Source organism: Alligator mississippiensis, chromosome 14 (assembly GCF_030867095.1).
Source record: "Alligator mississippiensis isolate rAllMis1 chromosome 14, rAllMis1, whole genome shotgun sequence".
In the NCBI taxonomy this organism is placed as follows: Eukaryota; Metazoa; Chordata; order Crocodylia; family Alligatoridae; genus Alligator; species Alligator mississippiensis.
The window spans coordinates 23,435,607-23,507,695 of record NC_081837.1 but is presented as its reverse complement, the minus strand read 5'-3'; the positions used below and the strand labels follow the sequence as shown (position 1 = coordinate 23,507,695).

Sequence of the window (72,089 nt, the reverse complement as noted above, 5' to 3'; positions counted from 1 at the left end):
TAAAAGGCCTCTTACCTTTATTGGTGGCGCCGGGGTTCAGTGGGGAATGGCTCGCGGTCCTCCAAACACGTTGTTGGCTGTGGATCCAAGTCACAGCACCATTTAATTGTCGTGGAAAAAACATGCTGTAGAATTTGGAATCAGGTCAGGTAGAAACTTTATTTCAATAGCTATTGGAGAGAGACCGTTAAAGGGAAAATTACCTTGGCTCTCTGCCTTACGGCAAGGGCAATTAACCTTTTATAGATTTAAGACAAAGGGTTTCCTAAGCTAGCTTTTCCCACCTTGGGGCTATCTGTTTTGTGTCCTTCAAGACAGTTTTAAAGGTCATCTTCCTTTTATCTAAGGAATCTCTCTCTCTCCGCCCCCGCCCCCCCCCCCCAAGGCCTCAGCCATTCTTTGCTTCCACACATTAATTTAACAAAAGCTTATATTGTATCAAAGTGCCGCAAACTAGAATGCGGTTCCCAGTCTGTGGCATGCCAGTGGTATGTAGACAACCTGTCAGTGGTATGTATTAACAGACTTATTATAATTATATGACAAAAATATGCTGGTGGTACTTAAGGATGAACTGAGAAATTTTCTGGTTGTATTTAAGGTCATATCATTTTAAATTGGTGGTGCACAATCTGTCAGAGTTTGGAAACCGCTGGACTAAAGGATGTAGTCCTGGAGTTGGGACTTTGGAGACTTGCACTTCTATTCCAGGCTGTGCCACCAATTGAGTGGCCTTAGTTGTGTTGCCTCCCTTCTCTGTGCCTCAGTTAAGAATGCAAGAGCTGCCATTTACTGGGTCATGGGTCCATCTTACCCAGTATACTCTCCCAGACAATGGCAGAGTGCATGCTGAAAGGGAGAGTGAACAGGGTATGACCCAGTTTTTCCCATTGTTCATCTCTCACCTGCAGCCTCCAGCATTTAAGGTCTAGCAAGTTCTGATTAGGAGGCTGTACCCCGAACTCCTGTGCTCAATAGCTATGGATGCACCTCCAAGAATTTGTCTCATCCCTGTTTAAATGTGGCCAAACTGCCACAAGATGCTACGCAAGCTGACAGTGAGTTCCACACGTGAATTACACACTGTGTTAAAAAGAACTTCCTTTGTCAGCTTCCCCTCCTCACAGTTGGATCTCAGTACTCTCTTCCTTTCTGCTTCAATGTCTACTACTAAGGAAAAGCTCAGCAACTTGATTATCTATATACTGTTAATACAACAAAGAGAGAGAGAGAGGGAGAACAGGCCTTACTAGGAGCTGTATTCTGGCATTGTTTGCTCTCTCCCCTGAACAGCCCCACCTTCCAAAATAGAGGGTAACATGATGGACATGGTATACAGCTGTTAATAGTAAATGAAACAGAAGTATTATGTGGTATAGCATATGCTTTAACCTTATTTCACATAATACAAGTAGAGTGTTCTGTCTTCCTAAGCAAATAGAATATTTTGGTTAACATTTCCTGTTTGAGTCTCCCTTTGTTGAAATGATTTTAGTAAGTACTTGACTTTTGGTTATGATTTTCTTTTCTTTTTTGGATTTGAGGTTATAGTTCTATAATTTTAAAATCGACTGTCTGTGAAAGTCTCTATATTTTGGAAGACTTTATAATATTAACTGTATACAAGCTAATATTCTGGTTTGCTTTGGTGACAATATGTAACCTGGCATTCTAATGTACCTTGTCTAGCTCAGAGCTAACTTAGGATGTGTTCAAACTGATCCTTTAATTCAAGTACTGTATTAGTTCTTTTACTGAAAAATTAGCTGAGTCATTACTTTGTCTTAAATGCCTCCTTTTAACCTACATTTTAAGATAGCAGCTTGCAAATCACTACCACCTGGTGTTCATCAGGGCCAAGAACTTGCAATGTCTAATATCTGAGTAGGGGTGTAGGTTGTATCTGTGTTATTTTATTTATATATATTATAATCAGCCTGGTAGCTGACTCCCCAGCCCAGCCTCTGGCTTCTTTACTTTTCATTTCTTCCAGGAAGAGCACACATCAACTGCTGAAACTTCCTTAGCCTGACGAAGGGTTTTTGAACGTGCAAGGTTGCTTAATAACTATTCTCCAACTATTTGGGTTGGTCTAATAAAAGATATCAAATTCACCCAAGGAACCTTGTCTGCCAATATCTGAGTACTAATTTATCCTACTGCTTACTGAGTACTAATTTATCTGACTGCTTATCCCTCTTCTCCCTTTCCTCTCCATCTAGGTTTCACTTCTATGGTTTATCCACCTGTTAGATATTGAATGAAGTCTATATTGTGATATCTATGGGGCATGGGCCGTTTGCACAATGTCTGGTATGATAGTGTCCTGATTGGGCCCTATGGTTGCTATCACAATAGTAGTAATAAATTACTTATGAGCTGTATGCTTTTCTGCAAAGACATTGTCATCATTACAAATTAGCGACCACTGCCCGGTGTATTTACTATCTACAGCCAAAAATTAGGAGGGATCCCCCAAGACAGGGGTTCAGGTCAAGGCAAAGAAACTTATGGAAAGACACAATGGCAGGAAGCATGACCCTTATCCTCAAGGATGGATAGTTAATACATCATGAAACAAAACAGATCAATACAAGTCAATGGAAAGACTCTTCAGCTTGAGGTGCAACCCACAGCAGTCTTCCAACATGGTAGGAACCTTGCGCAGGTCCCCAGACAATTCTTCCCCAAGCAATTTTGCAAAGGAAAAGGACAGCTTACCTGGATTAATCCCTTGTTCAACTGGACATGGTGGGCTTCATATCTTCTCACACATGGCTCACATGACCATTTATCAACTTTTGTTACTTGCATTCTGGAAAGACCTAGAGACTCAAGCCCTTTTGTGCTAGGCACAAATGCCAAACAAAACAAAGACAGATTTTTCAGTGGAGAGCTTTAAAGGTAACAGGTAACTGATTTGTTTGGATCAGAAATGAACTCAAACTTATCTCTACTAATAAACAGAGCACACAGGCCTCAAGCTGGAACTAGATCCATCTCTAGTGAAATCAATGGCAATCTTCAGAGGCACAAGGACCCACATTTATGGATCTATAATTGCAGGATTGAGACCTATTTAGGCTTTATGGGACCCAAAGCATGGTAACAAAGCAGATGGATCTGTATCTTAACTATCCCCTTACAGAATCCACGTGACTTGAAATGCTACTGCTAATTATTCTTATCACAGAATAGTGGGCACCTTGGGAAGATCTGAAGGAAGAGAGAGCTCTTGTATTATTGAAGTGTGAATTATGAGTTGGGAAAAAGCCACTAAAGGAATAAGAGGTTGTAAGACCAATAAACTATGGGTAAACAGTTAGTGGAGTTTTCACTCCAGGCCATGAGACAAAGAGAAAGTCCAAGATGAAGTAAGTGCTAAGAAATGGAATGCAGGAAAAACATTCATGGGGGGTTTTTTTTGTTTGTTTTATTTTTCCCCTTTATGAAGATGAAACTTTTAATTAAAACAAAACAAAACAAAACAAAACAAAACAGAACAGAATTGAAGAAGCCTATGCCAGTTAGAAATGTGTGGTTGTTCTGAAATATTTAATACCCAGTGTTGAGTATTTTATGCAAGAAATATTTGTGCTTGTACTGGCACTTCATTTTAATGTACAGAAACATATTGGACCAGATTTGTCTACTGCCAGTAGAGGCCTCTTAAATGAGGCCTTGATGATTACGCTCCATAGAAGTTAGTGGGATTTTTCACTACCTTTATGGGTAAGTGCAGATGTCACACTTAAATCAACCTAGCCCTCGTTAGGTCAATCTAACTGTGGATCTTTACAGACATTTAGGGAGGTTAGTTCTGGCAAAAAATGGCCAGACAGATCTTAATTAGTTCACCCAAGGCAGCAAATTATGTCAGATCAGGAATGGTTTAAACCCAATCTGCTGAACATCTGCACAAGTTCAGAGCACAGTACTGAGGCTGGGAAAGCCCAGCCACTAGCCCCAGCTCTGGGGCCACATTCCTTTGACACTCATAACCCTGACGGCTATTTTCAGCCCCCAGAATCCCCCACTCCTGGATGGGCAACAGCAAACCCACCAAGCCCTACTCCGTACAGATCCACCAGCACCTCCAATGATCCCACCAACCCCAAATTACTTAGATTGGGGTTCCCAACATATCTCCCAGCACTGGTGAACATGTGCACAAGCTACACCTGAACTACAATCACGCAGCTTCAATTAAGTCACATTATCATGGATCAGGTATGGCTAATATCTGCATGTACTATATGTGACTAGCTTTTTAGAAGAGATTCAATCACTACCAAATCTGTCTATCATTGTCACAATGAGAGTGGTTGGGTGCTGAGTGCTTGGGAAAGCAGATTCCCAAATGTGGGCTCTGGGAAACTGAGAAGATGACTGTAGGATCCCTTAAAAGTCTGGGCCACAAAAGACAAGAGGTAACAGGTAAGGAATGACATCTGGAGCTAGTTCCAAAGTCCCTTAAACCTTTAGGAAGCTTGGATAAAAGGCATGGTTCAAGATGCACTTGGAATAATGGCTGAAACACAGTGTTACGTTTCCTGTCCTATCTTTTGTTAAAGAAGGAAACAAGTTACAGAAATGGGACTGAAGCAATCAACAAGCTCTGCTTTAGCATATTTTTACAGCAAGTTGTAGCTTATAATGGTCTATCAACATTAAGAAAGACTTGCATCATTTCTGGATTGGGGCTCCCATGCTCAGACCAGGCATTTACTCTGCCACAGGGTCATTGCATGCCCTTGCACATTCTACACCTCACATTTCCAATCCCACCTAGCCCCAGTCCAGCTCCTACTGGAGTAAATGGGAAATAACCAAAATTCTCAGTGCAGGCCATACCCGGTCCTAATGCCTGACTTAGAATAGGACTAATAGGCTTCATTACCAAAAGTAATGATGAGTGTGGAAGAGGGGCACACTGAAGAAACCTCTGGAGGCCTCTTCCAGTGACACTTTCCCATGATCCTATTTGAAATTCTCAAGCAAATCCTGCCTATAAATACAGAAACATTCTTCATCAACAGTAGAGCCTTCGGATGGATAAACAGGGATGGCCTTGTACCAGATAACTCGAATGGCAAGACAGATGTGTTATTTTGCCTGGTAGTGCTGGGAGTGATTCTTCAGTGACCTGATGAAAAATGTTTTGCATTGAAAAACGTGTCTAACTTTACTGGACCAACTGCATGGCTGGGATAAAGATCACTCATAAAAATTCTTGCCTCTTGCATTCTTTTGCCTTCTAATTTGTACGCCGAATATTTTTGCTATACTTGCTGTCCAGGCAGGTAATAGGGCTTTATCCAACCTCAAAATCACTATACAACCAAACTGTCTAAGAACCAAGATGCAAATCACAAACTGAAATCTCTAATTGTTCATATTCAAGCAGTACAAAGCCCAGCTGGCTTCCATGCCACAGTTAGCTTGTATTTGTAGCTAATATTGAAGTACTCTTCTTCAACTTCTTCTTTTCCAGTATATATAAAAAAAATCCTTACACCACTGTTCTCTCCTTTTTAAGGCACTTGTGCAAATGCTTCCTAAGTTCCTCTAGCTTAATTTTAATTTCCATTTCAAGAATTACCTTTTAGGGCAAGTACTTTGCACATCCTCCAAGTCCAAAGTTTTCCCTCCTCTTAAAATTTTACCATGCATAAAATGTGCAGCAGCACAGCACACAGAAACACCTGCTTTTCTGTTCTGCTTATCAAGTTGCATTGCTTTTGCTAGTTTGTTGGCACAAGGGACCTAGCACAGTCAGCTGACTGAAATTAGGGTAAGCACCATATCACCTCAAGTTTAGTCACAATTTGTAGTCCAAGATGACAAAATAAATCTTTGTTACAGTGAAACAAGAGGACAAAGCAGTAAAAGGTAGCAGTGAAAGTGTGCTGTTCTTATCAACACTAACTATAAAGGTGGAAGGCCAATTCCTTCTTACATCTGTGTAAATCCACAATAATTCCAGGGTACTGGTCTCAAGTTGGAGTTACACCTAATTCAACAGGAGGACAGATGTGGCCCAGCAGACAGCATTCAGAACAGGAGATCTTTTCAGAAGCAGTGTTGCATTAACATGCAGGATTACCATGCATACACATAAACAACATATTCACAAAACCCAACACCTTAATTCTATACAAAACATAAAGAGCTTTGGTTGTCAGACCCAAACATTTGTCTTTTGTGTTGCAAAGCACATTTCTTTTACATTAGAAATTTCATTCAGCTCTAACTATTTCACTTTGGGGAGGTGTGCAATGGGATATCTATCCCAGAAAATAACCATGTGGTTTCTGCTTACCTGATATTGGAGCACCATTTCCACTCCCTCTCTGGATCACAAGTTCTGTCCTACTCTGGCTTACAACACCGAGCTAAATATCCAAGTTCAAAGTCAGTTTGGCATTTACAGCCTTTGTGGTCGCAGTTGCAGCAAGTCTGGAAACACACAAACCACAACTTCCCTATTAATTTGCATTAAGATATCCAGTACTCAGGATCTCTCTGTTCTGTGGAAATGCTTTTCCTTCTCTCACCCAGTCACCTGATTTTTCCTTCACCTAGGATTAGTTACTAGATTTTTCCTTTTTCCAGACATTTCCTCAAGCATGAATCAGGGGATCGAATGGGATTGCAAACATGCATTACATCACCATTCTAATAGTGGAGTAGGAGTTTGCTATTAAAATTGGGAATTATTTTCTTGAAATGGTTTGTGCTAAGAGTGTCTCATGATTTTCTCCAGCATTGGGCCTGACCCTGAACTGACTTCCATATATAGAGATGTTTGCAGCATTGCCAACATGGATGGTTCAAACTCATAAGATTTACAAATTATTTCTTTGCTTTTTTTTTCATTGGCCTCCGGTTTTTTTTCAGTTGATAGGGTACATGTGGGTCATACTGTCAGCTTTTCTTAACAACAACCAGGAAGGGTGTTCTCCCATTTTCATAGATGTTAGGGTCGGAATGGACCTCAATAGATCATCGAGTCCGACCCCCTGCATAGGCAGGAAAGAGTGCCCGATAGAGGGGAAGTATCACCTCTTTGGATCTATTCGTCATGCATCTGCTGATGCACGATAAAGTGCCATTGGCTTTTCTGATGGCTTCATCACACTGCTGACTCATGTTCGTCCACTAGGACTCCAAGATCCCTTTCCACTTCCGTACCACCCAGCAGGTCATTTCCTAAGCAGTAGGTGTGCTGGACATTTTTTCCTCCCTAGGTGCAGCACTCTGCATTTCTCCTTGTTGAACTGCATTCTGTTGTTTTCTGCCCACTTGTCCAACCTGTCCAGGTCTGCTTGCAGCTGTTCCCTGCCCATAGCTTTGTGTCATCCTCAAACTTGGACAGAGTACACTTCACTCCCTCTTCCAAGTCACTTATGAAGACATTAAAGAGTATCGGTCCAATGACCGAGCCCTGCGGAACCCCACTGCCCACACTCTTCCAGGTCAAAACCGACCCAACCACCATGACTCTCTGGGTGCGACCCTCTAGCCAATTTGCCAACCACCAGACTGTGTAGTCATCCAAGTCACAGCCTCTTAACTTGTTCACCATCATGGGGTGGGATACCGTATTGAAGGCCTTCCTGAAGTCTACAAACATGATTCCAGGCATCCTGGCTTTAAAGGAACATGCCAGTTCAGCAGCGATCCTAGTTTTCTGTTTAGTGCAGAAAAAAAAAAAAACCCACAGATTTTCTCATTTTAAGGGCAGGACCTGGCAGAGCAGGGTGAGGAAGGCCAGTGAGCCCCATGCCACCATGGTGAGGCAGCCACTACCTGCCTGGCAGCAGCAGGGGTGGCACCACGGAGTTGTGTCCCCCACTGCTGCCAGGTGGGCAGGAAGCACATTGCCATGATGGTGTGGGGCTCATGGCAGTGGTACCAAGCCTTCTAGCCCACCCTGCCAGATCCCGCCCACAGGACCAAGGAGGCCTCCAGGGGGAGGTCAGCAGAGCAGGAAGCCCTGAGCCTACAGCTGCCAGCCTGCATCTGCATGCCCGCATGGGCTCTGCTCCATCCGTGCCACCCATGGGGAGGGGGAGCTGGGCTTCGCTCTCTGTTCAGGCCGCAGCAGCCCGTGCCTCCCATGGTTGGCAGCCAGTGCTCAGGCACTGTTGGTGGGGGGCAGAGGGCCTCAGACCTGGGTTCCCAGCCCCGTAGGTCTGGTAGCTTGCCCCCCCCCCACCTCGCAGGGCTGGGAGGTGCAGGGGATGTGGGTGGGGAGTGAGGGGTACCAGCAGGGCCAGGGGCTGTGGCTTGGGAGTAAGGGTTAATGGCATGAGCTGGGTACTGGCCTATCAAGGCTGCTCACTGCCACAAAGCAGCTGGGGAGGACAGCTGCAGCTGGACCTGCATCCTGGTGAACGAAGGGGGCAGGGGAAGCTCTGATTTTCCATGATACAAAACCCAAAATCAAATACTAAAATTTATAGGCATTTAGAATTTAGTTTGTTATAGTGATTGACACACTGGTAGGCTTCCAAATTGCTTTAAAATTGTAAATATAGCAATAAAACATTGTCTTCAAGTGACACACACACACACACACACACACAGCTAAACATATGCATATACAAATGTAGTGGTGGTCATTTAAATCATGGGGAAACTGAAATTTTAGGTTTTTAAATAGATACTTTTCTATTTTTATCAGAGAGTTTGCAACTTTTAAACAGAGAAAAGCAGAATCCCTGGAGATTATGACACTTGCATTAAAATCAAGAATTAGTGGCACTGCCTTTGTGTCTGCAGGAACTCATTTCAGGATCTTCATGGATTTTGCTGATTGCTGTAGTATCTAGAAGAGAGAGATCACATAACAATTTCTAGATAATCAGGAGATCCCAGTTGGGCTAATGGCCTTTCTTAAATTATTTATATGCTATTCAGGTCTTGGTGGTTGGAAATCATTATTCTGATGTATTTCACTATGTCAATCTCCACCAACGTTTCACAAAGATTATGCCATTCCCACTTGCAGGCTTCAAATGCAGAAAAGGGCAGAATCCTGAATGAATGTAATCTTGTACACTAGTCATTTTTGGCAGTTAAGTTTGTCATGACTTGTGGCCAGTGACAGCTAATATAAATTAGAGCAGCCTGCTGGAGACTAGGCTTGGTACCTAGCCAGCTGAGGAAATAAAAGTGTGAAACTGAACTTTCTGCTGGTTTTGCATTCTCCTCCTCAATTATGTTAGATCCAGGCAAGACTGAGGGCTTTTGCCCCAACAGTCTTATCAGGCACTATTGTTTCAATTTTATTCTAAATAGAAGAGACTGAATATTACTTGAATGCAAATTTATCCCACAAGCTACATATAAGATGCTGGCAATCACTGTGCACCATCATACATAACCAGGGACCTACCTAAATCACAGTTTCACAGATTTTGCAGAAACCACAAAAAAAAAAAAAAAAAAAAAAGTCCACGATTGCCAGGAAATCTGGTATTGGTTGTGATTTCCTGCAAATTAGTCCCCTCCATCTGCAGCCCCCCCGCCCCCCCCCCAAAAAAAAATACCAGTAGATCATTGATGTAACCAACCAGATTGGTTACATCTCCTTGACAAGGAGATGTAACCAAGAAGAAGAGCTGACCAGATGACATTTTCATCTGAAGATACCCCAACAAGTTGCAAGTAATGTTCACCCTGAACTAAGATGGTCACATCAAGGAGATGCAACCAAGCAACCACCACCAATTAGTCATGAGGGGTGGGGTCACCAAGGCCCCTCTGCCAATCAGCAGTGAGGGGCAGGGCTGTCACAAAATGCCCACAAAGTCAGCTCTGTGTGCTGCAAGCTGCGAGAAACCCTTTGTCTCACTGCTATTTATGCAGGTCCCTAGAAATAACACAGCTCAAAATACTTGCTATTCAATTCTGATTTAGCAGGTTTAGATCTATACAGTTCTCCTGCACCAACTGTTAAGGGAAATGACTTATTAGTAGGAAGCACTGGAGCACTTGAGATGCTCTGGGTGACACTTGCTGTCATTAGCATGATTACAACCATTATACAGAAAAAACGAACTACTCATAACTACAAGGCATAAGTGTAACAGCAGTATTTCCATTAATTTACTCAGTTAGAAGCTGGAAAATCTCTTTTATTTGTAAATAGTCACCCCAAAGGAATGCATTTGTCCATATTTCAATAATATGATTAGGCAAGTGCACTTCTCTATTCCCAGATGCTAAAATATTCTGGATGTCATTCCACATTGGGTGTATTTGGAAGAGTGAAACACAAGGTGAATGCTCTAGATGAGGAATAAGCTTCTTTTTATGGAGAGCTATATGTCATGTCATATAGGATTGATGGCATTTAGAAATGGAGCTATATCTCATCATGAGAGCAAACATGTTATAATGCGGTTTGGTAGCACAATCAACAATTTTAAACACTGACAGAAGAACAGCAAGACAGTTTGTTTTCCAGTGTTGCCTCCAATTCTTGTTCTGACCTTTACCAAACCCCTTGGCCAACCTGGGCCTTAATAAGTGAGGGAAATTATGTTTCTCACAAGCATGCTGTGTTTTCAGGTCTCATCGATGAGTCCAATTCACCAATGAATTTAAACATTTCTCTGACATAAAATGCATGGATAGTCCTATTAATTTCAGTGGGATTGATAAAAATAGGTGGAAGCCTACCTATCTTGCTGAATTGGACTTAAAAGCAACATCTAAACCAATGTTTTGCAACTGGTGTGCTGCAGCACACCGGTATACCATCTGCGAGGCATGTCCAAGTGTGCCGCACCATTTTGGGGTGGAGCCAAGCCCCCCGCCATGCCCCAGCCAGCCAGATGTGGAGCATGGCTCCAGCCAGTGATTCAAGAGCTGCACCACCTGCTCCACACCCTCAGGAGAGGGGCCATATAAGTGTGCCATGTGGTGAAAAATGTTGGGAAACATTGGTCTAAACCTCAGTTATAATGAAAGTGATGCTGTTAGCCTATTCCAAAGCAAAGAATAGCTGTCACCATGACAAGTATGAACTTCAGTAGGAAGAGCAAATTTTATAGGCAATGAAAGAGGATTGCTTTGTCTTGTGCAGATCGCAGATAAAATGTTATCAAATTATTGAAAAGAAAGCACCATCCTGAGATGTAAATAACAGCAGTTCTGCATCCCATCTGAATAGTATGTTAACTTTAGCAGAACTTTTAACTACCAATATTGTTTCATAACATTTACTTTTATTATTATTCAGTTAAGCCGAGTTTTTTTTTCCAACTCTGTTTACACATTTTAATGAGGTTTTAATCTTTCTTGACATATTTATTTTGATTATTTGTTTTACAAAAGTAAAGTGCCTTAAAGGGTAATTGAGGAAAGCAATGCCTCTTTCAACCTGGGTCTGCATCTCTAATTCCCCTTTCTTAATATTTCCCAACCCTTAAAAAAAATAAATAAAAAAATCCTACACATGGGATCTTGTGAGAATGTGTATGTTGGTGGTATTACTTTTTAAAATTAATTCGGATAGAATTCACATCCTTATGACAGTACTGTGAATGCTACAGTTCTCCTACAGAACAACTGTTTGCCAACTTAATTTTGGCCTTTTGAGGTTTGTTCATAAATTTTAAAAAACATTTTTAAATAAAGGAGTAATGTAGGAACCATCATGGCAAACCTAGAGCTGACATCAACCGTGGCAAATTAATAAGAAATCCCCTAACAGCAAGCAGCCTGCTTTCTATTTTGTACAGTCCCTAGCGTGCTTGCTTGCACAACTGTTTACACTGCAGGTTGAAACAGCTCTGCATGTTGGGTACGTGTTGAACTCTTTTGAGTACTGAACTTGTCTGGAAAATTTGGCCATAAATATAACAATGGGACTTGATGGGTGCTGCAAGCTTTTATAACTCTGGCTTTCATTTGCCGGTGTAAGTAGGAGCAAGAGCTGGATGACATGCCCTTTGAACATTCTTACTCGTAGAGACTTGTCTCAAGCTAATTTTAATTGGGATTTCACAGCAGAATACTTTTCCAAGAAGCAACATTACTGTAGTTTCTGACGAGGATGATAGGTTATGAAGAATGAAAAAAAAAAAAAGTGTGTTTTTAGAGTTCACCTGGTCAATAGATTGGTTATAACCATCTATATAGCACAGCTTGAGTGGTATATTTTTAGGAATCCAGAATACCTACCACTAGTGTCTGCACCAAGATTATAACCTCTATTTTTGAGCCTCCCCACCACACAGACCTCCTCCCAGTTTACTGGCTCATGTCTCAGGGGGAGTGGGGAGGAAGGTGAGGGGGGGCTCTGGGTGCTTAAAGTGTGAAATGTGACCACTTCTGCCTCTGGCTTTTTGAACATCCATACCTAGCTAAAGAGTGCTTAACAAATCAGGTTAGAAATGAGCTTGTTCACTGAGTCCAGTACCCTGTAGTTGCACTTCACTTAAATGGTATTTAAATTTAGACACATGTTTAAGATCTTAACACCATAGTGGCCCCTGAAGATTTTCTGGCCCACAACTGCTTGCTATGCACAATACATACATGATTACTTTATATGTAAGAGACTTAGCAGGATATTTCCCGTTTCATTTTCTGAGCAGTAGAAGTATTTAAAGAGCATTAATATAGTCAAACTTAATTTACCTGATTTCTTTTTACCCATGGCTTGCAATCATTTTTCACCATCCCCATGCTAGCTGGCTATTGTTTTGTAAACAAATGGCTTCATTCAATTTGGTTTCAGATTTAAGTGTTCCTTATTGGAAATGTCAGGTTTCACAGTTGGTTAATAAGGATGGTAGTGGTGAGAGAGAGGGGCAGTGGCCAAGGGTAAGCACACTTTATTAGGGAACTTTTGTGGGGACCACCCAGCTGTAGATCAAGTCAGATCCATGGGTCTGTGACCAGACTCTGTAAAATGTGGTGTCTTGACTATAATCACTGAGGTGATGTCCTAGAGGGAAAATCTTTGCACATGTTTAAACTGGCTAAGTTCCTAGCTCCATTACCGGTAAATCATCTGGCTTCTCCTCCACACTAATCACACCCTGCCCCCATTATGCTGGAAGAGAATAGGTTAAAGAAAAAAGCAACAGAGAAAAGGTTTTTCTTCCACTCTGTGGTTTAATAATCAATGCTGTCCCACAGCCTTTCCTCCTTTGTTGGTGCACCTAAAGACCCCCTGGCTATTTCAGTTTCCTCAACTATTGGAAGGCAGCAGAATGAAAGTACCTGACACTCAGGTGTTGCCCAGTAGCTTTCCCTGCACCAGAGCTACGGGGATGCTATGGACTCCTGCTTCTTGCACACACATGAAACTGTTCTGTGCACGGGGAAATCGCTCGAACATTTTTCAGGAACTTTATGCAATCAAGTAGCTGAAAGGTGGAGGGGGAGGGTAAATGAAGGAGACAAAGACCCTTGAATAAACTACTACTTGGCTTATTTCTAATACACTGATGCCATTAGGCAGCAGAAGGTCAGATATGTATGAAGTGCTTCTGTTGATTCCTTCAAAGTGAACCCTTTCTATCAAGATAACAGTAGCCTCCATAGATCAAGTTGACATAACCATGGATTCTCAAGATTGGCAGCATTAGACAACCCTGTTTCCCCACAGCGAGGGTATGTTTTGCAGTGAAATTTTTCAATGTGCTTTCCTCTGCCTCCAAGATTTTCTTCCCACTGACAGAAGATTGGCATTTGGGTGGCAAAGGGATGACTCAGGTCGGTCCTCTGATTAACTTGCCATATAGGGTGCTTATAGATATGCTTGTTGGTGTTCCAATTAGAACATGGAGCAGACTTGATTAACGGAGCCTACTCCAACACATTCCAATTAGAACACTCCAGCATTGCCTTGGTGTCATGTGTATTAAGCCCCCCTGCATTTCAGAATGGCCACAGGGGCACTTCATGTAATCTCAATGAAAAACCTCTAGGTAAAGCATCCCACAGACATTTTGAAATATGCGAGGGCTTAATACACATGATGGTGTACCATTTTAATTAAAGCAGCTGTCCAGAAACTGCTTTAATGAAAACACCTCCCACCCCACACCAAGCATTTATATAGGCAGCCATAGATTCTGGAGACCTAAATTTGAGTCTCAACTATGCCAAGAATCCCAGCAAGTGATTTAAACCAGATTTTCCAATATTTAGTGCTCACAACTGGGCCCAGGTTTTTAAAACAACTCAGATGCTGTTTGAGTATCTGTCCGCAAGTATCACAATGGGCTTTGCCCAAAGCTTATCATTTTAGGAAAATTGATATTATTTTGCAAGGCAGCATCTCTGAGGAGCACCAATCCCAGACCAGGACCGCACTGTGTTAAACACAATATAAGTCCATACCAGAAAGATGGCTTGACCTTTTCATCTCCCTTATCCCTTAAAACTGTAAGTTAGGGATAAACACTACTCTCTACCTTGTAAGAGTGTTTCAGAACAAATGCATTAACATAGGATATACATTAATACACCAAGGTGCTGAGAGCCATATAAGAACCCTCACAGGTATCCCAGAAAGCAATCTCTGCCGGTATGATTATGCATCTTTTTATTGTGTATAGGAAATAATAATAAATATTTTAAATATTTTGCAAAACATGAAGGAAAGTTAAATGTAACTGAAATAATTAATCCTCCTTATAGTTCCATCTTTAATGAAAGCTTTAGAGTGTTCTCTAATCTCTGCAGAGCCAAACTGTTTTTTTAAAGCAATGAAACACTTGGGAGAGTGATCGACTTTGACAAATATTGATCAAACTTCTAATGTATTCCAATTAGTGGATGGCTGTGGTATTATTATGTCTCTCTCAACCACTAGTTAACATTAATAAAGTATATTACTGTCAGAACAAAAAAAAAGCATAGCTGAAATTGTTATGACAATCAAGACTGATCTATAAATCCAACACCAGAATGGTGCAGTCATATATCATTAAGAGAATGTATCTATCTTGCTACCCACCCTGCATTTGGGATACTTTCTCCTTAAAAAGTACAGTAGTCTAAGCCCATTTAGCAGTTACGAAACACTTTCTATGAAATGGCTTTGACTTGGGGTTATCAGTCTGTCTTATGCTACTTACACATGTTTGAACGAAAGGTTCCCTACAGCTTTCCAAAAACAGGGAAAAAATCCACTTTCAGTTCTTAAACAAGTAAATAGTACATAGAGAATTGTTTAAGGGGAAAAAAAAAAAGAAAGAAAGAGAGAATTAGAAAGAGGCTTTTATATATTCATGCAAAGCCTTCATCAAGACAATAGCTGCCAAAGAACTGAACTGCTGTGTGGGGCATTTATTACATAACAAAAATGGCAAAATCAGCTTTATTTGCCAGGTATGGAAAATGGTAAAAGTTATGCAGTGTTGCCTACAGACTGAAATCCTATTAAAGTCAGTGGAGAAGTTCCCACAGAGTTCAAGGACATTTGGAATGAGAACCCAAGCTTTCCATCCCCACAAAACTCAGGCACCACTTAATATCAGTGCTGGCGTTAAAGCCATCTCTCAACAAACAACTACAGCATATGGCTCTTTTTAGGCACAGGAGAAGTCCCAAGCAAGAGACTGGACTTCAGCTTTGGTGCTGAATTGGACTCAAGTAACATGATTTTGGCTCATTTACATAAGAGCTGCTTTTTAGAAACACTGAGCACTTTCAGCTCCCATGCACTTCAAACAGGATTATGAGCATGCAGCATTTCTGAAAAACTGCCTTTCATTGCCTCAGTTTACCCATATACAAAATGATAGGCTAATGCTATTTCATGGAAATATTCTGAGGCTTAAACTAATGGTTCTAAAGCTCACTCACATCCTCAGAAGAAAAATGCTACATAAATGCAAAATATTGCTATAATAAACATTCAACGTTACAAACCATAATGATCATTCTCTTCCCTTCTCCAGCAGCAAAGGAGAAAATATAATACTTACCATGGTGGAATTACCATGTCTTGGAGAGAACATAAATGGAAAATTCTCACACGATACTTCCTTGGATGAAAGCTCCTATGCAAGTGTAAATTATTATCATTAAAATAATGATTTTGTATCCTGCTTAAGTTTTGCAGCTTGCACCAAGATTGAAAACAAAGCTCAAGGATGTAATGTAAATTTTCCAAAGCATTTGGTCTCCATCTGAATTGTGTAGCCCTCACAATCAGCACAAAGAGAACGCATTAAGAAAGAAGGCCCTATGGTACAGGATCCAAATTTGTTGCCTTATTTTTCTTGGATAATTTTAAAGCCAGGAATGACTACAGAGATTGTAAACAGTACCTCACCAATTCAAATCCAGTTCAGGTAGGAAACTGAACAGAAGAGATCATCAAGTGATGGCTCTGAGGTGTCACATATAAAATGTGTTCTTTAGTCTCAGGGCAGCTATCCTGGATAAAAACACCACTCCATTCGGCCATTCCAGACAACCCTTGCAGTCACTCTCAGAAGACAAGCAAATCATTAAAATGACCACAGAGGCTGATTTAACCCCTCAAATCCTCAAAATATTCTTCCCCCATGGCAAGATGAAGACACACCAGCTGGGGAAGCATGCAGAAGCTTGCCTGGCATTTGACTGGGTAATAGGTCCTTGAGAAGCAAGCCAGAAAACAATGCAGATGCCTTCTAAAAATGTTGGTTTGAGTTAGAATTGGTATAAAATTTTTCAAGCAACCTTTTTCAATGAAAAAGATGTTTTGAACAAGATCTAAAAAGATGTGTCGGGAATGTATTGATTTTGTCAAAAAAAGCCCCAAAAAAACAAAACAAGACAACCCAACATTCAGTTCTGAGCAAGTCAAATTATTTTATTTCAATCTCAATTTCTATGAAGTCAGAGTGCATGGTGAAAATTCCTGAGGTTCCTATTTTCCACCCTGATTTGGGATTAAGTGAAATTTCAGAAACTCAGCATATTTGTTTTCTAATAATATCCACCCCTTATTTTTGAGAGTCTCTGTCACCAGCTGCTAGACATCCTTGACAGAAGTACATCAACTGAGTTCAGTCAGTGTTTTAGGTTCCCCATTCCTCTGTAAAAAAGGACTAAAACACCTCAAACTTTTATACAGAAAAATGGAGAGTCCCAAATTAGAGAAAAGGATGGAAGTAGGTGAGAATAGGCTGTGATCAAAAATCCATTTGAGTCAATGTATTCAGTGTCCAAGGTTTAAAATTACTTTATAAATTGCCACTTTTCAAATTCAAGTTCAATCCAAACATGATTTATACATGATCAATAAATATTACAAGTACATTGCAGATATGAATAGACGGTGTGAAGTATGTGCTAGGCCCTATCAATCTAAGCTGTTAGAGACCTGGGGTTATATAAGTAATCTTTTGACACAGGAAACTTTATAATCATCCACAAACATTGCTTGGGATCAACGTGGAAGTACACAGATAAGATTCTTGTGTTCTACAACAAGAAGTCAGACTACATATGACCACATCATCCTTTCTGGCTCAGATAACAATTCCTTAACATGTCCATCAGTCACATATTAACTACAGCTGGTTAAGACTTGCCTGATGAAGTGGACTGAGGAGGATTGGGGGTGGGGACAATAACCATCTTTGCCTCCAATTCCCAAGTCGGTGCTATTTGGTGGGCAGGAGGAGGGGGAGGGGGGTCGCTTAATTATTCTAGTTACTCTTTTGGTCTCTCCAACTCTTCTTGTCCCTGCATCCCCAAAACAGTAGAGCGAGGTTTGTTTCTTTTTAAACATTTTTTTCAATTCTATTTTTTTTTTTCCTTTGAAGGAAGGGAAAACAAAAACTTGCCCAGTTCGGTCATTAGCCTTCCACAAACTATTTATAAATAGAACTTCAATATTCAAGTGTGACCATAAGAGACTGGAAACATATTTATGATTCTTGAAACAAATCCTTTCTATTTCATGCACAGCTGATTTACACTACACTGTTTAATGACTCTTCTATTTTTCTTCTTGCCATTTGCTGATCTTTTTTGGTGTCTTATTTGCCATCAATCACACCCTAAGTACAGTAATGCTCCCTAGGGCTGTGCGAAACAGCACCATTTCATTTTGACTTTTTTTTTTTGCCATTTTGATGGGACAGTGTTTCATTTTGAGTTTCAGTTTGTTTTGAAAGCACTGTTCGTTTCTGTTTCATTACAACTGTTTCGACGTTTCGCCCTTAGGCTACAATGGGGAAGCACAGAACTGCCTATAACTTTGTCATATTTTGGCTGATTTGAATGCAAATAGCAGGGGTGGTAGCCTCTTCTGAGGGCATGAAGCCCACCAAGTTTCCAGGAGATAGGTGAAGGGGTTTCTGGGAAGCTGCACCTCAAGCTGCTGACAAGAAAATCTCATGTCACTTGTAAATGTGAAGGCACAGGGGGGAGAAAATAGCAGGCATGGTAGCCACTGATGAAGCTGGGAAGATACTTGGTATTTAACTAAAAGCTTTTTGAGGATACTACACATGCCTGTTGATTACCCCCAGAAGGTTTAAGATATTCAGCATTCCAATACCCAAATGATTTAAGAACACCTAAGTGGTGTAGGAGCTTAAAACAAATCAACTCTCAATAAGTCACTTTTAAAAGATATTTAATGCAAATAAATGCAAAGGGGGATTCTTAAAAGTACATAAGTGCTTATTTGCAACTGATTTAACTGAGAATGAAACAAACAGGTATGACAGGATTTGCTTTTAAAAATCCTGTTTTCATATTTTGGTTTCTAAGTAAATTTAAAAAAATTGGGCCAGCACAGATAATCCTCCCACAGGATCTGGCACAGATGAACATTGCCTTAGCCCTCTGAGGTATGGAAGGGGTATCTGTATTTCCTGCAGAGATGTAAGGGCACTGAAGGAGGGAAAGGACTTCTTAGAGGTCAGACAGGATGCTGGCGATACAGCTGGAAATCTAAGTTAGTTCCCTCTTTGTGCTTAAATGTTCACTCCAAACCTTATAGCACTTCATAGAAGTACACATTGTGTCCAACTGATTGATAAGGAAGCAGAGTCACAAGGAAAATTGGGTCATTTCACCACATTAATGAAAGACCCAAGGCCTAAGTGAAAAACCTGCCAACCTGACAGAGCCCAATGTCTTAGAAAGGGTTGAACACTGACCCACATGTAGCACTTCTGAATAGAGAAATCAAGTGGTCCGAACAATCGAAGTTGCCCATGCACTATGGAAAAGCAGCATCATTGTGTAAGAGAAAAAAATATATCATAATACTGACAAGCTTCCCTCATGCCCCTTACCTTTAGATGCATCATACTCCTTTACACATAGTATACAGATTTTCCTTGGCCTTCAGAAGCAAGAACCTATGAAAAGTTTTGGACATTAGCGCTAGAGGCAGACATTCAAAAAGCTGGAGCTGGAATGATTCAACCTTTGCAGGTTAGTCTAACTTGGCGAGGCTGAACTGGTTTGTGACAGGACAAACGTTATCTCTTGACTGAGGCAATGCAGGAGAGTTAGTCTTCCCTCTATCCGCACCGGTAGCTGGGTTTACCTGCCCTCGCCACCGTGCTCCCTGCCTGGGAATAGGCCCCCTGCTGTCCCTTCCACTGGCAGACAAGGGAGAAGGAGTAACTGCTGTCCCTGCCCCTCCCACCCCAAGGGACCCTGCTGCCCAGCATCTGGCCATGTCCCATCTCCAAGTTTGCAGCAGGAGAGGGCAGGGTCCTTGTTGGGGGCAGCAGCCCCTGTCATAATGTGGGGGAGCGCGAGCCCCTTCCCGGTGGGGGCACTGCTGCAGGGCTGGCAGAGCTGCAGATGGGTGTGCGCAGTAGCACTGGAGTTCCAAGAGGGCCAGAGCCCTGCAAGCCCCCCGCAGTGCTCCTGTGATCTGCAGAGCAGCCCCTCCCAGGAAGAGGCTTGCTCTCCAGGAAGCCGTGACAGGCTGCTGCCTGGTGCAGTCATCTACCGCTTGCCGCTTCCACTGCCAAGTGGGGGCGGTGCCCGGGCCCTGCTGCTCGGTCTGTGCTTGGGGCAAGCCCCATCCCAGCAAGAGGAGGCTCATTCAGCCGCTGGCCCCAAGCATAATCCAAGCGGCAGCTGCGGCTGGGCCGGGCAGATCCTTTGCAGTGCCAGTGGCTGTATAAGCCATTCTGAAAATGGTTTATGTTCACTGAAAGTCTGTTCTGTCACAGGCTTAAAACAGTTTCTGATCACTTAAACCAGTTTATGTATAATGTCTCTCCCTAGCCCAGTCAGAAAAAGCTTCACTGTGTTTGCCAACCTCCTCCCTGTTATTTTGCTCTTAAACATGAACTTATAGAGCAGTATACTCTTAAGGACACATCCTCCCTCTTCCTAGGTGCCCTGCTCAGAGCTACGTAGTTTGTGACTGACTTCATTGCTGCTTTATTACCCTTCTTAAGGAAAGAAACATGATCTCATTCTGATAACGGGTAACAGAACACACACAAATATCACTGCAAGTAGATATTAGTACAAATACTCTGAAATGCCAAGCAGCCCGGGACTAGCAGATGTGAAAACTGAATTATTTCAAGTGTTAGATAACACAGGGTTGAAATCTAGACGAATCAACCAGTGAGACCAGGAGAATCCAGGAGGACATAGTAGCAGTATCCAACATATGCAGCCAACTGATTGACACTTAGGACTTCAGCTGAAATGAGTAGAGGGTTTCAATAACTATGAGTAATGGGGAGTGAGTCAGTCATCACCAGTAACCTTGTTGGCTGTCCCAGGAGATGAACCGAAGTTAAAAGATGTTTTATGAGGTGCTTAGAAAATCCCCTTAGGCATCAATCTGCATGCTTAGGTGCCTAAACACCTTTGGAAATTTGGCCAGAAGTTATTTTGCTTTGTGAGAAATCTTCCCTATTTAGCAGGAATGAGCTCTAAGAGACCTTGGCACCATTCCTCCAGCTATAAGCATGACAAGGGGCCAGGTTTACAGGGGCAGAAACAATTAAATGCTTCTTTAGCCAAATGAACATAATGGAAATTTTGTCACAATTTAATTTCCTTTGCTCTGGAATGAGAGCAAGTTGAAAGCTGAGTAAAGGTGACCTCAGTGGATGCTGAGCTTCTAAAGCAAACTGTTGGATATGAAACCATAAATTCATTAAGTTGCTGCGTCAATTCATGCTAATGTTATTTAGGCTAAATTTCCATTTGGGCACCTGGTTTGATCTACAGCGCTGGTATTTGAATTAGCAACTTCTTCATTTACCTATTCTCTTTATGCTGGAGCCGTGCATGTGAGCAAATAGGGAGTTCCTTTAGGCAAGTCATTCATTGGGAAAAGCAACACTGTCTTCTGGCAACAGATATTCATTTCATTTAGCTGCCTTCCCAACCCCTCCCTCCCATTACAGGATAACATTTGTGCCATTTACTGCTGCTCTCCAATATATTAATTTCAAATCTTTTTACTTTTATTGTTGTTGTTTTAAACTTCCCTGGCTCTTGTTGCTTTCAATCAAGGGAAGAGGAAGAATCCAAACTGGAGTTAGACACCTACCTATCTTTATGCAGCTGGTGCATCCATTCAATGTGTACCACTTGAAACAGGAGACCTCAATCCTTGATTTGGATTTATAAGGCTGTATTCTTATTCTAGGGTACGTCCTATTTAAATCAACAAGGTACCACATAGATTCAGTCACCTGGATCTGTACCAGTGCTACAAACACTCCTGTCCACTGTGTTTGCTCAAGGCTTAGGGCCCTAAATGCACTGTACAAATGTCACTTCAGCACTCAGAAACCTAGAGTGCATTGTAAGTCAACAGGAAGAATCTCATTGGAATAAGCACTTTTGTGGTCCCCATAACTGAATTATCTCGGTACCTCACATTATGCCTAGAAGATGGGGAAGATCTGTTATCTCCATTTTACAGATCTGACATTCAGAGGCCTTCAGTGACCTGCTCCAGACCACACAGACATTATGGCATAGCAGGAACTGAACACAGCTCTCAAGTCCTAACCACAGGACCTGCTTTCCTCTCCCAGCCTCTTAAACCTCTCAGTCATATTTGCCAGTAAGACCAAAGCTCCCAAATCACTTGTGAAATTGCCAGCATTTTACCCCCAGTCCTGTTAAACCTTAACATTCCTCTTGTCCTTTAGGAAAGGAGGTTTAATAGAGGCCCTCTGCAGCTGTGCAGTTTTAAAGGCCTGGGACTGCACAAACACCAACCAAGTAGTATATGGCAAATGCTACAAAAGAACAAATATTTCTCAAAAAGAAATGCATATTGCTTAAAAATACCTTACAACTCTGCATACTTGCATAAGTGTAGTAAAATAGCAACCTGTCTGTAAGGTTTAAAATCTAGTAAAAGTGAGATGCCTTAGACCAAGGGCAGGCAATTATTTGGGACAGAGGGCCACTTGCTGTGTTTCAGCAAGCCATTGAGGGCCACATGATAGGTAGCTCAGGGCAGATTAATACTAAATTCTCTAAATTTTTTTAGGGGCCCCACAGGCTGGATAGAATGTCCTGGAGGGCAGCATCTGGCCCCCAGACTGCATTTTGCCCACCCCTGCCTTAAACACTGTATAGGAGGAACAATAAAAGCCTGGTAGTGAACGCGCCTTCTTAAAAATATAAGGGAATGTTTTAACGCACTCAGAATTTATGCCCTTGTTGATGTTTCAATTGAATGAAGCTCTAGATCATTTTAAGTCAGCCCCTTAACTCAGGCTGTTCTTTTTCCCCTTCCTTTGAAATACGAGTCCTTGGGGTTCCTGTCAAAAAGTTTGCTGCAAGGCAAGCAGGAGAAAGAGGGGCAACATGCACACACTACAGCTGAGGGGACAACTGTAACAACCAGTTGCTTCAGGGCCAATTATTTGCCACAAAACTGAAGGACTGGGATATTTCTGACTTCAGACACTATTTTCCTGCTGCACTTCCAAGTACCTAGGGGAACTTTTCCAATCTCTTCTCCAATGCCTGATGAAGGGTGTCTGTGCCCAAAAGCTTGCAACTAAAGACATTTTTTTGCAAAAAAACCTTGTTGGTCTAATAGAAGATATCACCTCTACTATGAGTCCTGATTACCTTTTCCTCTACACCTATGTGGCAACAACCTGGATAGCTAAATCAGAAGAAACATGTTAGTTAGACAGCTTGTCAAATACCTCTACCTGAGGGAAGAAATGTCCACTATGTACAGACTCCCTTCTGGCCAAACCAGGGTAGGAGCTACTGTCTGAACTACACCTACTAATTAATATTTTGCACTTCTAATCCATTGTATCTTATTACAGGTTCTCAGAGCACTCTGCAAAAGAGTGACTACATCTCAACTGCATCCATCTAAACTAAATACAATTATCCCCTCATCTATTCATGGGTTAACTGAGGCACATAGCTCAAGGCATTTCAGAGATGTACCATGATTTTAGGGTGCTCATACTAAGATACATTAAAGCTTCCTGCTTTTCACATACTGCTGAGCACCTACATTTCAAAAATCAAGTGTCCTTATGGTTCTGCTAAGTGACATCATTTTTTTAGATGATTGTTTTGTCTCTATTATTGTGTCACTACTGGGAAGAGCCAGGAACAGGAGCCATATAGCCAAATGATGACCCTCCTTGCTTTAAACACTTGGGAGAATACTTCATCTGCTATTTAAAGAAAACAGTATTGTATGTATCTGCTACTTTGTGACATGCTTTTGAAGGTGCCCCCTTTGCAAGTCATCAGGAAGCAGATTACCCACCAAGGTCAATGATACTTTCATACATCAGAGATGCATGGGAATGGATCTAGGAGTGTTTGTGCTGACTTCAAAGGACATTGGTTCAGCCTTTGGGAACTAATGAAACATAAGACAGGTAGACATTGCAGAGAGAAATGCTGAAGGGTAGCAGTCTAGAACAGTTATGAAAATTAAACTGCCAACCAGACAGTAACTGTGGTACACAGAAGTATTAGTAGTTATCAAGAGAAGCAATTGCAACTACAGCTTATCAGTGATTCCTATTCCCAGTAAAAAAAAAGTCAACAAAATTGAGAAAGAGAAGAACAGAACAGAAACAGAACAGAATAGAAAAGTCCAATTTTTTTCTACATTTGTATTTTCATCCAAAGTGAGAAAAGGGTGTTTGCTTGTGTTTTGTTTCCAGGAAGCAAAACATTGTTTCCAATATTCTGCTCCCCTGCTACTTTTTTTTTTTTATTTTTTTTAATTTGGGGTGTCCATGGTTTTTCAATGAAACGGAATATTTCAGAAAGGCTGGGGCTCTGGGTCACTGAACCAGTGGTTCATCAAGACATAAGATATAATGTATGGAGCATGCAGCATTTGAAGAAACTAGCCCCCTAGCAACAGGTTGATTTTGTCCATGTTTTGCATTTCCTATGGAGAACAGCAGTGAACAAGGCGAAGTCTACCCACGCATCTCCAATAGTGAACATGACCCAAACATTCCCACTCACTCATGGAAGGAAGAGTTTTGCAATGTTGTGACAGCTAGGTGAGAAACCACAAGAGACATCTGAACTCCTCTCATTGTAATTCCTCCTGCAAGGGTGCATGGACGATTACTTGTGTTCCACGGCTCTGGACTCTTATTTGGGCTGTTTGCTGCTCATTATTTCTGTGCTATAAGAGAGAGAGACAATCCATTCTTTCCCTGTCAAAATAACTTGCACAAGAAGAGGCTATGGAGAGGAGAATGGCTTTCTAAATATGTATGACCTTAGGGCCTTAACAAATCCTATGCTCTGGGCCACGTGGGATAGGTTAGCTTCTAACCAACTTCTCTAATTCATAAGTCTGTTGGAAAATAAATCACCATATCTGTTCACAGCCAATGTGCTACATTCCTTTGTCTACATTTGCATGCATCATGCTTGCTATTGCACCTCAGTCATTTATTTAAAAAAGACAAGACAAAGAAAAAGAAAAAGAAAAAGAAAAAAAATAGGCATTATTTTGCCAAACTGACCTTTGCCACATACTCACGTTCCATATTAGCTCCCACTAACCGGGAACCAGAAGTGAAATGTCACTGCCGACTAGTGATAAACATTGACAGCACAAGGAGGATGATTTATTCCTTAAATCGGATTCTTGTTACAATTAAGCTACTTTTCCCTAAGAAAGATGATAAACCCAAACAGCAAACATTTTCAAAGGAAATAAAGCCGCTTACCTTGCAGTTGACAACTATTGTAAAGTTCTCCACATAGAAAATAAACTTAACAATAAAAGTAGAACCTAGGTTTGATCTTTTGAAAGAAAAAATAAGTAATATAAAGTTTAAATCTGGATTTTAAATGTGATGTTTATTATGTACGGATGCACATGTGCATATGTGTGTGTGTGTGTGTGTGTGTGTGTGTGTGTGTGTGTGTGTGTGTCCCCACATGCATGCACACCTGAAAATACACAGCTTCTATTTATGGACAATATCTATTACTAGATTCTGGTCCCAGAACATAGGCACAACCATGTGAGAGAAAGAGTATACAGTCCAGATTATCCTACATTGTTAGTCATTTTAGGTGCTCATTTTTAGGTATTTTGAAGGGGCCCAACACCTGCCCTCTGAAACAATCAGATTGTTTTTAAATGCCTCAGACTAGGTGCCTGAAAATTGAAAGAGCCAAAGTCAGAATATATTGGAAAATGTAGCCCTGTGGGGAAAAGTTTCAAAATCGCTGTGGAATATAGGTCTTTTAGCACATTAGTGGCAAAGCTGGGAATAAAACCCAGGTCAACTGCATCCTAGTTTAGTGTTTTATAGGAGTGTCTGAAATAGGACCTATTCAATTTGGATTCAGCCTATATCAGGGACAATGATTTGATTCATTGATTCGGTTCACTGTCCCCGATTTGATTCAGCCAAATGCGAATCTGAAGATTCGATGCTGATTCAGAGAATCAGCTATTCGGACATAGACATAGCTTGAAATGTGTTTTTTTTTACGTACCTCGAGGTAGCAGGCATGGCTCGTGAACGCTGCGATGCTGAGGTGGATGGAGTATCCCACAGGAGTGTGGGGGGGCCCACCACGTGTTCACCGGTGAACCTAGAAGTGGATCAGAAGTACTTCCGTTCCACTGGGAAGTGTGCAAGAGGCCCCCCCCCCCGCCCCTCCACATCCCTCTGGCTTAGCAGTTGGCCATGAGGGGACTCCAGGTGCCCCCCCCAGACCCAGGAGGCACCAGTAGCTGAGCTGGGGGGGGGGGGCAATCGAGGCCCCCCGTGTGCTCCCTGGCAGACTGGAAAGTGGACTGGATGTGCTTCTGGTCCACTTCTGGGTCTGCTGCCAGGCACACTGGGAGTCCCTCCACGCATCTGCGGGGCACTCCATGTGCCCCAGCATCACAGCATTTATGAGCCCCTGCAACCTAGAAGTAGGTAGAAAAAAAAAAATTTAAAGCTGTGTCTATGTCTGAATTGCTGACTGTCCACATCGATTTGGAGGGTTCCCATTATATTCAGAGAGATTAAAGGGTCTCCTGATTTGATCTGGATTCAGAGATTCATCCACCAAATCAGGCCGAATCTCCACCAAATTGAATCAGGGACTGAAGCTTCACACAGCCCTAGTGCTTTATTTACCATCTAGCACTAGACAGATTATTCTTTCTGAAGGAAGTCTAAAGGTCCAAGCCTGTGCAGGCTTCAGGCTTCAACGCACTTGTTTTCTCTCTACACCTTCATTAGCTTCTGTGACCTTGGCCCTATACCATTTTCCTCTTCTTTATACTGTGACACAATGAGATACAATGTCAGGGTCTGTTCTGTGTTTTTAGGATATCCGTTCATTCTTCTTGATCTTCGCACCTTATGGAAAATGGAGAGAGACTTTGTAAGTCATTTCCCCAGCCTTCTGACTCTCAGGAGGTGCCGATCAAAATCCTATATTTATGTCATCAAAATGACGGCAGCAATCTTCAGAGCTGTAGGAATCCACAAGCATTTACTTGACAGAATTCCCCTAATCCAAACTAAAAATACAATCCCAAAGCCTCTGTAGCGGTACATCTTTTCTAAACTATTAGAGAGAGACTGAAAACAACAGCTAATTATCACATCCCACTCCACACAGGGCAAATTCGAGCTCCTCTTCCATCTGGAAATGATGCAGGAGGGGAAAATGAAGCTACATTTATTGCACCTAAATTGAATCCTCGTGTCTCCATTAAGTTTCCATCTTTGTTGCAGATTTTCGCAGAACTTGGGCAAGTCATTTCATCTCTCTTGGTGCCTCAACTCCCAATTGTACAAAATGAGGAATACAATACGGTCTTATTTTACTGGGGCTTCAAGGGCTCAATCCAGAGGAAGAGCTCTCGCACTGTGGTGAGGAAAGATCAAAGTAGCACTTAAAATAATTTCTCACTGCCCCCTCAAACATCCTTTTTAACTGTGCAGAATTGAGTCCTGAGCTTAAGTTACATTACAGCTGTCCTTGTCTCGGGCCTTTCTTTTGTTTCTGATCCACAAGGGCTGTTTCTTTCTGCTTCTCAGACTGCTTCTGTGTGCTTAGTGTAGAAAAGCCATTAAAAGGTCTTTGTAGTGACATGGAAGCACTTCTTGAGCATGTAAAGCAACATATCCCATGCCAGATGGAAGGTTCAGTAAAGGGTTAATAGGGAAAGGAAGCAAAAAGCATCATTCTGAAAACTGAATACAAATGACAGAAACTATTGCCATTATTTATGTCTGACACAGCGGATCTGCATTGTGTAAAGCTATGTCATTCCATTTACTTTTCTATTTGCCTCCCTCAGCTGCTGTCCTCTTTTCTTCCCCCATGTTCTGTATTATTTACTGATCATAAAGCATCTTGTTTGCTCCATTATTCCCCATTCAAAATTAAGAAATAAAAGTTTCTCAATAAAGAAAAAAGGACGGGGGGAGAAACAAGAGCTAAAACCCTCAGGGGGATGTGGCGGAGGGATTATTTTGTAAAATTGCCAAGACCTTGCAACAAAAAAAAAAAAAAAAAAAGGAAACTGCATACCTGCTGAGTCAAAAAAGTTAATCTGAAAATACAGCAGGCTTAATTCTGAGTGACAGAGCTGGGGAAAAGCAAGAGCTTCCTCCTCAGTTGGAGGGTGAAGCAAAGGGGAGGGAGGCAAAATGCATCACATTGGGCCTAAAGATCCCACATTATATACACAATAATAAGAGACCAGTGTACAACGGCAACAACCGAGTGATGGAACAGAACTCATGCATTTACTTCATGGTAAAAACAGGCTGGAGTCCGATGCTGCTGACTTTACTAAATGGGGGCTTTTAATTGGATACAGGACCTTTTACTGGCTCAGTGGTGTCAGATGCTTAATACAGAGGGAGGAGTTTTGACCAGCTGATGGATGTCCTGCGGTTGGTAAGGAGCAAGTTAGTGGTGAGAGACAGGTTCCTCACAGTGAGAGAAAAAAAGAGGAAAAAGGAAGCATGCATCTCTGCAAGAGACACCTTTTTGCTCCTATAGTTAACTGATAGGCCAAGAATTCAATAGGTATGTATAGCAAGTGCCCATCCCAGGGGTTGTCACGATGTGCCCTGGTGGCCTCACCCCTTGCCAGCCTGGCTCCCCTTGGGGCCCTCTCCCTGTTACTCACTCACCACATCTTCATGTTATTAATTTCTAATTCAAGGGAGGCCACCCCATGGCTTCCCAAACCTGGTCTTACTCTTAGGACCGCAGGTGCTCGTGGTCATTGCCTTAAGGACCAATTTAGTGGGCTCCATCCTCCCCACTACCATGCCTCGCAGATGATTTGCTAACACGACTCTCTGCCCTCTGGCAGGCCCAGGCACTGGAGCTTCCCTTGATGCACCCTAGTCCTCTTTGGCACCAGACCCTCCTGATCCCCCCACACAGGCACTGGACCTTCTCCCAGGTACCTAGTCTCTCCTGGGGTCAAATTATCTCCCCCCTGGACTCCAGCCCCTCTATTCTTCTGGCCTCTCTCACTCGCCAGAACAGTTGGGACCTCCATACCTTCCCTACAGTCCCTTTCACAACCACCAGCCCTCTCAGACCAGTGCCTCTGTCCCCAGGCCTGCTTCGTCCCTCTCAGGCACTGCTTTATTCACTAACTGAGATTCAGGTACCCTGGTTCTCCTCTCTCCGCCACCACTCTGCAGGCTATGGGCTCACTCTCTCACTCTTGTTCCCAGACTTACTGATTCCAAGACCTGGCCTGTTCCTGGGCTCAGTGCTGCTTCCCCCAGGTCAGATGTTAAGGCAGAAGTCCTGCTGCTCCTCTCCCAGTAGCTCCCAGGGCTAGACTGCCTAACCAGCTCAGGCACTGGGCTTATCTAGTTCAAGCCCAGCCCCTCTCCTGGTCAAGTGATTCCCTTATTAGCCCCTGCAATACATGCAGGCGGCTCCTCAAGCAGCCTCTGCTCTTAACATGACAGGTGCTTCCTGGCACAGTATGGGTGGATAAAATGGTCAAAACCTTCTGAACTACCTTGTTTTTTGGAGTGGTGGCTGTAGCTGTGTTAGTCTAAGGACATAGGCAAACATGGTTCTTTGGGAGTTTGTGCCCCAAAGCTTGCAAAGAACAATTTGTCCAACTATTGGTTTAATAAAAGATATCACATATACCCAAAGGACTTTGCCTGTCTAAATAACTAGATATTTTTTATCTCTGCCTTAGCCTATTCTTTTCTTTTATCTTTCCTTCTTCTTTTCCCAATTCATTACTCCAGCTCTTTACTTTCCAACTCTGTTTGGCTCAATGATAGCATGCACTGTACAAGCTTTTGTTTAAATCCCATACACATATACAAGAAGTTTCCCTTGTCCATCTTTGTATTGCACCTAGCATAATGTGACCAAATTCTGACTGCCAGCCATCTCTGGCAGTACAATGATACACATATTTACTACAAACACACACGATACATATATGTGCAATCTTTTAAATGTAACAGGCACATAGCAAGTAGATATATACGTACATATATGTGCAAGCTCAAGCACCTAAACAGAATAAGGCACCACTGCTTTTATAACTTATAACTAAGTGTTATAAGACAGCAATATAAATCATGTAAGAAATTATATTACCTGCAGCAGTATGTTATATCCTAAGTCTAGGCAGCATGGTCATTAATCAGCATTTGTCAACACCATACAAAAATAGTCACTTTTTAAAGGTATTTCCACTATGACTTATTCAGGCTCCTATATTATAAACTTTCACATGTCCTTTGAGTTGCTTGTGTTTGTCTTAAGACACAAGAAACTCTTTATCCCTTTAGCCTACTTCATTTTATGAAGTCAGAAGCCCATTCTTGTTTGCTCTAAAATGGAACAGGTTACATGAAAGCTGCATTGTCAACATACATGAATGAAAGAAAAAAAAATGTGGTGGGGCTGAGCGCATACACATGCATACATACCCCTCCTGCCCCCCCACAGGGAAGGGAGATGGGGGAGGGGAAAGGGTTGTGGGGGGAAGTGGCATTGCCTGGTGCTGCACTGCACCGGCCCCGGCTGCCTCCTGGCCCCGGCCCTGGACACACGAGCTCCAGCCCCAGCTACCTCCCTGTTGTGGTCCCGGCTGTGCTGGCTGCCTCCCCATCCTCAGGCTTGGCCACACCAGCCCCATCCTCAGCCGCACCAGCCTCAGCCCTGGCCAGGGCCCCGTTCCCATCTGCATAACACCCAGGTGGGCCCAGAGCCAGGGACTGGAGTGGGGCCAGCCTCAGCTGTGCCACTGGGCTGGAGGGGTGGAGCCTCTGGGACCACACGTGCCCACCCCACCAGACCCTACACAGCCAAGGCAGGGTGAGGCAGGGGGCGTGACAGAGCTGCAGCTTGTCTGGGGACATGGGGAGGGGTGATGGCTCCTGCCACTGCACACATCTTGGGACAGCCCATGACCCTGATCTGTGTGGGGCAGCATGGACTGCTGCTGCAGGGTGGGACTGGGGCAGCACCGGGGGGGGGGGGGGCATGCCGTGCTCCGGGTGTGCAGTGGCAGCACTGGGAGCAGGGTCAGGTGGGTTTACAGTGTATATTGAGGTGGCTGCAGCCCTCTCCCAGTGCTGCTGCTGCCCACCCTCAGCATAGTCCTGCCCCCACCCCTGCCAGGAAGAGCCTGGCCCCAGCCCACAGAGGCAGCCAGCCCTGCCCCACACAGATCTGGGACATTCTCCCCCCCATGCCTCCCAGGCTGTGCGTAGCAGCAGGAGCTGCACCTCCTAGATGAGCTGCCTGGGGCTCAGTCCCACCCCGAGTGCCTGTCTCTCTCCCAGCCCTAGCCCCACTCCCTCCCTCACCACTGCCTACGCATCCCTCCCCACCCCTGCTGCAGCTGTAGGAAGCCCATGGCCAGGCTTTTTTGCAACCCTATCACTGTCCCACGTTTGGGGGGGGTCAGCCGCATTAGCAGCCCCCTTCCACCGCCTATGATCATCATCCAAAATGTGTACGTACATGTTAGCTCTGTACACAAGCCCAGCTCACACCCTGAAGGGAGTCTGGCAAGACACCATTACTTTTATGTGGATACCCAGCAAGAAGACGCAAAGGAGGAAAAGTCACATTTTTGGGTATCAGTCAGATCCATGTTACAAATTTAAAACAAGAAAAATAACCCTCATGGAAGAAATTCATTAGGTAAAACTAAAAACATGACTGGAGGTGTTTTAAAGTACCATGATAAAAAAAAAAAATAAATATATATATATATCTAAAATGATAAAATCAGCTGATAACGTGGATACACAGACGCTGTTTAGCTAGCTTAATGGTGATTTTTGTCACATGGACACAGGAAAAGTGTAACATGGAAACAAGAGAGGTGACATGTGGACAAGTGCCTTTAGATGGGCATTGAAGCATAGTGAAGCATCCCGAGTCAAGGCTTCCAAGTAAGGAGATAAATTAGAGGTAACGCTAACATGATAGAAGCATACAATGGAAGAGATTTTCAAATCCAAAAGGTATGTGTCAAGGAAATGTTGCAAATAAAAGAGAACAAATTGATGGCTGCTACAAAACAGAAGCATTCCTAGTGATGAACTATCAGGGAACTAGGCTGAGACCCCGGCCTCAAATGTATTCAGGAAAACAGCATGCAGATGAAGGCAAGACAAGAAGCTGCTCAGAATATGAGAACAAAGACAATCTATGAACAAAACAGTGAGGAAAAACAACCCCCGAAGCAATTCTCCTCTGTCATGGTGTCTCATGCTTCTGCAAACTTCCATAGGATTGGGAGAAACATTAGAAACGTTTTTTTGGCACCAAGTGCCTTTCCTCAGATCACTTCAGTTATCCAAGAGGATATTGCCTCTTAGATCTGTCAGAGCTCCCCTGCCCATCCAAAATTCACTACGGTCAGTGCCAATCTTTTCCTTGATATCAGTGTCTACCAATGCCACTCGCATTCAAGCCACATGCACACAGACTAACTTGTTTGTGCCTCTGCTAAAACCTTCCTTCCTGCTGTTTTTGCTCCATTCTCCAACTCCCACATAGCAAACTGCTAAAGCCAAGGAGAGTTGACCCCTTACTGCCTATGAAAAAGGCTTTCTTATGGACCAGAGACACAAACCATCTGGGTGGAAACAAAAAATGCCTCTGGATTAGGCCAGCAAGACTCAAGTTAAACATTCACGCTCTGTCCTGCTGTTCAGAGCACTGGAAAGGAAGAGGATGGAGCTGAAAGGGACAGCAGCAGCTTTTTTCTGTTGAAATGCCTTGAATTCCTCAGATTTACTGACAGATCCATTAAAATGCAGTTTACAAGAGGATTTATTCTTTGTGAGAATCCTAAATAGGTTTTCTTCCGTCTTCTCTTCTTTGAAAGAAGTACAAAATGAGTCTGATGATCAATTTTGTAATTTGCCAAGTAGCTTTGAAGCAATTTAGTGATCTGTGTACCTATTTCCCCTCTGCACTGATGGCAGGTAATATAAGGATAATGAAACTTATGAAACTATTCATTCCCATGGTCAATCTGAAGGAATTAGAATCAGAAAAATCTTTTCAATGTTAATTGTGTTTAAAAACAAACAAACATTGTTTCTTTTGGACCTTCTTTTAAAAGTCTACTCTTGTACTCATACTGAAAAAGCTAACAAAACAGAGGCCTAATTCCTAGAAGTATTGAGGGCCCTGACTCACAACCGAGGGCTAGTCTGCAAGGCTAGGGACAGAGTGATTGGAAACTGGTTTAAACCCATAACAGAACAGAAGTTCAGTGCACTTAAACTACTCACAAAATGGCAAAACCGGTTTAAGATAAACCTGCTTGGATGTCGTATCAGACTTAACAGATTTAGGTCAAACCACTTTATGGAACTTCTGTCCCAGACCCCTTCCCGGTACAAGTTAACTCACAGTCCCCCAGGATCCCAGGATGCTTTGTAGCCCTGGGCTGTGCTATTTGCTCCAGCAGAGCAGGGTTGGCCTCACCCCTCTGCAGCCTAACCTGAACACTATCACTGCTCCACCTAGGGGAGAAGGGGACTGGGGTAGGAGAACTGTCTCCAAATGCTAGCGAGCATCTTCCTGGCAGGGGCAGAGACGCCTCTCATTCTTTTCCCCTGCTTCATGCTTGAGCAGAGGCAGGGGCATGGGCAGACACTGGCCACACTGGCAGGCTCAGGGGGAGGAGTTTAAACCCCACTCCTCTGCCTGTGAGGGATCCCAGCCAGGGCCTGCCTGGCAAGGGTAAAGCAGCCCATGATTACATTTTCCCCTCTGCCTGCCTGAGCAGAGGGGCAGGAGGCATGGCCAGATGCCAGCCAGCCTGGTACGCTGAGGTTGGGGGGGGGGAGTTTAAACCCCCACTTCTCCCCCAACAAAGGACTCCTGTGGGGATCTGTCTGGCTAGCATCTGGCTATGTGCCCCCTCCCCTCACCCGCCCTTTGTTCAAGCTGGGAGCAGGGGAAAAGCAGACAGGGGCTGCTTCACCCCTTCCAGGCAGATCCCAGCTGGGGTCTTTTGCAGGGGGGAGAGGCAATTTTAACCCCCATCCCTGGTTCCAGACTCCAGTTGGGGTTTGCCCTGGAGGGTGTTCTGCCCCATGTTCCCCAATCAAGGTGGGAAGAGTACAGCCCTTGCCAGGGTTTTCTCCCTCGCTAGGTGCAGAGAGCAGGGGGCATAGTCATGTCCCAGTCCTGGGCTGGCACACTGAGGGTGGGGGTTTTACACCTTACTTAGTTCCCTGAGGGCAGTGTTCCTGCAAAGGATCCTGCGAGTGAGGGCAGGGTTCCTTATTCCCTCCCCACCTAAGCATGCAAGCCCTGCCCTGGGTATGGCCATAACCCCCCTCCACTAGAGTGGGTAGCAAGGGGGTGGGAAGCCTTCCAGAGGCTGCCCCCTCTAGGCAAACGCCAGCTGGGGTCCAGGACCAGGGAGCGTGTTTAAACCCCCTCTCTCCCCACCTCAGCCTAGGAGCCCCTGATTTGGGCCTGTCCATTGCCCCTGCTCTCCACTTGAATAGGGGACAGGGGCCTGGCAGGACCTGTCCCCCTCCCCCTGTGGCAGACCGATGCAGTCCCATGCAGCCACCTCAGCCTGGGAGCCCCCTGGCTGGGGCACAGCCATGCCCCCCCACCTTCTGCTCATGAGGGCAAAAACCTATCAGGGATTGCCCCCCCTCCCCACTTTGAGCAGAGAGTTGAGGCCAGAAACCTGGCAGGTTAACAGGTTAACTTTACAGGCTATTTAGTCCCTAATGTGGATTTTTCCTGTGATGGTATAGAGAAAGAAAAGTGAAAATGCATGGTATTTAATAGTTTCTGCACACCAACTTTCCTTATTAAAAATTTCACACAATTTCTGCAACTGGCATTACATATGATTGCATTGTACTTCTCTCCTCATGAATGTGTACATATTATTAATTCTATATTCAATGTAGTTTTTAAATACTGTGTGGTAAATAATATATTTTGCTGGAAGTGAAACGGTCACATTTTTGTACACAGGACCTCTTGCTTAATTTTTGCCTAGGACAAACTATTATGGCTAAAGTAGTTGCCATCCAACAGTTTTTGCTGTCACTGACTAGTATGTTCCATGGTGCTGTCATCATAGTGTCTAAGTGTTTTACAAACACTGATGAATTTCTCTTCCCAACAGACCAATTGTATCCCTATCATACACAGGGAGTTCCTAGATATGCAGAGACCCACAGATATAATTATCCAAACAAAGCCACTCATCCCTGTTGAGAAGTCTAGGGCTTGAGTTTTCTGAGCTCCTGATTCATTTTACAGCACATGCTATATTCAGAATGGAGCTCCCATTCTCCATTGCAAGGGCTCTGGTCAATCTGATCTGGGGCATTTAAAAGTGAGCACCCCCAAAACACATAACACACATATTGGGTCAATAGGTTGCATATTAAGAGGGACTTTCCCACTATTTAAGTGGGTAAGCATCAGAACAGGGTAACCGGAAAAGTTGTTGAATCTCTATCCTTGGAAGTTTTTAAGACCAGGTTAGACAAACACTTAGCTGGGATGTTTACGCATGGCAAGTTCTACTTTGGGCAGGGGGTTGGGACTGGTTAACCTGCTGAGGTCTCTTTTGGATCTACGATTCTAAGATCATTTATTAGAGTTTTTCTGACATGACTTACCAAGCCTCACCTACAGGCTCTCTGGCAGAGGAAGGGGTTGGCACTGGATTTATGACCCAGATAGATACTTTGTGTGGCAAAATACCACCTCTGTCTCTCCCCAACAACTCTGTTCTGTGACAATGTGGTTAACATGGGCCCTGCAGAGGGCAGACATCCCACCTCTTTAGGGAACCTGAGTTTGAGACATTCCTAAGGGAAGGAGGAAACCTGCTCCCTCTGCCTAAGTGACATAAGCTCCCGGTGTGAGAGGCATACGCTCCATATTCTTCTAAGCAATGTCAACCTGACTGGGAGGGGCTAGAGACCCTGCCAGTTTGCCTGGCAACCAGTGATGCATTTCCAATGGGTTCGCTGGCAGCCAACAGGTGCTGGCCTCCATTGGACCAGGTAAACGAGGTCGTAAGGGCTATATAAATGAAGAACTGCTCAGGAGGAGGGTTGTAGCCATGAGGAAAACTCAGAGGGAAGAGCTGGACCAGCTGAAACTTGCTCCCTCTCTTGAAACTCATGATCAATGAACAGCCTGCCTCCAGACAGACTCTCCACCTGCCTCTGGATGGTGCTCGTGAGTAAGCTACCTGAGATCTAACTAGATAAATAGCTTCAAGTAACTCAGATGTGTGATCAAAGGCTAAGGGATTTGCTAAGGGATTTTTACTGCTCAACCATGTACCCCATTCCAAGCTTACTTCTTGTAACCAATTAAGCTCTCCCTTTGTACCTAGCACAGGAGACTTATTGGGAGTGGGGCTAGATTAGGCCTTGGGGTCCCCCCCCCCCTTGGTTCAGCTGCCTAAGGGAGACCATTAGTGGTGCTTCTTACTGAGGGGAGCACCTCAAGCTCTTCAAGTGAGTCATGTACCCTCAAGGGCTATTAGACCTGTGTTTCCCAGGGGACACAGAGCCACAATCATGCCAGATCCTGGGTGATGGTGGCACCAGGCTAGCAGGTGTGCTCCAGGAAGGGGGTCGGCTAGATGTGGGCTGCCCCCAGGGAGGCACTCGAAGCCCGGAAGGTGGTTGGGAGCAGTGAGGTGGGTGGCTCAGTGCAAGAGCACTATCTACTGGCCCGCCACACCCAAACCCCTCAGACTGACCACAACCTCTCCATTTGATAATAGGCAAATTTTACTGATACACAGTGATAGTAGATAAGAATAAGGCAAACCCCTCTGTATCTACCAGTCCCAGGGTTCACAGAGTCATGGTACATCTGGCCAGTACACAAGCTTCACTCTGAAGTTCTCTCTTGAATGAGAGATGTCAGCAGCCCGGAGGTTGGAAGCTGAGGACCCCCCACCATGGGGTGGATAAGACAGGCTCTCTGTCCATGGTGGCCTCAGGTTCCCTTCCTAGGGACCCTTTGCTGCTCTGAAATCCCCTCTTTTTGTATCCTTTACCCCCTCTGATGACACTTCATTTTTGGACAACGGTGATTGGTCTCTGTGGTCATTGTGTTGTCCACGTTCTGTCCTGTCAGCATGTTGATTTGCTTATCAGTTCAATCTATGTAGCTTAGACTAACCTGTGAAGATTGAATTAATTCAGCTTTGGGCTTTTGGACTGTCTGCATTTAGCCATAAAACACAAGTGTTATTCTCATACTTTTACAATCAGTTTGCTCCTGGGAATACTCTGCTCAGGGACCTAAATTCTAGCCCCAGCTTCAACCCTGATACATTATACACACTTTTACATGCGCTTCAGGGGTGGAGGTGAGGTGTGCTTTAATTAAAGTGGCTCTGAGATCCGCTTCAATTAAAAGTGCCATGGATCTCCTGTATCAGTGCTCCCATGCTTAAAAATGGTGTTGGGGCACTTGAACTAAAGTATGTTTGATGATCTTTACTTCAAGCACCCCCACCATCATTTTTAAGTGTGGGGATGCTGATTCAGGAGACGCAGGACGCTAGTGAGTGAGGTAATTGCTATGTTCCAACACGCTGGAATTTCAGTGCATTAGAGCTGCCTCCACGCTCGTGCATAGCTGCTCTCTATGACCTCAGCTATGTGACTTTACTGCCCGCTCCCAGGTCTCCTATTTTAACTGTTTACACTGAGTGCCTCTCTGGCCAGGAGTCCCCTTTATGCAAACAGCTTTCACAGAGTTAGTTCTAATTTACACTTTGATAACTCAAAAAAAACAATCTGGCCCTCACTCTTTACCCAAAATGCATAACTCCATTACACTTGAGAAGGTGTTCTAACAAGGGCTGCATCACTTTCTACTAAATGACTCTTTCACTGGTTTAGCCTTCTCTTTGCCTTCTGACAGACAACGGTTGCCTAACAAAACATTATTGACTGCATATGTACTTAAGTAGGCTTAAAGGTAGATGAGGAGTGAATACAGGGGCATATCTGTTCCTACACAAGTCTGAACTCTTTTCTTGTCCAGGTATTTGTTTTCAAATATTCAGTGTTGTTCGTGTGTACGCACATACCTTTCCTGCAGCAACACTCAAAGGAAGATGGTCTTCTGGAAGAAGCAGAAGAGGAAGAGAACTGAATTCCATGTATTTGGGGATCTGTTAATCTCCTAAATCAAGAATTGTCCAAAGGGAGGCCTCTTATGTAGAAGCAGCATCTTGTCATTAGAGAAGGAAAAGAAAAGAAACAACATCAGTATTGCATCCATCTCTCTCTCTCTCTCTCACACACACACACACACACACACACACACACACACACACACACACAGTCTACGTGAAGAATTACATGGCAATACATTTCTCTCCTATTGTGTGTGAACACACTAGAGGAAGAAAAACTGCAGCTCATGTCAGAAAACAACAGTCTCAGTTTAAAATATACCACTCCTAGCACCACATAGGCAAGTAAAATATTTTCATTTGTTATTTACTTCAAAACAGATGCATGAGAAAACGTGCTTTGGGGAGAGAATTGGCAAAAAATGAAGAAGGTCCAAAAATCAATAGAAAACAATAAAATAGCATGCCATTTATTATTAAGTGCAAAGAAAAGTACACTTTATCCAATGTGCGACTGTCAACCTGAAATGTTGAAAAAGGATAGCAAAAGGAGCAAGAATGACAAATTTGACTTTCATTAGATTAAAAATTAGCTATATTAGTCTAAACGTGGAGTACTGACTGTATCCATTTACAGAGCAGGTAGTTACATACTACGTATGATTAAATACCCAAGTAGGTGTGGTTGCTTAATCTCAAAACATGCAATCTTGTGAGAACAGGCTTTCCAAACTGCCTATAATTAGAAAGGTAACTGAAAAGGCTGCACAGTTAGCATCATCAGTGGTATTTCTGCTTCCAATCAAGGGGGTGAGAATAACGGGAAAAAGTAAGACATCACTCTATACTAATAAACATCAAAACAAGGGAAAATATTTTTGGTGAATACTTTGCCAAAAATAGGCAGTTTTGGGATAGGGCAAAACTTCTTTTGTGAACTGGGATCATATTGGGTTACTAGTTTTGGACACACAAAAAAGGAGTGTGTGGGTGGGGGGGGTTGAAAATGTAAAAATAATTTGTTTCACTGTTGTTGGAAAACAATGTTTCAACTTCCCTTTTGAAATGTATTTTTGTCTCAAAATAAAAAAGAAACCTTGAGTCAACTCGAAACAAAACTCTATTATTTAGCCACCTCTGTTGAGCATCTGCAGCTCCATTGACTTCAAAGGAAGTAGAGGCCAGAAGTCCAACCAAATTGAATTTAAGAAAAGTTATTAGCCAAACCTCATGTCTGATCAGGGACTCCTCATTTATAGAAAGCTAACTTTTCTGTATGTGGCTTGGAGTCACTGAGAGGCTAGTAAGAAACAGTTTATAATCATATTCTTTTATGCAGCCAGAAACATTTATATAGTAGGATTAAAATGACTGTTTTAAACTGATGAAACATCTTCAGAAAGAAGTGTAAATGACGAGAGAGAAATTAAACCTCAAGCCTAGAAATTGCCTGTATACTTCCCCTGCTCCCTCCCCGCCCCCACTGTATCCCATTAATTTTTAAACTACAGTAAAGATGAACTTACTCTGTTTTGACAATGCTGATTTGCAAACTCGTCTGAGAGAACAGTCTAAGGAGACAAGTAGGAAAGAAAAAAAAATGCCCTGCCATGTTGGAACTTGGGGCAATGGGATTCAGTCTGCTATTTAGTCTAAATCCATAACAAATGCAACTCCATTCGCTTGCCAGTTGCAATAGTTTCAACATTGTCAATGGTATTTTCAAGATCTCTTAATAAATGGGCTATACATTCTGAACTGTCACACACTGGTATTAAAATGTTCTGAATACTATCAATAGGAAAGTTTCCTTCAATATTATTAAATCCACCAGATTGACTAATTAGTATATTTTACATCCCCTAAGGTCTTGACTCCACATAGAAATTGAATTGGTTTAATTTAAATCATTTTGGCTAGGGACAGACATTACACATAAACCAATTTAAGTGATCACAAACTGGTTGAAACCTCTAACAGAACAGATGTTTAATGCACATACACCAGCTTCAAAATGACCAAAGCCAGTTTGAGATAAACCTTGTTGAATGTAGCGTCAGACTAAACTGATTTGGCTCAAACCGGTTCATGCAATTTCTGTCCCAGATCCCTTGCTGGAATGGGTAAAATAGCAGAGGCTAGCTGCTCTGGAAGTGTCAGTCAGCAGAGTTCTAAGTTGAGCCAGGCAGAAAAAAAAATTCTCAAAACCATTTTTGATAGAAAATGCCCTATGATTATGAGAAAACAGATTGGTTTCATGAAGTCTTATCAAATTTGACAAAACTCCTTTGAAAAAAAATATGTTGGAGAAGTATTTTATAACATCTCCTTTAAATATTTTTAGATAAAATATTTGTTCATATGAGAACTCTTTGAAATGTTTTTTTTTTTTTAATTAAAAATGTCAAAACTAAAATGAAATGCATATACTGTAGTAAAATGAGGCATTTTAATTGACCCCTTATTTTTTGGGAATTTTGTCACAAGAAACAGTTCATAAATGCTTTTCATTTACCTTAACTTAGGATAAAAGATCTGTTTTCTGAACAGCTCAGTTGTTGGGTTTACCAACTTGACTGATAATAATAGAAAATCAGATCTGCACTTGTATTTTTAATCTTCATTAAAATGTGGACAGAAAGGTAACATTCCTTTCAGCATTTCAATAAGCATGGTTAATAGGCAACATTTAAATCTTGTTTGGCAGTGTCTGTGGTCTTTGATAATGAGGGACAGCTTTAAAGAAGTGCCCAGCCAGGAATTTATAAGAGTGTTTATATCCTCTAACTCAGTGTTCACCACCTCATTAAGAAAACAACACAGGGACATTACCAGCTACCTGCTGATTCTCCCTTTGTCCGGTCTGCCACTGCATGCACCACAGCCAGCATGTGGTCTGCTAGCTAATGCTGTGCGTCTGCATAAGGGATGGCAGAATCCCTGCTTAGCAGGGAGTGGCAAAGGGGAAGCCAGACAGATGCCTGTAGTCTGTGCCAAGCTCCAATCAGGGAGCAGAGGGGAGGGGCCAGCCCTGCTGTGCAGCAGAGAGCCCCACCTAGCCCAGAGAGCATGCCAGGATGCTGGGGGTGTCTGATTTAACTTAAACCAGCAAGGGGTCTGGGACAGACATTGCATAAACCAGTTTGATCCAAATCTGTTAAGTCTGATACTACATTCAACCAGGTTTATTTCAAACCCATTTCAGCCATTTTCAAACTGGTTTAAGTGGACTGAACATCTGTTCTGGTAAAGGTTTAAACCAGTTTGTGATCCCTTAAACTGTTTAATGTGTAATGTTCTATTCAAGGCAGTAAGGCTAGGGACAGACATGAATTCTTAGACAAAATTGTTTAAAACAAATAACAACATACACAGGGCATTTCTTCTTCTCTCTCCCCATCCATTTCCTTGAAGGGAATGTGGCCCTGTTCTTGGTGTTTTGATGTTGTAGTGGAAATGGAATTTGTGGCAAATCTGCTTAACAGCAATAAATAGATAGTTGCTCTTCCCTTTGTGTAAGCATAGATGTTGGCTCTATGACATCAGTGTAGCAGGCTGTGAATGAAGCATGACATAAAAAATCCTTGCCCATTGCACAGAGAGAATGCAGAGAGTGCCCTATCATTTATTATATTGCAACATAATGTTATATGCTATATAGAGACAAAGAAGCCATTAGGACTTTGAAACCTTCCACATCACATACACCTTCCCCTTTGCATGATTTCCTTCACTACATCCACCCCTTTTTCCATCACTAGTTTGAAGCATTAGAAGGAAACCTTGAGCAGTTTTCCAGTAACCTACTCCCTCCCTTTAAACAGAAGGGGGGCCCTATTCAGGGTTGACACTGATGTAAATCCTTTATTTCTGTTGAGTTATTCCCATTTCTTTCCCCCCCGTCCCCCAGTATAAACAACAGGAGAAACAAGTCCAAGTCCAAAGATTTATATGAAACCTTATATATGAGTATATATAGGGAGGCAGGTGTGGAATATAACATATGCACAAAAGGTGCAAGTGCAAAAAAAGTGCAAAAAATCTTTGCAGATTTTTCGTTCCTTTTTCTACTTCACTTGCTGAGACTTGATACTGTGCCCTGAAACTGTTGCATCTCAACTCAAGATAGAAAACAAGTATAATGAGTAAATATATATATAAAATCACTCTCCAAGTTTTCCAAGTATGGAAAAAAATTCTAGGTCACAGCATTTTTTAAACCAAATAAAATATATGGTTGTCTTTTTTAGCAGAACAAACTAAATAAAGATGAATTCTGTTTCATGTTGCAAAAGACCTCTTCCTAAGCACCTACGTAAAGTAGGAATAATACAATACAATGGTGTTTCTTAGTTCAAACTTCAACCAAGGTTCACAGTGAGAAAAAAAAAAAAAAGAGTTTGCTTAGCAAGAGGGCAGATGATGGAGAGGATTGCTATTCCCCACCTTAGTTATTCCTTGCTCTCCCTGCTGCTGAAGACTAGGTTCTAGTTGTCAATCATGATTAGTTACCTAACTAAGCTCCCAAGTCACAGGTGGCTACTCTCCTCTCCAGTCCCAACAGCAGCAAAAGGTCATTTTTAGCTGCCCAAAACAGTTTCAAGAGAAGTTTCACACCCTCACTGCACCAGGCAAAAAGCAAGATCCTGCCATCGCGATACCGGCAAGGATATGTGCAATGGAGGACTACAGTTAACCCGGTATCACTCATACAATAGCCTGATTGCATTATGATGGCAGACAATACTACCTGCAGCTGTCAACACAATGCTGGGTGGTAGGAAATAACTTACCAACCTCTATGGTGCCAATGGCTTTGGAGATGAAGCAACGTTGGGGGGAGGTATGAGCCTTTATCCCTGGTGGAGGAAACACTACCGAACGGCAGATGCCATGGCAGAATGGACCGGGCTCTCCAGTCTTGGTTGACAACCAGTCCATGAGTGGAGCCCTGAAAGGCAAATGGAGTTAAGATCTTCTTCACACCAGCAGCTCCTGCGGTCAAGCTGGCTCCAAATGTACTAGTCTCTACCTTTCCTTTGGGATTAGCCAGCTAGCCTGAGAGGGGGTCATTGATTGGGCAACTCAAGCGCTTCCATATAAACTGCCAGGGACACAAGAGCCATAACTGAGTGTATATTCAGCAAGACAATGCAAAGACAAAATTCCTTGGATGCCCCTGCCCCATTAGGTTATATTTTACTATGGTAATCTCCAAGGGAAAATGGTAGGGGAAGCAGTGGTGAAATCAACTTAACCCAGAATTCTGTGCAGTGATGAGCATCTCTTACAAATCCAGGATCCAGACTCCTGCGCGGATGCAATGAGCTATAAAGGAGCATGCCTGGGTTTAAATATGAATTGCTTTGATAAACAGAGAGCAAATTGAACACGAGATGAAGGATGAATATGCAGCAAAACAAACCAAGGCCTAACAAAACAAGGAATCAAGCATATGGGCTCCTCACCCTGCCTAGAAGACATGGTTCAGCCTCTTTAACATAATTTAATTTATTGGTGCCCTAAAGCATATCCATCTGAACAACGAACTTTATGCCAGTTACTGGAGATGTGCGGTAACTGGGATATTTCTGCTTAGGGGGTATTTTTTTAAAATAGGTTTCTATTGTGAACTAGAATTAAAACAAAGCATCTTTTGAAATGAATGTTTTCATTTGGGGTCAACTGAAATGTTCCTTCACAATTCAAATTTGTTTTCCATTACAGCTTACATTTAAAAAAAAAAAAAAATTTACGTGAAGAGTTGAAAAGGTTGGATCCAAATGTTTCAATATTAAATGCCTTGTTTTGGGTTCTTTTAGATGAAGTTTCACTGAGAGTGAACATTTTAATTTCTACAAAATTTTTTTCAAAGGAAAAAACATTGTATCTGATCATTTAAAACTACCCTTACTTCTAACATGCTTCCTACATGGTGTTCTAATGCTTAATTCATGTAGAGTTTTAAGGCCTTTAAGACTGTGGGCTTTTTCCTTTGTCATTCAATACTATCAAAGTCTTGTCTGGAATAACATGTCCTGCAGTGAAATAATACTTTTTTCAAGTTAGGGCTCTTGACTTAGGATTTCTTTCACCAAAGGAATGTGCAACTCAGGGCTGTCTTAATAAGCTTTCCTATGTATAAAAGCTTTAACTTCTCACAACCTAAAGAAGAGAAGGCAAGGAAAAGAAAGGAGGAAATATTGGACCCTGGTCCTGGAAGAAATTTCCAACCCATAGGACATGAGTGTGAGTGTGAAGGGAGATTTACAAGTTTCATCCCAACACAAGTAGGATTCTGTTTGCCAAGGTTAGTTGACACAAGCACAAAAATGGAATAGCAATCAATTTGTCTTTAAGAAGGTCGACTGTCACTTTGAGATGATGAAACTTGTTTTATCATCCAACTTTTAAAATATCTACACAGAGAAAGACATACTCAACCTATAAAATAATACTGTGTTTGAAATTTTAAGAGGATACACACACTATAATATATATAATTTGAAGTAAAAATAAAGCAAGTGGTTGGCTAAACATTTTTTCCAAAGAGGCCATGCTATCTAGAAAAAGTTAGATTGAAATATTTCAAGCCTTGTTACTCTTGCAAATAAACATTTAAAAATGGAGACCACTGCTTGCACGCCTAGTCTAACCAATGTGATAACCATTGATTGAAATCAGTGAAATAGTGCCCAGACATGTTTTGTATCACATGACTGGCTGGTGCTCTCTGTGTATGGGGCGAGGGTCTCCGTGTGTATTAAATTGAGATTTGGACCAATTGGCAGCCTGATGAAACAAGCCTGGGAAGTTTTCCACCCATTTCAATTATTTCTACCTGAAATCTTGGCCTCATAGAAGACAGAGTCAAAACTAACATGGATTTGAATGCAACCAGGATTTAATCCTCTGGATAAGTTTCCTAGAAGTAAAATGACAGCCTTAAAATATCCTCAAAGCTTTGAAGAAAAAACATTGCTGAAAATACTAGCTGACAACTTTTTGGTAGCCATTGGTATGTTTTTGTGGTATAATTTTATTCCCATTAACCATAAGAAAAAAATACAACAAATAAAACTATACCAAAGAGTAGGGGTGTGCGAAGCAGGCAGTATTCAATTCAGGTTTGGCTGGATTCAGGGGACAGTGATTTCATGATTCAGATCACTGTCCTGATTTGATTTGGCTGAATCGAAATTGAATCTTCAGGTTTAGATTCAGAGAATCAGCGATTTGCACGTAGACACAGGTTTATATGGTTTTTCTACATACCTTGAGGTACCAGGCACAACTCGTGAACGCTGAGCTGGTGGGGTGGGTGGGGCAACTCACAGGAGCACGGGGGTCTCTCCAGTGTGCTCAGCAGCAGACCGAGAAGTGGACCACAAAAAGCGTAACAAAATGTATAGTATCTTCAATGCCTTGTTTTTCTATTATTGTTCAAGACATTCACTAGCACAAGAAATTTACCCTGTGGCCAGGCAAAATTTCAAGAAGGCACCACTTAAGAGAAGTACCAGAATCTAAGGGAAAAATTGCAGGACTCCAGAGGCCTCATGTATATTCTCAGCTCTGCTAGTGACCCATTGGGTCAACTGAGCCAAGTTATTTCACTTCCCTCTGCTTCAGTTTTCCCAGCTATAACAAAGAAAAAGATTGTGACTCCCTTTGTAAAATGGAAAAGTGCTATATAAAAGGTAGGGATCATGATAAAGCGCTATTTATTCTAAGACATATCATCATGGCCTTCTGCACATAAAGTTAACCAAGCCCTGATGAGTTCACCGGCTGCCTTGCCTCAGGTTTGGTCTTCATTCTTCATATTTCCCAAAGAATAGCAGTCCAGTGAAAATAATGGATGAGAGGAAACTGCCACATTCCTTAGAAGTCCTAGAGTCTATATTCTCCTCTATATATTTTAGCTGTTCATTTTTTATTAACACTGTCCAAATACAGCTTTCCTTTTTTCCTCTTAACACAGCTTTGGAATATGTGAACTATTTTGTCACTGCTAAGTATACAGTACAAGGACCTACCTACCTCCTGTTGCTTCTCACGTTCAATGAATTAAGAGCAATGAAAAACTGTTTATGATGATTTTAAGTGTAGCAACGTAGCTGAAATTGGATTATACTGGCTCCCAAAAAAGTGATATCTGGTATCAGCCTCCAGCGAAGCTATTCATATGCTTTTGTACTTTCAGGAACAGGGCTTACAACCAAATATATGCACATATAATTTAAATAGACTGCAATCATAACCTCATGTACAAATGGTATGTTAGGAGCAAGCAATAGAGGACACCAAGGTGGGGGGGAGCAGTAGATACGCTGGAGGGTAGGGCTAGAATTAAGAGAGACCTCAACAAACTGGAGGATTGGACCAAAAAGAAATCTCATGAGGTTCAACAAGGACAAGTGCAAAGTCCTGCACTTACGACAGAATAATCCCATGCTCCAGTACAGGTTGGGGACTGACTGGCTGGGCAGCAGCTCTGCAGAAAAGGACCTGGGGGTTACAATGGACAAGAAGCTGAATGAGAGCCAGGAAGTGTGCCTTTGTTGCCAAGAAGGCTAATGGCACACTGGACTGCATTGGTAGGAGTGCTGCCAGCAGACTGAAGGAAGTGATTCTTCCCTCTATTCAGCACTGGTGAAGTCACATCTGGAGTAGTGTGTCCAGTTTTGCTCCCATCCCCTGGCTACAGAGAGGATGTGGAACAACTGGAGAGAGCCCAGCAGAGGGTAATGAAAAGAGTTAGGGGGCTGGGGCACATCACTTATAGGGAGAGGCTCAGGGAACTGGTCTTATTTCATCTGGAGAAGGGCAGAATGAGAGGAGAGTTGATAGCAGCCATCAACTCCCAGAAGGGTGGTTGAAAAGAGGATGGAGCTGGACTGTTCTCAGCAGTGGAACATGACAGAACAAGGAGCAATGGTTTCAAGTTGCAACAAGGGAATTTGAGGTTAGATATTAGGAAAAAACTCTTTCACAAGGAGGGTCGTAAAGCACTGGAACAGGCTACCCAGAGATGTTGTGGACTCTGCATCCTTGGAGGTTTTTAAGACATAGCTATACAAAGACTTGGGTAGGATCATTTAGTTGGGGCTGGTCCTGCTTTGAGCAAGGGGTGGAACTAAATGACCTCCTGAGGTCCCTCCCAACCCTAATTTTCTGTGATTCTATGAAATGGCTGGGAAAGAAGCTAACTGGGTAATGTATTCAATGCAAACAGGCAGACAACGTGCACAGTACATCTACTCTCATGTATGCCCTGCCATTCACATCAGTGTTTCAAAATTAGGCACCTCTTGCACTCCATACTTTGGTACAGATCTTCAAAACCTCACAGCATTCTCATTTAAGCATCAAGCAGCTCTAATTTGGGCAACTGAATACAATGCATTTGCTTTGCAAAAAAAAAACCAACAAAAAAAACAAATTCTCAGCATATAAGCTTCCTTAAAGAACAAAAGGGTCTACTGAAGAGACACAGTTCTGACAGTCTGTTTTCCCCATTATTTTGTTGTCAGCTCATGGATTTTGGAGTGACATGCTGATAACTCTTTATATAACTGGCCTTCAGACCTTACCAGACAGAAATCATTAAGCAAACACTGCATTTAGCAACCAAATCATTCTGTACCCTTTTAAATACTTATTCAAGCTGTATGTTGAATAAACATCTCCTTTATAGAAAAGCTCCACTGAATTGCATAAGCTTATAATCTAAATGTCCTGTGAAGTGAGATCTTCATTCCCTGACTTCATCGCTCTTTAAAAAGAAAGGATGGCATGGGCTCAGCCTAAGAGACGTGCATGGATGTCCTCCAAGTGTCTCCCTGAAATGCTCCAGCATAAAGAAACATCAGGGGAGGAGTCTTCAGCAGGCCGTACAGCAGAGATTTCAGTCAGGCAGCCATGAGGACTGAAGGACATCTCAAAGAGACAACTATTAGATGGGCTCTGTCATCTGTGCTCGTGTCTCTCTGAGTCCATAAGGAAGCCCAAGATCAGAAAAGCACAGTGATTGCTCTACATCACCACAGACCCTGGTTTGCCCTTGGTTATGTGCTTTATGCTGTCTTTCTAAGTGGTGCAGCACTGAATCAAACCCCTGGGCTCAGACAGCAAAGTTGGTGAATGGCTTTGTAGGCTTCAATAACAGAATACACCATATGCTATTACAATCTATGGGGTGGCTCCAAAACCCATTTAAAAAGGTGGCAGTAAGGAAAAGATTATATTCTAGAGGGTACTTCCAATTAGGGTTGAATCTGAAAGTCGAACACATGAGAGCCATACAATTTGGATAGCCATGATCATACTGTAATTCTATTTGGTCTTCTAAAATGATCTCTAACAGGAAAGCAATTTTGGCTAGTTCCACCAGTAGTCAATAAAGAAAGATTTTACTCTGCTATTGAAGGAGAACAACAGAAACTTTAATCACCATTATGTGTAAGCAAACATAGCTTATGCAGCATACGTGATATCAGAAAGTGAAGGACATAACTTGAAACAGTAAGGCTAGAGCAAACTAGAATAAACTGGCTTTTATCAGCTCTAAGTTACTCAGTAAGGGAAATTTAAATTAGCAGCTAGTCGCGATAGTTGATTGGTGAAGCTGTTGCTGTGATGATATCGTCATGTTTCCCATATAATGCTTTGTGTAATTCAAGACGTGCAACAAGCAATCTCCCAGCGGGGCAGTTGTCTGTTCAGAATGCATTCTTTAATAAATCAAGTCTTTAAACTTATGTTGTGGTTTGTCTGAGCCTCCACCCAACAAACCCGGGGACTTAGATTTCCCCCCAACACTATAAACAATGCTGGAAAACATTTCTACTTAAAATCAGCCACTGTCCACACTGCAATTCCTGTACTATTTGCTGGGACAAAAGCCATCACAAGCAACAAAGAATGATAAGGAATTGAACTTGATTGATTGTGTACATTATAAGAATCAGAGGATGATTTGGTAGCTGAAGCTGTGCATTTTGGCCCACAATAGCTGGGCTCATTTCCTAATCCAGCCAGTGACCTCCTGTTTTACTAAACCAATTTATTTAGCATCTGATCCAAATTATCTTACCAACATACCTCACCTTTGATGCACTGTTAGCCTCAAATAAGACTACTAATATGCTTAGTGTTAAACACATGCTTAAACACCTTTCTAAATTGAGGTCCTTAATGCTCCATGCCTCAGTTTCCCATGGTTGATGCAATAAGTCACCCTGCTGTGTGCACGGTCTGTATGAACTAACTGCTTCCCTGCGGTGCTAAGTGAGCACCCTGAGCTGCTCTCTCTCATGGGCGTGCTCATTACCCCATGCTCAGGGCCACTCATAAGAGGCTTAGCTGCCTCATTTCCAGCACTTGGCATGTGTGGGTGGGGTGCTTCACGCTTTCCATGCGTGTCCTCAAAAACTAACAGCATGGAAATAAATCAGGCATATCCTGTGCCTGTTGTGGCCCCAGTCATGAAAGCTGAAATGCACACGTGATTTCACTGGTGCTACTTATCCCATTGATCCTGATACTACTCACAACCAAGCATATGCATATTTCATTGGAGGATCTGTGCAAGAAAAGATCTGTGTCTAAGACTCTTAGATGTTAAGGCTAGACCTCTAAGATAATAGAGACCAAAGATTTTTACACAATCATTTTGGCCTCACACCCATGACTTACAGTTGAAATACAGGGCCAAAGGTCTGCTTCTTTCCAAGACCTGAAGAAGGGTGATTTGTGCCCAAAAGGTTGTCACATCTCTCTGCCAGCTACACAGATGGTTTAATAAAAGTACCACAATTCAGACATTTCCTGGACTGTAATAGCTACAGTAAGACTCCATCCCTATTAGTTGTACTATAGAATTTATTTCCCCAAGGTGTGCAGTCTTGATTTGAAAACAGCAACTGGTGAAGAACACACTGCACCTCCAGGTGAATGGCAACCCAGCCCCTTCAATAAAAACACATTATTTCTCATCTTGAACCTTACCTTTTACTGAGCAAAAAATATATCTGTTTTCAAGAAACCCACAAAGACACTTATGGAACACAGTCAATTCACCTCTTAAGGTTTCCTCCAGCAAACTAAAAGGACAACTTCTTCTGTCAGCCATTATTTTTGAAGATTTCCCAGATCTCAAGTCACTCTTAATTTTTCTTCTGTCTTTTCCAGCATCTCAATATCCTCTCGCAAATATAGACACCACAACTGGACATTTCATTCTAGTAATGGGCTTGCCTGAATTGTATACTATGTCCATGCACTTGCTCATCTTCTTAGGATAATATTTGGAGAGCAGGGAGCATCTCTTACTATAGGTTTGGACAATGTGTCTTGACCTCAACCAGGTCCTCCAGATGCTAGTGTATTATGTCACATAATATGAGGAGTCACCCAAGGTAGCTGATCACCTGAATTAAGACAGAGGTTATTTCTGCATAACTCTTGAGAAAGCAGAATTTGAATTAATATTTTGAACTGAGATGAATAAATTGCAACTTTGAGAGAAAGCACCAGATATAAAACTCCTGAAGGTTATGAAGATCCCACAGTCATTTAGAAACCAAGCCTATTTGCAGCATGCTATCATCTTAAAATAATGTCAAATACCAGTTCCAGCTACAAAAAAGGCTTAAAGTAGATGGGAAGTTTTGTATTTCCCTGGTGCTGAAAAAGAAGATGAAAGTAAAGGTCTGAATTCATGGAAACTGGATGCCAAAGTTTTTAACGGGTCGTCTTATTATTATTGCAAACAGCAACTTCAAAGATCAAGCTAGGAAAAATAAGAGCAGGTATTTCTGCAAAATGAGAGTGAATTATCGAGAATCAGAGTAGCCACCGGCACCTGCTTTCTGACTCTCACCAGAGTGTTTAGATTTTTGACTTGACAGGTGGGTAATTAATGGATGGAGTGAAATTAACCAGGCACAGACGCATGTTGGTTGCAGGAGATTGTTTACTTACGTCGCCGAGATAGTGATGTGTGACGCAGGCTGAGCCTTTGTTCCTTTACAGTTGCTTCGGTTACAGTTGAGCGTACATGGTCGGGTTACAGTCAAACAGTGACGAACGAGGCACCAAAACAAGCCATCGAGCCTGCAGGGCTTTACTACGTCAAGATTAACGTTGACAGGGAGTCATTGATGGGTGATCAGTCCGCCAAGTCACTCTGATGATGAGCTCAGGTTTCGCGTCAGAGATTTCCCCAGAGTTCTCCGACTTGGGCGGAAACTTCTAAACTATTTATAGACAGAGGTATCTAACAGGGGTATCCAATGATGAGCTGCTAAGTGGAATCTTAAATTTTTTGGCAAAGCAGCAGTTCTTTGTGCTATCAGGTTGCAAGGTAGTGGGACAGGTTTTCTGTCTGTTACATGTGAGGGGCCTAAGCTTGTTTCTTGACCAATTATATACAGTTTTCGCTTGGGTTTTATTTCAGCTGACCAATTACTTATAGTTCTCCATCCGGGTTTTGTTTCAGGAATTTCTGGCAAGGATTTATTTTAACCCTTAGTTGACTACTGTGTGCAAAAGAGGATGGTCTGAATGGTATCTCTTGCTAGTGACATGGGCACTATTTAATTGGGTTGTGACATGAATGACTAGCACTTTGAATAGCATTGTAAATAGTTTCTACAGTGCATTTATAACTGTGTCAACAATAAACCCACAAACTCAGAATGATCTAGGCTTCAATTTGGGATTCCTATCTGTGAAATCTTAATGCAACAAATATCTAAAACAACTGCATATTTTGCACTAATGTGTTTTCCTGAGTTGAAAGGGAACCTCTCTGGCTGTACTCACTATTATTATCTGCATAAGAAATGTTTCCATAGTCATTCAAGAAAAAAAAAAAAAAGCTGTGAACAGACGCATTTAGACCCCTAATATGCTTGTCTGCTTATTTTAAGGTCTGAATGAAGATTTGGAATGGCAATACAGGTACTCCTCACTTAATGAGCTACCGGTTTAATGACCGCGCGGACTTACGACCAGCTCTCCAAGCAGTCGTTACTCCGAGCAGGTAGGTCATTAAGTAAGGAGTACAGTACCTGTATTGTGGAAATGGCGCGCCGCAGGTTCAGCACAGCGGGGCGGACAGCTCACACGCTCGTGGCCCAGGCAGGGCGGGGCGCACGGAGCAGGCTTTCCTCGCCGGGGCCAGGGCAGCCTTCAGGCCCCAGCCTACCAGCGTGTGGAGCAGGGGGTGGGTGGAGCTGTATGTGGGAAATGGGGTGGGGGGGGGAAGAAGCAGAAGCAGTCCCTTGCAGGCTGAAACTGACAGCCTGCAAGGGAAAAGCCATGATTTTCTCCTTTAAAGGAGAATCTATTTTTCAAGTTTATACATGACCCTTTCATATTCTTGTGACCCACTTTTGGGACACGACCCATGGGTTGGGAAACACTGCTCTAGATAGCCTGCCTCTTGCACTGCATGGTAGCTAGTTGTACCAGCTGTGCTCCTTCAATGAGAGAAGCCCCTGTTGGTGCGCCGCAGGTTCAGCACAGCGGGGCAGACAGCTCCCGCGCTCGCAGCCTGGGCGAGGCGGGGCGCACGGAGCAAGGAGCACTTTGCTGCTCAGAGCGGCTCCTCGCTTATCGACCAATTTGCTTAACGACCTAGTCGTGGGAACGGAACGGAATGGAACTCGGTCATTAAGTGAGGAGTACCTGTACTGAAAATAACAGTGAACATCATAACAAGGCCCTGGAAAAAAAATGGCCTTCTGAATGAATTTTTCTTAGCCACACAGCATAGAATATTTCCCAATGGTAGTGGATATTCAGAGACAAGAAAAATAGGACTTGATTGGTTCTTTCCTTCAGCTTAAGAACTTATGCACCACATAGAACATGAGTCTAAAACAAGGAATTAGCAAGAGCATTTTGCTTTCCTTGAACCTCAACAATAGCTCAATGCTTTTGAAAATGAAAGTCCTGTAAGAGCCGGTTCTAAAGCTTTTTGAAGTCAGTGAAAAGACTCCATCCAGTGACTTAAGTAGACTTTGAATACACCCCTTTTCTAGGACTAAACCTACTGTAGAATGTGGAGTATGATCCAGGTGTACCCAATAAGCAGAGTCAGTGATATAGGGACACTTTCTCTGATGAAGGAAACAGCAGCAGAACTCCAATGAGCCCCCGGAGGGGCTGGGAGTGTGTCTGAGGCTGCCAATTCAGACTTGAAAAATTAATTGTAGAAGACCTTGGCTGGCACCTGTTGCCTCACCTGTTTGCTCTTACTGCCATTTGCTTTGATGGGACTTTGCATGCACTTGGCTGCGATCCTTTGAAATATTCCTCATAAAGCGGTCTTTTAAAGAGTAGCTATGCAAGAAGTGTAATAACTTACACTTTTGTTTGTTCAAAGGCATAATGCAAGTGCCACATTAAAGCCACAAAAGAAATACACTTCTGAATTGTAATGATTCACTCTACAAATTAACCTGAACAAACTGCAGCTAAGGAGAGGAACCAAAGTGTTCCCATTTGGAGGAGCCAAGATACTGAAGCAAACCAACACTTGCAGGTATCGTTAGCCAACAGGCCTGTGCGGAGCGGGTAGTATTTGCTTCGGATTCAGCTGATTTGGGGAAAGTGATTCGATTTGGTGATTTGAATCACTGTCCTGATTTGATTCGGCCGAATCTGCGAGTCATCCAGGCCAGGTCCATCCCCTGCCCACTCTCCCAGTCCAGCAATGGCTGCCCTCTGCCCCTCCCAGCACCTGGGGGAAAAAAAGCCCCGGCTTCGCAGGGGCTGGTGGGTGGATGGGGGGGTGCTCCCCTCTGCCCCACGCTGCATGGGGGGGCTCTCCCATCCCCCACCTCCCCTAGCCCCCTCACGGATGCCCTATACAGACCAGCTCTGGCCCTTTAGGAACCCCCTCCAAAGAAACCCTGGACTCATCTCGCTCCTGCTGGTGGGGGGGGATCCCCGCTCCCCCAAGCCATGTGGGGGGCTCTGCACAAGCCACCAAAGCCCAAAGGCTGCACCAAGAATGATGAGTCCTGGGGCTTTTCTCCACTTCTTTTTTTTCCTTAAAGGGCAGAGCCCTGGCAGGGGAGGCAGCCGTGAGGGAGGCCATGAGAGCGGGGGTGGGGGTGGTTGAGGGGGCTCATACAGAGTCCCCCATGCAGCATGAGGCAGTGGGTACATGCAGACATTACATTTAGATTCGCCTAACTGGGGTTAGGTTAAGCTAAATGACCATCTGTGCACACATTAGAGGAGATTCAGTTGGATTGAAAAATACCACGCCCTATCTAAACTAGTTCACTTGTGGAGGTGAACCAACTTAGATCTGGAACGGATTAGTTGGGTCTACTGAATGTCTGCTCGTGTTTGGAGCACAGCCCCAGGGCTGGTAAAGCTCTGCTACTCTCCCCCACTCTTCCTACCTGCCTCCCAACTCTGACTAGGCTGTTTTTAGTTCCCCAATCGCCCCAACCCCGGAACTACAACCCCACCCAGACGCATCAACACCCCTCCCCACATCAGGGTCCTTCCCTCTCCTCTCCCTCCACCTGCTAGGCCCTCTATCCACCCCAAATTACCTACATGGAATTCCTGGCACCAGCCAAGGTGTGCTTTTGCTGCTCCTGGTCTATCATGGCACAGCTTAACAGTAAGATACATGAGCATAGACCAGGTGCAAATGTCTGCACAAACCAGAAGGTGCAACCTGCCTTGCCTTCTGCCTGACTTCAGACTAACACAGCTAACTACCTCACTTTTCTAGACACAGAAGGAGGTTTGCCACACCTGCCAGGCTGACTTCTCCAGGCTTAGGCAGATGTACTTCAAACCATTCCATTTCCCATACCACATACACAAGTCAGGTCAGGTTTTTGTCAACCAGTCCTACTCTGGGTTAGTTCCTTGACAAGGTACCAAACAAACACAAGTCCAACAACATTCAAGGCAAGCTGTGGTGGTCAGCTCCTCTAAAAATATCTTCTGCTGCCTTTGTGAATATTGGGGATTTGTACACAGACCCCATGTGTGCATGTGCGTGTGTGTACGCATGCGCATGCGTGTGTCCCTGCTTAACATCTGCTTTGTTCTCCTGGAGTGTCCCTTCTGGAATGTTGAGAAAGCACCTTGTCCCTTCCAAAGCAAATCATAACAACAACAACTAAAGAAATCAAGCCCGAAAACTGGGGAATTTTAAAACTTTTATTTAAGTAACCCAAATAAGAGCATAAGGATAGGGAGGAAAAACTGTTAAAAAAAATGCACTACCAACCCCAAAAAGGGAAAGTAACTACTGTAAAAGGTTAAAGGTGGCATTTTTATACTCAGCATCAAGCTGAAGCATGGACATGATGGAGAACATGAGAGCCAAAAGTCTTACCACATCAGTACCAATGTGCCCTTTAACGTTTTCAATGTTTAAGACTTGTGTGCCTGCCTAGGAAGATAGGGTGTGAATTAACAGCATACCAGCTACTCTTCACTGATTTCCATTATGGACAATTTGAAAGAGCTCCAGCATGGGTTCTATGCAGCTCAGCTCAATTAAAAACAAAGCAAAATTTATTTAATCCCACCCCCAAACTCAACTAATAAAAAAAACACCAAGTCCCTACTGTAAAAGTAGTGCTTGGAAATAAATGTTGAGGTTAAGCAGAACCATAACAATTATAAAGGATCTCTGGAGTTAGCTGAATTAGCATACTTTGAAGTTCAGCTCAATGTAAAAGTGTTCATATACAAAGTTACTGCAGATTCGTACACAGCTTACCTGTGCATGAATAGACCGTGGCAAAGAAATCCTCAATCTGCTTCTTATGATCTCTCTCTACCTCAAGTAATGTTTTGTTTAGACACCACAAGGACCATGAGCACCCATCATAAATGCTGAAGGATGACTATGTCTTTTTTAAGGTACCAGTTAGTGTGTTGGAAAAGAAAATGGATGAAGAGATAAGAAAAGTGAGAAAAGAATAGGAGAGCAGCAGATACAGGCTAAATTAAAGGCCCAAACTGATTAGGTACATGCCAAGCTAGTCAAAACTAACCAGGATCTCCAGTCCTAAGATTCAAAGGAAAATCACTGTGATTTATTTTCACAAAACAGAAAGAGGTCCTGCCCTTTAATTTCCAAGCATAAATACAACCAAGCTTCCTTCAGCCTGAATCCCAACAGCAGTATTATAAATTGTGTCTCACCTTGGCAAAATATTTGCAAAGCAATCAAAAGCAAACACTTGAGAACTTCTCTCCTGCAGACTGCTGCACTCAAGCCCCAGCTCCAAACACAGCAAACTACTTAATTAAATTCCCCATACCTGGTTCAAATCACCTTCCAGCTCCCAGAGGGAACACCTGTGGCCATTATTCTAACCCAAGGAAGAAGTTTAACTCCTTCCCTGCCAATTTCTGAGGATGGAGAATGGTTTCTTTATTACTCGTTGGGATGAAGTCTAGGGAATAAAAACATTAGTGGATTTCAAGGATTTTAAATAAACTGTGTGTTTCAATATAAGGCCCATCATGGATGCTGTAAATAAAAAAGGGAATCCCAGGTTAGGAGTGCTAATGGCATGGAAGTAGCTGTTGACAGCCATTCATCAGAAAACAAGATTACATCTCATGAATAGATTGGGAATAATGGAACCATTACATTTCAATTTCCTTTTTCATAATCACAGCACCTGAGACTTGGTGAGAGTGAGTCTCCTAAACAAGTTGTATACTACATGATTGCATTGCTTTACAGAGAGAATAGTGGAATGGAAAAGGGGCTGGAGAAACAAATTGCAAATATCAAAGATATTATTTAGTAAAGAAAGTGGTGAGTCAACTCTGTGGATTTTCAAGGTGATTTTTTTAGTCCACATTGAATAGAGCAACTATTTAATATGTCTTACTGTTGTGGACATAAGTTTAACCAGGCCTCTTACTTGACTGAGAGAGAAAAAGAGAAGAGAAAAAAATGCTAACACTGATGCTATGTGTTTTAAAATGTTCTAAAATAAGGAAAAAAAAAAAAAAAACCTTCATGCCTTGTTTTGTCTGTGTACAGATGTTAACCTCCTCCTTTCTGCCAAACCAGAAGCTGATAACTGTTCCCAAAACATAGTGTTTTTTTTCTAAATAAGTAATCTGCTTATGTGTGACAAACGAACGATCAACATCTTTCTGTTTCTCTTACGGTTGCTTTGTCTGAACCCTGCATCTTTTCTCGCTGTCTAAAGTATAAATACGCTTGTAAATTTGTAGAGGTCAGAGTTCATTTGAGAACTCTCCCTGTGATCACTTGTATAGCTTTAAATAAAGCTAGATGGCTCTGCCAGCTCTAATACAACCACAATGCAAAGTTTGATTTCTTCCACACTGTGCATTACTTCCATTGGTTTATACTTTGAGAGATCAGAAAAAAAAACTTGTCTAACTACAAAACAATTTGAAGAAAAAAAAAAAAAACAGAACAACTCAGACCCTCTTCATTGTGCAGAATTTTTTCCTTGCCTAGGAAGAGTATTCAGATCCTCTTTTTAATATTTTATACACCAAACAATGTTGCATTTTCTGATAGTGTGAAAAGTACTCTTTAATGGAAATGCAGTGTTCTCATAAAAATCCTGATAAACACAGTCATTTGCAAACTTCATGGGAATGCTCTCAATGGGCTATGATTCATTATTTGTTTCAAGAAATACATCACTCAAAATTAATACACTAATATCTATCAAAACCAAAATATGATGGAGTACTGGCATGGCAAAGACGAACAGAAAGAAGAATCTATCGTGGCTTAAGTCAAAAGCATTGGTTTAATTAGAAACTTGCCTCCATGTAAGCATAATTGTTTGACCCTGGACTCCTTTATGCTACAAGAATAACACTCATAAAGGAACAAAGGTCAATATTCCAGGAACCTCACTGCTAATATACATTATATATGCAATGCACAAATTCATGAAACAATTTGGCTACAATAGAACAATTTATAGGCCCAATACTTCAGGAAGACACTAGGAATCATGTCCGTTCCCCGAAGTAGTCTATTTAATTACTCGATAGTAGTCATTACACCAGTGTTGTCCAGCGGTGACCAACATGAGGATCACAGAAGAAAGTTAGCAAGATTTGTTAGATCATCTGTTTCAGCCAAGGCAAGCTCAACATGCATTCCTCCAAAAATTGATATATCAGACATCAAACTAATTTTATAGCATGTCTTAGCTAAGAGGCACCAAGGGATGCTAAAGCTTTTACAAACTTTAAATCACTTCACCTTCTAATTTTGGGGTGAAACATCTCATACGTATTCATTCCCTCCAACATAGAATGGTAACTCAGTAGTTTTATGCATCTCTGGAGGATGTACATTGGTGATGTTCAGTATTCAGAGACTTGAAATGAAGATTCATGTCACTTCAGAGAAAAATTGCTTGGCTATAACTGGAATATGGCCAGAACATTGGAGCTAACACCACTATTACCACCTCTCACAAAAGAATGGTGATCTTCAATATCCAGTAACATATTGTGTGAAATGAAAACCCCTTAATTAAATAACACTGCGCAATACCAGGTCACACAGCTGGTGAAGCCCTGATTCTGAAAGAAAATAACTAAGTCAAGTTGTCCTTTACTAGTAAAACCCAGGGAGATGATTGTGGCAGCTGGTACACATACAACTTCAACTCACAGCACATTAATTTTTTTGACAAACAATTTTATTTTGGCCTCACTTGTGCTAGGTTCTGCTTCTCCTCTCAAGACCCCAGAGACATGTACAGCAAAAGCTCTAGAAAGCACCAGCCTTTAGGTAATTATAACATGAAATATTTTTTGCAAAAGCAGGTAATTTACTTTGCAGCTTCTGTGCCAGCTTCTTCTGAGATCAAAAGAATGAGTTGACACAGATAACCTGGGCTAAATTAGAGGCTTTCCCCCCCCACTTACTGCCAGAAAACAAGGGGGGAAAAAAAACCCTACATATAATGTAAACAAGAAAAAAAATGCAACAGAAAGGGCTGTTTATGTTTTGACGGCTGCAATATAATGCTGCAGGTGATAGGCAGGATCTTTCCTTTTTGAAAGACAGTTGAGAATTAACTGGCAGCACAATGAAAGATAAAAATGATCTTTAAAGGATAAATGTGTGGAAAGTGCCTTTGAACTTTTCTTTTCTGACAGATCATTCTTGCCACTGGACTGTCACAAAAGTAAAACATTTAAAAAGGTGTGGGGCCAGATCATCTGCTGGTGAAAGTCAACATGGATTCATGAACTTTGTAGGAGGAGCTCTCCCACTTTACACCAACTAAGGATTTACCTTATGCTGTGGGTGTTCAGTAGTAGTCTCAACCATTCCCTTCAACACCTTACATTATCATTATGCAGTGACCTAATTTGCTTGCTTTATTTAATACATCATTGCTTTCCAGGCCTGTGCCTCTGTAAGGTAAGCAACTAATTAGCAATGGAAGACATCTTGAGAGCCTGTCTTATGTACCCTTTCTCTGGTTTGTTTGTTTCTTTCAATCCATGGGAAGCAAAATAAGCAGATGCTCAATTTTTCCTGTCTTTTGTACTGGTGTAAATAAGGAACAACTTTTTAAACTAGAGAAGCAAGACTGAGGAAAACAGAATGCATCATAAATGTATTTGGAACAAAGACACCTTAAGCAAACACCCAAATACGTTTTCTCTGCATGTTGGAAATTAATGGTCCAAGAGCTGGGGAGTAGACAGGACATGAGCCCTGACTTGACACAGTCGGGTTTTTGGAAGTCAGTTTTTAGAAGGACATTGCAGTTGGACTTCCCTCTACTTCCCCAGGAAGGGTTGGAAACAGGTATATCTTTGAGAACCTATTCCTGAGCCTCTTTTGTCTCAGCCTAGCACAGAGCATGGCTATGTATATCAAAACAATTTTAAGGCATTTTGTTTTCAAATGTTAATTTTTTTAATGAAAATGGTAGGTCCACTGGCAATGAAACCAGAAGTCTTCCATTTACCATCCACTGGCTTCCAAATCTCCCTCTCTTGCCAGCAAAAAGACTTGGAACTGATCTTCAGCAGCCTAACTGGGTGAGGTCCAGTATTAGCTTCAGCATTTCCGTTCAAAACCAAAAGTGTTCACATCAGATCCTCTGAAGTCAAAGGTACCTGCTCATCTGAACTAAGAACCTGACAGGTCATCTTTGACTTCTCCTGGAATGGTTAGGACATAGGGCACCACGTAATGACTATAACAACAAGCTGGAAGCCATTTAAATGTTATAAGTAAAGTCCTAGGCCGCTCAAGTCAGTAAGGCTGAAATTTTATCCCATATGACAGCATCTGCAGAAACAAAAATGAACCCAGTGGAAGCATCTCTGGAATGTGCTTGTAAACCCCTCAGACCAGTTTTACTTCAGGTGACACCCGAGTCAACAGCTACAGATGAGTAACACCAGTAACACCACCAATAAATTGAACTGCCAGAAACCAACAACAAACTTCCATCTACTTCTACTTCCTGGACAACAACATTTTCCTCACATATTGCTCAGTTTTATTTTATGACCATTTGGGGTATGAATGTGTTTATCACAACAAGGTCCCCAAAATCCACAGCTGATAAATGCAATTGTTCTCTGTAATTCTCTCTATATGAAAACCTTTGTCTGTCTGTCTGTCCATCTCTCTGTAATGTTTTATTCACACTCGTATTGGTTGTCTGAAACAACCAATCAGAGAGCTCCAAGAGTGTTCTGGACAGGAGGTGGCAGTGGCAGCATGCTGCCATGATAGCCGTGACAGAGCAGACAGAGCTGGGGGTGAGGCCAGTGGTACTGGCCTTGTCTCTCCCCCAACCCTGCTCTTGGAGATGGGGTAATGAGGTGCTGACAATGCAGTGCTCCCCCTCTCTGGCCCTGCCGCCACCACCACCGTGCCACAACAAAAGTTGGCAGACAAAGGGGGTGGTGGTGGGGAGGGTAGAAGGGAAGCAGGAAGCAGGGGGCACAGTGCAGTGCCCCATTACCAGGCCCTGACAACAGTCAGGAGGAGGGAAGGGGAGCCATGGGGAGGGGGTTGCACACCGTTGGATGTGCAGTGGCAGCAGCACAAGGTGCTGGGTGGCAACTGCTGCCGCTTGCAAGCTTCAACCCCACTCCCACTCCCGAGAGGTGGTGGCACTGCAGGGTGAGGCGAGGGAGGCTCATGGAGGCTGGGGGTGGGGCCCAGAGGGCCAGACACAGAGGGTGCGGGGGGCACACAGGGACACATGTGGGGATGGGAGGGAGCATTGGGGGTGGGGAGCACTGCCGGGTGCTGGGTGGCTGCTGCATGCAAACTCCCTTCCCCGCCAGTTCCTGGAAGCCAATGGTGGTGTAGGGTGGAGTGGCAGGGGGTGGGGGTGGGGTGCACAGGGCCACACTGGGGACAGGGGGGGACCTTGGGGCTGGACACAGGAGCTGGGGAGGGCACCTGGGGCTGGAGGCAGAGTGGCAGCACTGCAGGGTGCTGGGTGGCAGTGCTCCATTCCCCCACCCCCCGCAATCATCCTTGATGGACAATTTGCTAGTATTCAAAATAATCCTTATCCAACTTGTTATTGAACACTTGTCCTGGATGTCTACTTAGTGCAGGAGGACTGATCTTTCAGAGAGCCCAAACCTCCTGATGGCAGAAAGCTTAGTTTAAAACTGTATCTTTGAATGAACACACAACAATTAGGCAGGAAGAAATGCCCAATGGGGAAAATATAAGATTACATTAATGAAAGGTAAATTGGGGCCAACTGTCAAAGCAGCTAGCTTGACACAACTTACTTAGAGGCAGACATCCAAACTTTTAGGCAGACAAAATTAATAGCCTAAGCAAACTGGTAGCAGAAAAATAATGCTGGCTTAACTCACTGGCCAGCGACAGGAGCTACACATAAACCAGTTTAAGTGATCAGAAGTTGGTTTAAACCTGTAACAGAATAGGGCTAAGTACAAACAGTCAAAAAGCCTGAGACTGAATCGATGCAGTCTGTAAGTTAGTCTAAACTATGCAGATTAAATTGGTACAGAAGTGAACAGACTTTTCCCCTTGATTCAGGAAATGCAGCCATGTGCCAGCAGTGGGTCAGGTCAGAAGCCGGGGAAACTACAGCACAGCTCTCTGGTTGTGTGTTCACTTTTCTTGCAGCCCCCGAGGTCTCTGGGATTTGAACTCCAGAGCTGCACCAACAGGACTCTGCAGTGTTGCTCATTACTTCCTCTTCCTACTTCCAGATGCCTCTGGGATTTGTAGTCCACAGTTGCAGCCAGCAGTAAGTTTGAGCAGGGGAAGGGGTGTTTAACTCCCCCTCCCTGGTCCCCAGTCAGGGTTTCCCTGGAGGGAGGAGGAGGAAAGTCCCTCCCCCCCTCCCCCGCCACGAGACTGGACTGTATCCTCAGCTGGGCTTGCCCCATCCACTCCCTTGTCAGTCAGCCCCCACTACTCCAGCTATGGAGCAGAGGGGCATAGCCAGCCCTACTCTCTGAAGCAGACAGCACAGCCCAGCCCAGGGCTGGAAAGCATGCTGGGATGCTGGGGGACTGATTTGATTTAAATCAAGAAGGGGTCTCGGACAGAAGTTCCATAAACTAATTTGACCCAAATCAGTTAAGTCTGACACTAAGTTCAACCAGCTTTATTTTAAACTAGTTTCAACCATTTTGAACCTGATTTATATACACTGAACATCTGTTCTGGTACAGGTTTAAACCAGATTCTGATCACTTAAACTCATTTGTGTGCAATTTCTATCCCTAGCCTAGAAGTTCAGTGCACATAAACCAGTTTCAAAATGGCTGAAACTGGTTTATCATAGAATCATAGAAGTAGGGTCGGAAGGGACCTTGTAGATCTTCAAGTCCCACCCTCTGCCTGGGCAGGAGGGAAACTGGGCTCAAGTGACCCCAGTCAGGTAGGCATCGAGCTGCTTCTTACAGACCCCCAGGGTAGGAGCCAGCACCACTTCCCTTGGAAGTTGGTTCCAGATTCTAGCTGCCCTAACTGTGAAATAGATCCTACAGATGTCTAATCTGAACCTACTCTCCAACAACTTGTGGCTGTTATTGCTTGTTATCCTGGGGGGCGCTAGGGGAAACAAGGTCTCCCCCAAACCCTTCTGGTCCCTCATAGTGAGGGGGGGTCACAAGGTCCCCCCTCAGCCTCCTCTTGTGAAGGCTGAACAGGTTCAGGTCCCGTAGCCTCTCATTGTAGGGTCTGCCTTGCTGTCCCCGGATCATGTGGGTGGCCCTCCTCTGGACCCTCTCAATGTTGTCCACATCCCTCCTGAAATGGGATGCCCAGAACTGGATACAGTACTCCAGCTGTGGCCTGACCAGTGATGCATAGAGGGGGAGGATCACCTCCTTGGCCCTTCTTGAGATGCACCTGTGGATGCACGATAGGGTCCGGTTAGCCCTGCTGACCGTGACCTAACATTGTCAGCCCATGTTCATCTTGGAGTCAATGATGACTACAAGATCCCTTTCTGCCTCCGTGCTCTCAAGAAGGGAGTTTCCCATCTTATAATTGTGTTGTCAGTTACTACTGCCCAAGTGCAGCACCCTGCACTTGTCAGTATTGAAATGCATCCTGTTTTTATTAGCCCACCCTTGCAACCTATCCAGGTCTTTCTGCAGTCTTTCCCTCCCTACTAACATGCCCACCTCACCCCAAATTTTGGTATCATCAGCAAATTTGAACAGGTTGCTTTTCACCCCATTGTCCAAATCGCTGATAAAGAAATTGAAAAGTGCGGGCCCAAGGACCGAGCCCTGGGGGACTCTGCTGCCCCCTTTCCCCCAGGTTGAATATGCCCCCTCCACCACCACCTCTGAGTACAACCCTTCAGTCAATTCTCAATCTATCTGACCATGTAGGCATCGATGCCACAGTCACTTATTTTTTTTTAATGAGGATAGGGTGGGAAACAGTGTGAGGGTAAGCGAGGGCAGTAGACGCAGCCCTGCAGACATGGTTCAGAAGTGGAGCGCAGCTCCCAGGGGCCTCACACTGGCACTGCCGCCTGCCGTGGGCTCTTCTGAGGCCTCCACCCAGACGGAGCTCTTTAAAGATAAACCTGGTTGAATATAGTATCAGACTTAACTAATTTAGGTCAAACCAGCTTATGAAAGTTGTGTCCCATACCCCTTCCTAGTTCAACTTAACTCAGAGTCCCCCACCAGCCCTTGTCTGGGCTGTGCTGTCTGCTCCAGAGAGCAGGGCTGGCCCCACACCCCCAACCCCTAACTGGAGCAGTAAGGACTGGCTCAACTGCCCTCCTCCCACCAGGCAAATCTGTGTTGGGGTCTGGGGCTAGGGAAGGGGTTAAACTTTCCTTTCCCTGAGTACAGAGCTGGCCTGCCCTACCCTGCCCTGCCCTGCTTATTTTGTGCTGGCTGTGACTGTAGACTACAAATCCCAGAGGCACCTGAAAGCAGGAAGAGGAAGTGACAAGCAACCGTGCAGAGTCCTGCTTCTGTAAGTCTGGACTGCAAATCCCAGACACGTCAGTGGCAGCAGGAACAGGAAGCAAACACCCACCCTATGGCTATGTGCCAGAGAGCTCTGCTCTAACATGCCCTGGCTTCTGGCTTGAGCCAATGCAGGCTTGTGGCTATATTTCCTGAATCAAATGTGAATATCTGTTCATTTGCTTATTGGTTCAAACACTGCAGTTTAAACTAACCTGCAAAGACTGAATCAATTCAGCCTCAGGCTTTTTGACTGTCTGTACTGAGCCACTAAGATCAGCTCAATGTAAAGGGAACTTCCAGTGACACAAAGAAGTCGTAATATTTCTTATACTGCTTTACCTTCTTCCAGAGGCAAGGATTTCTTAGGGTGATATCTTTTATTGGACCAACTATGTATTAGGGATAAAGTTAGGCAAGATTTTGAACACAAGGCATTCTGTAAGAGAAGGGTAGGATTTCACAGATGTTTCTATTATGTACTCTACTGGCACCACTGACCTTCCCTCTATTGAGGGAGCACAGGGCTCCATTTATGGATGTAATTGTCAGGTCTTATGGTCAGAGCCCAGTGAGGGATGGAAGAAAAACTAGCTCTTACTCCTTTTGTTAAGCCATTGTATGGTTGCAAAGTCTACAAGAGTGGTTCTCAAACGTTTTTGTACCAGCACCCATTTGTAAAAAAATCAATAGCCGGTCCCTACCCACTGCCCCTCACCCCCAGACCTCCAGCCCCTCATGTGTGAGGCAGAGGGGTGCAGGGAAGGGGACCCCAGCAGCCCCGGACAGACTGGAACTCTGCCAGCCTACAAGGGAAAGACCACGGTTTTCCATTTTTTAAGTTTGTTCACAACCCTTTCACATATTGTTGTGACCCACTTTTGGGTTGCAACAATATACGGCACTATGATATGTTCTAAATCATAGTATGCACTTATGATCTTAAATTGTCTTTTGCTCTATTTTATCCCATTATCTTTCTGGAGCACCCAAATAAATTGCTTTTCCTTCTTGGTGCTTATACCTTCCCATTCCAAGTGGATGTTATTACACTTCCCATTTCAGTCATCCTTTACCTGGGCTATGCATACTTAGCTCCTCTAATCTCTCCTTGTAAAACAGTCTCTCTGTGTCCTTACTCATTTTTGTTGCCCTTCTCTACATTTCCTCCAGCACTACTCTCCTGCCAGCTTTGCAATCTATTCCCTCTTAGTTTCAAGTCTCAATGCCAAGTTGGTAACAGATGGGAGTGTAGCAGAAAGCCCCTTTTCCTCTTACCTGCAGTTGCTCTCCTCTCCTTGGATATGTTTTTCCTCTTCTACCTTTTCTTCATTCCTCTTTCTTTCACTTTAAGATAAGGGATTGTGTTTTAAAATTTGTATATGTGCATTTTGTATCTCCCCTTGTACTTTGGTATTTTTTATCTATTTCTGTGCCATGGCATTACTTTTGTAGCTTATATTTTATACTCCTCACCTTTCAACTAAATGTGTTTCGTTTCATAAGTAAGTTATACATTGTAGCAATGTTAACAAGGGCAGGAATCAAACTGCCCTTCCCTGTATCAGGCAGGCCCCTGGAAGAGCGAGTGAATCAGTGATTGAATGTGTAACACAGTAGCAGACAGAAATTAAGACCTAAGGGAACTGCAGATCAACCAACAGAAGAACTCAATAGAAGACAATGTAACAACCGGGAAATCTGTAAATGTCACTGGTCAAGGGCTAGAAGCCCTGTTCTGAATTAATCAATACCGGGGACCAACTTTTGGGCTGAATATCTCCAGATTGACCGCTTCCAGAGCCCTAGTCAAAATTAATCAACGGACTCCCAAACCTGCACGTACATGCGGATGACCCCTGGGGCTGACAGATGCCATCCAGTAGCCACCAAGGGGGGGTGGGTGGGACTCCCATGAGGGTCAATGACCCCTGGATTGGGCAAACCTGAAAACTGGGGAGTCACCAAAGTCTGCCAAGGACAGATAAAAAGCAGTGAAAAGTGAACCTTAGTGGCGCCCTCTTGATCTCCAAATTGAACAGCACCCAACCTGTCTAGCTAGAAGGACCAGCCACCGACCCCCTTCTGGAAGATAACACGACACTGAAAGAAGCCTCGATGACAGACTCCAGCACCTGTGGGATAGATACACCTGACTCTTGTAGCTTGCTACTGTGTGTATGCATGTGTGTTTGTGGGAGGGTGTGGGGGGGAGAACCATCCCCAAAGTTTATGTTTTAACTTCATTACAGTGCTTCAATCCACCTAATAAACCAGAATTTTTAAGGATCCAGAGTTGGACATTTGTAACCAACAGGAGGTATGAAACATTTGGATGCATCATATATTTTGTAGATTATAGCAGTAGTTCTGTTGTACTACTTTGACCTATTTGTTATATGTTGTTTATTCTGCCTGCTCATTGCATTCTTCTCCTGCTCATGATTTTGTTAACCAGCAAGGAGGGGAAGGATGGCCAGATAATCAAAATACTGAATACTAAAAATGCCTACATAATACAGCACAGTACCTGAGCTACCAGAATATATCAGTTATTATAATGTTGATAGCTCATGCTCTGAAAAGAGAGCAAGAGGTAATAAAAAGATCAAAGGATAAAACATTGGAGGCGGGGGTTGGAGGGATGGGACTGACACTTCCAATACACCTGCACCATCCTCCAGCACCAGCTGACCCCCTCCCTCCCCCTGACCAAACTCCCTCCGCTCTCTTCTTCCCCTCCCATTCTGAAAACAGTAGCAGGCTGGGAGCTCCGCAGACACAAGTACAGATCATGCTCTATTTTGAAGCATGTTCATCTGAACCTTCATGCAATGAGGGTTCATATTTTCATGGGATCGGGCCCTATTAAAGCTTTCTGCAGCCATACACTTCTGTTTGATTATGACTGTAGACCACTTTCTGGACCCAGATCAGGCAAAAACTAGGCCTGTGTGAATTGGCTAGTATTCACTTCGGATTCAGATTTAGCCAATTTGGGGGACAGCGATTCAATTTGGTGATTCAAATCACTGTCCCAATTCAATTTGGATGAATATTATTCAGGGGAGGGAGTGCTGGGGGAGTGAGGGAGAGTCAGGGGGCTCATGTAAGGCCCCCCATGAAGCATGGGGCAGTGGGGGGCAGTGGGGATCACCCCCCTGCCTGGAAGCACCTGGTGAGCACCAGGGCTTTTCTTTACAGTACTGAAATGGGGCCAGAGGGAGCAGCCTTGGGGGAGGTTAGGGGAGCGGATGGGGGTTGGGGGGCCTGGCATGGTACCCTCCTCCAGCTCCCCCTCCCCCACCCCTAGTACTTACCAGCTTGGAGTGATTGCAGCTCCCTGCTGCCGCCACCAGGGACTGCCTGAATCATCAAAGCTCTCTGAATCCTTTTCCAGAGATTTGGAGAGCTTTAAATTGATTGGACCTTTGAATTGGTCCCCTGCTTCAATTCAGATTCGCAGATTTGGCTGCTGAATCTCCTGCAAATCAAATCAGCACCCCGAAGCTTCGCACAGCCCTAGCAAAAACTGTCACTTCTGTCTGCATCCTCAAGCTTCACTTATTTATTTCTACAAAAGCACAATGAATGTTTTACACTCTTTCAAGGCATTGGTGCCCCACTAATACTTCTGGGGAAGAAAACCTCCCTCCCTGCTTGCAAAGCAGTTACTGTGTGAAGAACATGGCTTCACTTTAGGAAACAACTCTATACTGAATGTAGCAGCAAATGTAGCAGCAGGGATCAAGTTTAAGATTAGCATTTCCCATGGTTATACCCCTTTTCTCTGACCTAGAAGCCTAAACTGTCAGCTGTGATTTGAAGACGCTCATCAACCTCTGGACATTGCCCAATGGTCACTAACAAGAACTGGGGAACCACAATGAGACAACACATGTTAGATGGGCAAACAGCACGCTCTGTGCTATTGCGCACACATCCTTATGCTCAGGATATACATTTTTACTTGGGTACAGTATCCTCCATGGCAAGTAGACAATTTCTCTCCAGTCAGAGCTTCACTTCTCAAATACTTATTTCATTAAAAAAAAAAAAAAAAAAAAAAAAAAAAAAGATTGGTTAGATTTTCTGCATTGACCATGCTCTATCCAGAAGTATAGTCTGCAACCTTTGCTCAACTCTCTAAAAAAAAAATTGTGTGTCTTGGCAGAAAACTTTGGTTTTGTCCAAACTGAAGTTCTCCAGGGAAAATACTCATTTTCAATTAATTTTTTCTTGCAATTTTCTGGTTAGGAGAACAGACGCATCCATTCAAAACCAAAGATTCCGTTTTGAGGTGTTAAATTGTTTTGAGAAAAACACAGGGGATTTTAGTCTTGGTATTTCCAATTTGAAAAATTACAATTTTTTTTTTTTTGGTAGTGTTGGGATGATTTTGTAACTGTGATGGTCCAGGAAAAATGTAAGGGGCGAGGATTTTTTGGGTGCATATTCGGGAGGTCTGAGATCTGATGAAGGCACAGTAGGAACCAAAAACTTGTTAGTAACACTTCAAACAGGCCAGTTGATCCAATAATAGGTATTACCCACAAAAAAAAAAAATATTTGTTGTTGTTGTTGTTGTTAATTCGATTTATTTTCCTAATTTGGAATCGAAGGTGATTTTGCAGAAGTGTAATTCTTCATAACAGCAAAACATTTTTCAGAGCATTCTTCTAACAAAGGTTTCCCAAGGTTTCTAAGGTAAGAGATTGTAATATAATTAAATAATCAATGATACATTCAGTAGTATATCTAATGTTTTAGTGATTCTGCTATTACAAGGGTATAACTACATATACATTATACTTATTTGTTATTTCACGGCAATTACCCATTGTTTACAAGGTCAGAAATTATATGAACTCTGTGCCTTATCTACATTTATGTGGGTTGGCCTGACAAGTGACTGCTGAATGATGATGAATTCAGTCCTTTAGCTATGCATCTGTACAGACTGAGATCTTCAATTGATAGATGAAAAGGTAGTAGCAGCAAACCAGGACTTCATTAATCAATTCAATTATTTTTTTCACAGTGGTGTAATGAAAATCCAGGGACTGTTTAACGAGCAAACATATATTGAGAGTAAAGATCTGGAAAAGCCTTATGCAAACTGTAGAAACGAGTCATTGGTTTTTGCCCGACAATCAGTCCTTTGGGTAAGAGAATGTCTATTTCTCCCATGCATAAGAAAGCAGTGATAGTCAGAAATATAAACTTTGAATATAGGTACAAACTTGTTCAATCCTTAGTGCAAAACTAGATGTTGTGCCTGTTTTTGTTCAATTTTAAGCCTAGGTCCAAGATATTTATAAGTCACTAATGTCATTTCTAGGGGACTCGGGAGTTTTTTGGAGCTCAACTGTATGTCCCTTAAAGGAGTGTTCTTTTTTTATTCTTTCCAGAAAGAACCAAACATTTACCCTCTGCGAATCAGACTGTTTTCAAGTGCCTCATGCTGGGTACCAGGAAATACTGAAGTCCTTCCTTGTCCTATATATATACAGACATATCATTGCCATCTGAAATGTTTGGTCTACCTGCACATGGAAGATGCTTGGACAATTACAGGTGATTTCCTGGCTAATGAAAATATATGAGAAACAGAAATCCAAGACACCAGGGCAGATTCCAGATCTCGGCCCAACTCACTGCTTTGTATCCCTTTTATACCTGTACAACACCGTTGGAATTGCTCACTGTCACTCTGCTTGAACAACATGGCAATGAATGGGCCTTTAGACTGTACTCTGGTAAAGCAGATTTCTGACCTTTTGAAGATCTCCCCTTCCCCCAAACTGTGCTTCGCTCTACAATACAGAAGCTCCTATTTCTCATGCACACATATTGGATGTGTATACTCTGTTTAATATCTTGCTGTTGTTTATGTGAATATTTATGTTGCCAGAGAGATGACTTTCCAGAGCCACTTACCAAGCTTCAGAGAAACGAATCACTATAATAGGACATGCTAAGATAACTGCATGTTTATGCATTCAGATTAAAAAACACACAAGAGGAGCATGCTTTTTCTGCAAGGCACAACAGCTTGCATACATTTTAGAAGGGTTGGAATAAGACAACCTATTTAAATGAAAGCCATGAGAAAATGGAAATTCTCTTGGAGAAAATAACTGCACCATTAGATACAGAAAGCAGCTCATGAACCTATGTCAGGGCTTTGCTCCCACCTCAGCCAGTTACTAGTGTTGATTCCCCAATTTAGTTCAATGTGTTTTGCATCAATGCAATTCACTCTAGTTTTGAGTGGCAATGTAAATGGCAAATTTCCAGGGTTTACATCAAGGCTTTTTGGTAATATATGTGTTAAAAAAGAAACCAATGAGCGAACTCTTTTTTGATGGAAATTCATAGTGTGGCCATTCAGAGTACAGCCACATTTTGAAGCACCATAAAACAAGAAATTAAAACATAGGTAGGGTAAACCCTTCCCTGGAATCCACCACGTACTTCCAAAAATAAACCAAAGGTCTTAGCTTCTAATTTCAAGATAGAAAAGACTCCAGCACTATGTCGTGGGAGAAAACTCCCTGGAGTTCATTGTCTAGCTGCATAGGAACCAGACAACACGGGTAAAGGCTTTTACTGCAGTTTATTTGCTCAAGCAAAGACCATAAGCCAGCAAAGAGGCAAAATGGCCCCCACTAAAGGGTGGGGCTTTCTTTTATACTTTTACAATAAGGTAAGACTACAGGGTCAGCACATAAGCAATACTTATGGTCATCATATCCTTACATGGTGCTACACAAATTGTCATAGTAACATTACATTTATCTGTTATAGCTAGTACTTTTCCAAAAGCAGAAATTAAGAAACGGTTACATGTTATCTTCTACATTCTGATCTGTTTTTTGTTCTCAGCGGTGCCATCCTCTACTCCTTTCTCCCTGGGCCCCTTATCTTACCTAGTTCCATGCTGTAACTGGTTCCCAGTGCACATACTTATACAGATTCACTTATTCCTTTTCCCTCAGAAAATGGTTGGCACAGTTAAAATGGTTACTTAACATAAGCAAATGGCTGGCTTAGCTATCATTCTACCTTGTGGTCAGCAGCATTGCTAGGCCACAGGTCATGCCTTGTATTCAGCTGCAAATCTAATACTTCTCAGTAATCTAAATTATTGTTAACCTAACAGTATGCTATCAGAAAATGATTTTATTTCAGGGTAATAACAAACTTGCCCATCACAACTAGAAACCAGATCCTCTGCAAGTTTAAACTGATAAACCGTACTGATTTATACCATCCAATGACTTGACTTTAGATATTTAGTTCACCAGTTTTGACAGTGGTTTATTTGCCAAGTTATGGGATAAGTGTCAGCTACTAGAGCAACTAAACAACTAGTCACGTTCCCTACCATAGGACTGAGGTATTTTGTTCCTTCTCATTTAGAGAGCAGACCACTGATGTTCTAAAACTACACTAAAGTGGAATACTAGCCATTTCTCTACAGAATCACAGTAGAGTT

At 42.9% G+C, this 72,089-nt stretch overlaps 1 long non-coding RNA gene across 1 annotated transcript; it reads right to left on the bottom strand.

Moving 5' to 3' along the window:
• Nucleotides 1-36,745: 36,745 nt before the first annotated feature.
• LOC132244841 (uncharacterized) lies at nt 36,746-56,384 on the bottom strand. The gene is made up of 4 exons (XR_009456691.1): nt 56,300-56,384; nt 42,892-43,049; nt 38,051-38,193; nt 36,746-37,131 (listed from the first exon to the last, which is right to left on the bottom strand). It is a non-coding gene; the product is annotated as an uncharacterized LOC132244841 (long non-coding RNA).
• Nucleotides 56,385-72,089: the final 15,705 nt, after the last annotated feature.